We start from the raw sequence: 61118 nt of genomic DNA on the forward strand, positions 1-61118 counted from the left end.
ATAATCGAATAATTAAAGTTACGTTAAAGTTACACGTAGTTACACGTTCCACCTACCTTTATTGCGAGATCGCATATGATTACTTTGATCATTTGTCGACTCTACCATTTTCAACTTGGATAAGAATTTCTTGCTCAAAATGGACTTTTATACTAATTTTGAGGCGAACATACATAAACCACGCCCTAAGTTTTGTTTAAAAAAAAACAATCGGAAGATTCTCGTGGTAGCATCATTGGGGTCAACGTTGCGCAAGCTTACTGCACCTGTAAGCATACCTGTCCCTATCCCCCAAATCAGTATCACGCAACACGGTGGTGTTCTACTGGAATGAATGAAATCAAATGTCATATCTCTCTCTAACAGCAACTGCGCTCTTCTGCTTTTTTCCGGTAGAAGAGACAAATAAAGATAGGGAAAATGAGGATGAGAACGATGGCGCAATCGTCACCAAAGGTTTTCATCTGGCCACTAGGTCATCGATTATGATGCTAGAAAGAAAATTTGAATATTCATATTGTGCCATTCCCTTCTTCTTCTTCTTCTTTCTCTTTCATTTTTAAATGAAAATGCAAGTATGATAAAAACTTTCAAATACTAAATTTTTGCAACAATTAAACATAATTAAATATTTCTTTTTGGAAAACAGCAAATGTGCAATTTTAATCTCAAAATTTAGCAATATCAAATTTATTAAACCATTCCTTAAATTTAAATCAAAGCTTATTTACTCTATTTTAAGATATAAAGAGGTATGTGAATTTCATACATATCTGTGAACTTCATATATATATATCTGTGATTCAGATAATGGAACTAAAATATTTGAATAAATTAACTCAAAGTTAAATAAACCAAGGTCGAATATTTGATTGCTGTTGTTATAAAATTTTAAATCTGATAAGACAATGAAAACAAGCATTGCTTATCACTGTTAAGCAATGAAAATGAATGATTCGTAATTGTCGTAAAGCACTACAAGCAAGCATTTCTCATTTTTATAAAACATTGAATTATCGCAGAACGCCTAATATTCATAGTAGTTTTAATTTTAAATTATTGTAAAATAATAAAAACAAAATAAATCTGTGAAATTATTCCTTAACGATATCGCTTGGAAAATAAAACTCAAAATAGGACAGTTCGTAAATTTAGCATTTGCGTTTCCTAATTAAATCGTCTATCATCATGGAATATTTGTTGAAATTTACGATAAAAAAAAAGATAATTGAAATAAGCATAAATAAAATATTTACCTGAAATGTGCTAAGAGTAAAATACAATCTATAAGTTTTGCAAATGTTTGAAAATGTCCAATGATTCCGGAATTAGATTTTACCGTATATTAAGTTTGTTTGATTATAGTTGATTAAAACTAAAGGCAAAAGAAGGCAAATAAAAAATTGATGTTATCATTGCCGCTATCAGCATTTTAAATTAATTAATAACAAAATGAGAAAGTAAAATTATTATTGCTTCAAGTCAAGTTCATTTTAGTAACAGCGATAATAATAAACAATAATAATAATAACAATAATAATAATAAAATAATATAAAATAATAATAACAATAGTAATAATAATAAAAAAAGAGGAAGAAATACAAAAGTTTATATAATTTAAAGCTAAAAAGCAATTGTCATGAGGAATGCGTGCATTTATTTGGTCTTCGTTTTACCGATTGTTAAGATAATAAATCATTTAACAAATTAGTTATGCAGACAGGTGCGCGTGCAAAAGTGCGCACATATGACTGCAAGTATATTTTTAACTTTTCAAGTGCTATTAATATTGATACTCTTTTCAAATTAAAGGATCATTATTTATCTTTCTGAAAATTAGTTTTAAAAAAGGATAAAACATGTCACTGCCTAAAAAAACTAAGCACTTCAGTTTAATTTTCAAAAAAAAAAAAGAAATGAAATTTAAAAGTAAAATGCCATGAAATATGTCATTATGGCGTTTTTTTGTTATATGAGCAATTGACAATGTACTACAAACTATAAAATGAAATTTTTTTAGAAATATCAAATTGAGAAAAGAAGAAAGAAAGATCACTAATTTACTTCAAAATTACTATACTAATTATAAAATATATTTTATCTGCAAGCGTTGAAAATCGTGAAATTTGGGAAGGTTTTATTGTACCTTAATTAAATTAGTCTTTTAATTAAATTAATGCATTTGTTTCAAATTATTCCACAATTTTTATTATTTTATTTATATTGACTTTAGTTGAACAATAGCACAAAGAATGATATGCAACTTAATGGCGATAAGAGTAATGATCCAAACATGAATACAACCTTTTCAAGTAACTGAGAATGCATTGATCATAATGTTGAGAAAGTTCAATTAATAATAATACCAATTGATAAGCCAAATAAGTAAGATTAATTAATGAAAAACAATACTTAATTAATAAAAAAGAAATAACTTAGTGTCAATAGAATATCTAAAAATTTTCATTTGAAATTGGAGAAACTTAACACAGCGATATTCTTTGTAAACTAAAATATCACTATAAACATACATCTACTTGTTTCAAAAGTTAATAAATGTACAATTGCTCATTGTTAAGTTATTACTAACTATCATTTGCTTTTCCTAAAAAGTCAACATTATTAACTTTTAAGAGATTTTTGTAGTACTAAAATTTGATAGCTCAATTCAAAAAAAAAAAAATCGACAGATTTGCTCCCAAAATTCAGATCGCAAAAGATTTGAAAGAAAAAAAAAAACACACTATCGAATAGTTAAATCCTGTTAATTCCTATCATAAAATCTAGCAATGATAAATTGTTATCGTTGGTCAAAAAGCGCTTTTATTGTTATACGTTATATTCATTTTGTTCTTCCTTTTTCCATTCAACTCGAGAAAGTTAGAAAATAGAGCAGTCAAAGTATTTAAGATGCTATTTTTTTCATCTCCAACCATTATATAATTAATTCATTCTCTTCTTTACTTTCAATTTTTAAGAAAAAGCTTTTACATATTATATTTATCGGTGAGCCGATCTTTCTCGACCAAACTTCAAAAGATTACTCTCAAAAAATGTAGTAAGTAGGAATAAAACTTTAGGAAATATTAATTATAAACAATAATTATAATATCTTTTTAAGCTAAAATATGTGAAGAATTGTGTTTCTCGACAAAGCTTCAAAATTTATTGCTCTTAAATAATGTAGTAATTAAGAGTAAAACTTCAGGAAATATTAATTATAATACGATTGATTTAATATGGCAAAATTGTTGGTATATATTGCTTTTATCATTTATTGTAGTGGCCAAGCCAACCAAGCAGGGAGAGGAAATGCAGCAGGTATGAATCTCACTTTTTCACTTCTCTTCCAGATATGTTTATCATGAAATACAAGTCTAGGTATGTGCTCGATGCAAAATTTCTGCTGAAACAGCATTTGACGGTGGAAATACCTTCAATTTGAATGCCAGTACGTTTAGTTTTGCAGTGCAACATGAATTACTTTGTCACTCAATGCTTATGCAAAAAACTTGGAATGATTTGTATTATTGTAGGTGATAAGTTAGAAATGATTAAATAGTAGTTAGTAATCATTTTAAGTTATCTCAAAAGTTCTGCAATGTTAATGAATATTCCCCGGCATCAATTTTAGATGGGGAGATTATCACAGATTATAAAGTTGACAAGTTATGGGATGATGGCTCGTTAATACAAACGACGCAAGTGGAAGAATGTATGTACATTTCACAATGAATTAATTAATTAATTAATTGGATTTTTTAATTTTGAATATTTAATCATTTCAAGAATTTGATCACTCTTCTTAGTTTCATTTGTTGGTTTTATTCAATTCTGGAAGAAATGAATTTTTATTTTTTTTATGATTGTAGCAACGCTGCTGAATTGTGATAGAATGGAAGATGGAAGAGTATCTATTTTGGAAGAAAAACCATTGCTGTTTGTGCGAAACACTCTTAATTTGATAAAGTGAAATTATTAGAATTGTTAATATGCAAGTGATAAAGGTTGATAATCACATTTTAACATTGAAAAGATCAGTGTACTAATGAAAGGAATCCGAAAGACGGAAGTCAAATGAAAAAGAAAAAACAAGAATTCGTATATTTTCATTTTATAAGAGAAATAATGAATGATATAACCTCAAATCTTTGTTTCCTCGTAGAATATATCAATTTTTTACAAGTGAACTTACACTGATTTCACAGATTCTTTAAAATTTTCTTCTTAAAAAGTTTTTTTTCTTTCTAAACTTTCTCAAAATTCTGTCTTAAAAGTATTTCCTTTCTTAGAACTTCTTAAAAAAGGAGCTATTTAAAAAAAAAAAAAAAAAAAGAAGTCAAGAACTTGTATATTTCCATTTTTCGTACCTTAATTGAATTAATTCTTATTGTCATTTGTTTCAAAATTATTCTAAAATTCGTATTATTTTAGTCATGTTAAGCCATCAATAAAATTAACATTACTAACGCCAAGAATGGCACGTTGAAGCGAGGCCATGATCCAAACACGAATACAATCTTTTTAGCTAATTGAGATGGCACTGATCGCATAGTGAAAAAGGTACGAATAATTAAATACTATTCGATAAATCAAATGAGCAATAAGAATTAATGATGTCAAAGCAATACTTAATTTAAAAAAAATGCTTAGTGTCAAGAAAGTATTTAGAAGTTTTAATTTAAAATTAAAATGACTAGTCATCATTACCTCACTACTTTTAAACTAAAATGTCACTACAAACATATTTCATTTGCTCCAAAGTTAATAAATGTGCATTTGCTCATTTTTAAGTTATTACTAACTCTTATTTGCCATTTCTAAAAGGTCAACATTATCAACTTTTAAGATATGAAGGAAAAAAAAAAGTAATGCTAAAATCTGATAGCTCAATTTAGAACGAAATCAATGATTTACCTATTAAATTCGGACTGTAGTAGATATCAGAGAAAAAAAATATAGTATCCAATACTTAATCCTATCAAAAATTGTTCCTAATTCTTATCAAAACAAATCATGAGATTAAAATTTTAAGTTTTCATCTTTTTGTCAAGTTTTTACAATTAAAAAAAAGGTAATGACAAACTGTTATCAGTGGTCAAAAAGTATTTTTTGTTTTCCTACGTTTTACCAACTTTGTTCTTCCTTTTTCCATTCAACTCGAGAAATTTAGAAAATAGAGCAAAAGGATTCCATTGTCAAAGTATAGAAGACGGCATTTTTTTTCTACAACCGTTATAATTTTTTTCGATTATTTATTTTTAATTTTTAAGAAAATGTTTTAGATACTATATTTATCAGTAGGAAATGATCAATGAAGAACTTTTTTTTTCTCAACAAAGCTTCGAAAGTTATTATTCTCAAATAATGTAGCAATTACGAGTAAATCTTTAGAAAATATAAGTTATAAAAAAAGAAAATTATATCTTTTTAAACTAAAATGTAACTACAAACATACATCTATTTGCTTCAAAAGTTAATAAATGCGCAATTGCTCATTGTTAAGTTATTACTTTTGCTATTCCCAAAAAGTCAAATTTTCTTAAGCTCAATTCAGAAAAAAAAAAAAAAAAAAAAAACAATATATTTACTTCCATAATTCAGATCGTAAAAGATTTGAAAGAAAAAAATAACTATCGAATACAATTGCTCATTGTTATGTTATTACTAACTGTCATTTGCTATTCTTCAAAAACCAACGATTTTAACTTTTAAGAAGTAATAGAAATTTTCGTAATATTAAAATTCAAATGAAAATCAATAGATTTACGTCCAAAATTCAAACTGCATTTTAAGATTTCAGAGAAAAAAACAACTACCAAGTGGCGAAATCTTATTAATTTCTACCAGAAATTATTCTTAATTCCTAACAAAAAAAGAAATTTCACATTATTTCTGTCAAGTGTTTTTTATAATTTAAAAAGGCAATGATAAATTAATATCGCTATAAAAAAGAAGCACTTTTGTCGTTCTACGTTCTACTAACTTTGTTCTTCCTTTTTCCATTCAACTCGAGATATTAAGAAAATAGAACAAAAGGATTCCATTGTCAAAGTATAAAAGACGCCACTTTTTCATTTCCAATCATTATAATTAGTTCGGTCAATTTTTTTCCCATTTTTAAGAAAAGTTCATAGAAACTATATTTATCAGTGAACCCATATTTCTCGACCAAACTTCAAAAGTTATTACTCTCAAATAATGTAATACTTAGGAGTGAAACTTTAGGAAATATTAATTATAACACAATTGATTTGATATGGCAAAGTTGTTGGTATATATTGCTTTCATTATTTATTGCCAAGCTGCCAACCAAGCACAGCCAGGAGCACGTGGAGCAGGTATGCATCCTTCCTTTTTTGTCACTTCTCTTCCAGGTATGTTTATCATGAAATACAAGTCTAAGTATGTGCTCTGTGCATTCCGTAATATTTCAAAAATTTCTGCTGTAACAGCATTTGACGGTGGAAGTTACTTCAGTTCGAATGCCATTTACTTTTAATTTTGCAGACAGAGTGAATTACTTAACTACTCGATTGTTTTGCTAAAAAATTTGAAATGATTCGTGCTATTATCGGCTGATAAGTTAAAAAGAATAAAATAGCAGTAATCATTTCAAAGTAATGTTAGACAGACTTCCCTGGCACCAATTTCAGCCGCGGAGATTATCACAAATTATAAAGTTGACAAGTTATGGGATGATGGCTCATTAATACAAACGACGCAAGTGGAAGAATGTATGTTTGTTTCATAAAGAATTGACTTATTAGCGCTTTTTAATTCTGAATAATTAAATTCAGTCCTGAATTTACATAAATATTTCGATGATTGCAGCAATACTATTGAATTGTGATAGAATGGAAGATGGAAGAGTGTCTATTTTGGAAGAGAAACCATTGCTGTTTGTGCGAAATACTCTTAATTTGATAAAGTGAAATTATTAGAATTGTTAATATGCAAGTGATAAAGGTTGATAATCACATTTTAACATCGAAAAATTCAATGTACTAATGAAAGGAATCCGAAAGACGGAAGTCAAATGAAAAAGAAAAAACAAGAATTCGTATTTTTCATTTTATAAGAGAAATAATGAATGATAAAAGCTCATATTGTTGTTACCTCGTGGCAAAAGATAAGATTTTCAACTTATCAGTTTTTATATTGATTTTAAGAGACTGCCTGAAAACTTTTTTAAAAAAAAGGGAACTGTTTTCTAACAAATAAAAGAAAAAAGAAAACAAGAACTCATATATTTTCATTTCACATTTTTATTTTCTATGTTGATTTTAAGCGATTATTCGAAGTAGTTTTAAAAAAAAGGAACTATTTTTTCGCACAAGTATTTGATCATATTGAAACTGAAATTGTAAATCTTCGATAAGTTTGAATTTTCATTTTTGCCATGATATTTGATCTCCAAAAGCATACAAAAATATTTAAAGTGAAGTATGCACCAAAAATTTTAATTGTAGAGACTTTAGAAGAAAGAAAATTTCAATAGTAACCGTTTTGATTTTTTCTTTCATGCAAGAAATTTACAACTATCTTACAAGCCAACACTGCTTCTCATAAAAATTCGATATTTAAAACAATTGTTTGAGTACCTTTATTATTTATAGGATTGCTTCATATTGATTTCTAATATTAATGACTGAAATCTCAGTGAATCTGAAAGCAAATAGCAGCAAATGTTTCAATTCGGATAGTTACGAAAACATTTAGCATTGTATCAAGACATCATGCTGCTTTTTAATATCAGTGATTTAAATTTGAATGAATTCTAAATGCAAATATCAGAGCTTTCTATCACTTTTGCTATTACTAGCAAGTGGTTGCAAAGAGTAGCAGGTGGTAATAACTAGTACCAATTAGCACACGTAGTAAGTAAATTAACTAAAAGTCTTTGAAATCATCTAGCTAATTATTTAAGTTAAGATTATGATGATGGACTACGAATTTCAATGTGATCTTTATCTTCGGTTTTATTTTTATGAAATTTTTTTAAGTTGCAAGCATATTCTACTTATGCTTTGTTCTTAATTTCTTGTTTTTTTTTTTTCTTTTTTTTTATTTTGACTTTTTTGTTCATATTTAGCATATTTTAAAAAAAAAAGAAAAAAAAAGATAAAGAGAAATTTTATTGAACTTAAGAAATACCGCAAATGGAGTAAAAGCATAAGTGATTTGAACACTACTGCAAATATCAGACAGCTTATAATCAGCAATTATGCAGTGAAATGTTAAAAAAACTCTATTTTTTAATGAATAACAATAAATTAATTTTTTTTTTCTGATTTCTAAGACATTAAAATAATCACAGAAAACACATAACAATTGTGGTTAATAAAGTGATATGTAAAAAGAAAAAATAATTGTTTGTGTATAAAAGAGAAAAAAATGAAATTGGCAAAAATAACGAAATATCATTTATTGATTAGAAATATTTAAAAAAAAAATGTAGCTTGTGAGAAAAGATTCAGTATTAGGCTTAAAAGTAAGTAAAAAGCGATGAAACAGTAAAAAAAACTATTAGACAGAAACCTTTAAAAACTAAGATTTGATAAAACAGATAAATATAATAAACAAATGGAAAATGAAAATGAAATGAAATTAGCAACAAAAAAATGTGAAAATGAAAATCAATAATAAAAAGTAGAAATGTGAATTATTAAACAAGAAGGATACTATATATTTACCAGTAATAGTATACATTGTGCAAAAAGAAGGTAATTTAATAAAAAAGTGAAAAAAAAAAAATTCAATCTATCGCAAAGAAAAAAGAACTATGAATAAATACATAATAAAAGAAACTACCATAAAAAATATGTGAAAGATGGATATAATAAGTATATTAACTTACCATAGTTTGTTTCCGTCTTTCCGTGTTTAAAATACATAAAAGGAAAGAGTGTACCATCATAAAATTAAGTAAACTGTTGGAAAGGTATTTAATGCATTTTAGATTTTTAAGCACTTTTTAAAAAATTTGAACCATTTTAGGTCTTCAAGCAATTTCAAGAAATTTACATAATTTGCATAATTGAGAATGAAAATGAAGCAAAAAAATGATAAAATCGTCATAAAAACTGGCGTTCAAATTAAATAAACGTTAGCTGAGCATTAACGCTATAAATGATATGTAACTTCAAGTAAGTAAAATGAGGCTGTGATCCAAACATGAATGTAGTCTTTTCAGGAAACCGAAATGGCATTCATCGTACAGCACAGAAGGTTCAGCTGATGTTAATACAAATTTGGCAAATCAAATAAGTACGAATAATTAATGATATAAAAGCAATATTTAATCAATTTAAAAGAAATAACATAATGTCAAGAGAATGTATATAAATTTTCATTTGAAATTAGAAAAACTTGACATGTTGATATTATTTTTAAATTAAAATTTCACCATAAGTATACATTTATTTGCTTCAAAAATTAACAAATGTGCAATTGCTCACTGTTAAGTTATTACTAATTCTCATTTGCTATTCCTAAAAATCAACAATATTAGCTTTTAAGATGTAATAGAAATTTTCGTGATATTAAAATTCAAATGAAAATCAATAGATTTACTCCCAAAGTTCGGACTACATTTTAATATTTCAGAGAAAAAACACTATCGAGTGGCAGAATCCTGTTAATTCCCTAAAGAAAAGAAAATTTTCTTATTTCCTATCAAAAAATGATAGAAAATGTAAAATTTTTTGTCAACTGTTTCTATAATTAAAAAAGCAATGATAAATTGTTATCGGTAGTTTAAAAAAAAAGCATTTTTGTCATTCTACGTTCTACTAACTTTGTTCTTCCTTTTTCCATTAAACTCGAGAAATTTAGAACAAAAGGATTTCACTGTCAAAGTATAAAAGACGCCATTTTTTCATCTCCAATCATTATAATTAGTTCGGTCATTTTTTTTCCCATTTTTAAGAAAAGTTCATAGAAACTATATTTATCAGTGAACCCATATTTCTCGACCAAACTTCAAAAGTTATTACTCTCAAATAATGTAATACTTAGGAGTGAAACTTTAGGAAATATAAATTATAACACAATTGATTTGATATGGCAAAGTTGTTGGTATATATTGCTTTCATCATTTATTGTGGTGGTCAAGCTGGTAACCAAGCAGGTAGACAAGTTGTGGCAGGTATGCATCTTTCCTTTTTTGTCACTTCTCTTCCAGGTATGTTCAATATGAAATACAAATCTAAGTATGTGCTCTGTGCATTCTGTTATATTCCAAAAATTGACGATGGAGTAACTTCAGTTCGAATGTCACTTAAGATTAGTTTTGCAGCACAACGTGAATTATCATGGGCTAATAAGTTAGAAATGATAAAATAGTAATAATCATTTCAAGTTATCTCAAAAATGTTATGTTGATCAAATATTCCCTGGCATCAATTTCAGCCGTGGAGATTATCACAGATTATAAAATTGACAAGTTATGGGATGATGGCTCATTGACACAGACAACCCAAGTAGAAGAATGTATGTTAATTTTATAAAGGATTGATTATTAGCACTTTTCAGTTTTGAACAATTAATTTCAGTTCTGGAAGAAATGAATTTCCATAATAATTTCTATATTTGCAGCAATGCTATTGAATTGTGATAGAATGGAAGATGGAAGAGTGTCTATTTTGGAAGAGAAACCATTGCTGTTTGTGCGAAACACTCTTAATTTGATAAAGTGAAATTATTAGAATTGTTAATATGCAAGTGATAAAGGTTGATAATCACATTTTAACATCGAAAAATTCAATGTACTAATGAAAGGAATCCGAAAGACGGAAGTCAAATGAAAAGAAAAAACAAGAATTCGTATATTTTCATTCTATAAGAGAAATAGTAAATGATAAAACCTGAAATTTTTGTGTATATTTCTTCGTGGAAAAAGCGAACTTATCTGTTTTTATAGGATTTTAGTGATTTTTTTAGTTTCTTTTTTGTTTGAAGCGTCTCGAAGAAGAATCAAGAAACAAAAAAAAAAAAAAAATTTCAGTATGAAACGTCAAAAAATTTTGAAAATTAATTTAATTCCAGCTGTTCCATGCAAAAAAATTTATAATGTTCCTTATAATCGAGTGCTGCATTCGATAAAAATTAAATGCTTAAAAAGACTGTCTGATTCATTAGGCATAAATCAATTGGTAATGTTTAGAAAATGAAAATTACAATTGGGAAGAAGAAAGGACTATATTTAACAATGACTAAAGCGTAATAATTCTGAATTAGATCTGTTGAAAGCTATTTGCTAATTTACATAATAATAATATTAACTTATTCATTCGGATTTAAATTAAATATCAAAAAACAGTATGATATCTCCTAACTTTACTTGAAACATTTTTATATCTGTCGCATTGATTTCTTTTATTTGCCTTCGCTCTAATATATTTAAATGGAAAAAAGTGCAGTAAGTAAAGTAAAGTAAGTTGAAAAGCATGCAAAAGTGAAAGTAATCATAAAAACACACAACAACTATGACTACCAAAAAGACATTGATATTGCAGAATACAAAATTAAAATAAATTGATTTGCCGATCAATCAAAGAATTGAATCAATTTGCTCTTTGTAAATTTCTAAAAATTTAGAATGTACTAATTTAATTGCTAATTAATTTGATCTATGGCATTTTGCAGATTTCCAAATTTCCAAAAAAGGTGATATTTCTGACGTATTCCATACATTTTAATTGTATAAATGGCACAATAATATGATCACAATAGATAAAAGATTTGATAATTGTTTAGCTCAGACTTGTTATAATTAGGCCTGTGACATATCAGTTGCTACTTAATTGGTTAATAATTTGCAAACTTCACGAAATATCAGCTTAATTTTTCATTTTTTCCCAAGCAATGAAATTATCGGTGAGTCAATCTAAGGTAATATTTACTTTTATCGGTGAGTCAATCTAAGGTAATGAAAGAAAGCATTAAATTTGGGTATAAAAAAAAATTACTTTCTAGGACAGCGTATCATCCACAGTAAGTGACGAAACGATGTTTCGCCTGGATGAAGGCCTAGCAGCTGTATTTCGTAAAAGGATTTGTATTAAGGTAGAAGTTGAGAAGAGATCCTTCATGGTTATGTACAATTAATTGATTGTTAACGTGGGAGTGATGATGATGATGAATTCCTTATTAGGTTCCGAGGATAGTCACAGTCAGAATGTAGATAAAGAAAGAGAGAGGTAATTTAATGTTTAAACTAAGACACAATGTATGCAGAAAACGTAAGATTAGGAAACAAAGAGTTTGAGCTACAAGCATTATCGGAAACAAAACATGAAGAATCTATAGTAAAGACATGAGATTGGGGACAATGCATAAAGGATTTACAATATAAACATGCTGAAACAAAGAGTTTGATGTATAAGCATTACTTGGGATGGATTCATCGGACATTATTTCGCTTTCATTTACATTTTTATTTTTTATATTTTAGAGTTTTGCGCTATTAAAATTTTGCGACAACGATCATTTCTTTACTTTTGTGATTAGAGTGATAGTCGCTTGTTCTTTTTGATAATTTCATCTTTCCTATGATCCTTATAACATATTGCAAATGTAGACAATATGAATGTAAGGAATCATTTGTAAAAAATATAACTGTTTTTGATGTTAACAAAAAAAATTTTTAATTAAGTTATTGTTTTTTTGGGTCAAAGATCACCAGGCAGTGTTGCATATTGTGTAAAATGCATTTTTAAATTTCTGAGTGCTTTTTCCAATAGTTTTTTCATTTGTTCGCTGAATTTGCTGTGAATTTAATCATTTATTTCAATTTTCCAAAAAGTTTTTTAATAACTTTCTTCAAAGCGTAAATTTGCAGTCTTTCACTTTCACACAAATAACTTTTGCGCAAGTCATTCGCACTTTCTGACGCTTCCTTATCATTTAATTAAAGAAACTACTGATAGTCTTCAGATTTTTGTTTTTATTTTTTTCCTTCACCCTTACAGCTCCGTCTACTTTATCTATGTTATTGCTTAAGGTTTCTGTGATTTTAATAATTTCCTTCCTTCTTATGTAAACTGTTTTCCTTTCATTGATAATTTAATATAAGCTAACTTAATTTTTTTTCTTTAATTTGCTATATTCAATTGCTATCAATTAGGTATGTTTGTTTTTCAAGGTATTTTCCGGGTTTCACTTGTTGCTAGTTGCTACCATTGTTATCATTTTCTGCTACCTGCTACCTGTTATTATTAATCGTTCCACTTGCTACCTCTTATCACCTGTTACTAATTGCTACCACTTGCTACTACTTATTAGATACTATTTACAACGAATCTTCATTAATTACTTGTTACTTCTAACATGGAAGAAATGAATTTACAGAATTTCTATGATTGCAGCAATACTGTCCAAATATGAACTTTCTAAAAAGATGGAACTGTTTAAAAGAAAAAAAGATCAAAGAAACAACTTGTATATTTTAATTTCACAAGAGATTTTATCTTAATTAAATTAGTTCTTTTAATTAAATTAGCGGATTTCCTTTAAAATAATTCCACAATTATTATTTCAGTTATATTAAGTCATCTATAAAGCCAATGTTAGCTGGATATTAGCGCCATGAATGATAACTTAATAATAAATGAAGCAATAAATGTGCATTTGCTCATTTTTAAGTTATTACTAACTCTTATTTGCCATTTCTAAAAGGTCAACATTATCAACTTTTAAGATATGAAGGAAAAAAAAAGTAATGCTAAAATTTGATAGCTCAATTTAGAAGGAAATCAATGATTTACTTATTAAATTCGGACTATAGTAGATTTCAGAGAAAAAAAATATAGTATCCAATACTTAATCCTATTAGTTTCTATCAAAAATTGTTCCTAATTCTTATCAAAACAAATCATGAGGAAAAATTTTTAAGTTTTCACTTTTTTGTCAAGTTTTTACAATTAAAAAAAAAGGTAATGACAAACTGTTATCAGTGGTCAAAAAGTATTTTTTGTTTTCCTACGTTTTACCAACTTTGTTCTTCCTTTTCCATTCGACTCGAGAAATTTAGAAAATAGAGCAAAAGGATTCCATTGTCAAATTATAAAAGATGCCATTTTTTTCATCTCCAACCATTATAATTCGGTCGTTTTTTTTTTTTTTTTTAATTTTTAAGAAAATGTTTTTAGCTACTATATTTGTCAGTAAACCGATCCTTCTCGACCAAACTTCAAAAGTTATTACTTCCAAAAAATGTAGTATTTAGGAATAAAACTTTAGGAAATATTAATTATAAAAAAAAAAAATTATAATATCTTTTTAAGCTCAAATATGACTACAAACATACATCTATTTGCTTCAAAAGTTAATAAATGTAGAATTGTTCATTGTTAGATTATTACTTTTGCTATTCCTAAAAAGTCAACGCTATTAACTTTCAAGTTGTACAGAAATTTCCCTAATACTAAAATTTAGTAGCTCAATTCAGAAAAAAAAGTAATAGATTTACTTCCATAATTCAGATCGCAAGATTTCAAAGAAAATAATACACTATCGAATAGTTAAATCCTTTTCCTGTCAAAACACAAACAATGATGAATTGTTGTCGCTGGTCAAAAAGCGCTTTTTGTCATTGTACGTTCTATTCACTTTGTTCTTCCTTTTTCCATTTAACTCGAGAAATTTAGAAAATAGAGCAAAAGGATTCCATTGTTGAAGTATAAAAAGAGCTATTTTTTCATGTTCAACCACTATAATTAATTCATTTTCTTTATTATTTTCAACTTTTAAGGAAATGTTTTTAGCTGCTATAATTATCGGTGAAGATTTCGAAACTTACTACTCTTAAATAATGAATTACGAGTAAAACTTCAGGAATTATAAATTATAATAGGACTTATCTGATATGACAAAGTTGTTGGTATATCTTGCTTTCATCATTTATTGTGGTGGCCAAGCCAACCGAGGAGGAGCGGCACCAAATAATGGAGCAGGTATGTGTGTCACGTTTCTGTCATTCAACTTCTCTTTCAAGTGAAATGCTGGTTTGGGTATATATTCCATGCGTTCTTTAAAATTCCAATCTATGTTAAAATTTTTACTGAAACAGCATTTTAAGGTGGAAGTAATTTCAGCTCGAATGCCCCTTATGTTTACTTTTGTAGCACAATTTGAAATGATTCTTGTTAATATGGATTGATAAGCTGAAAATGATAAAATAGAAATAACCATTTCAAATTATCTCAAAAGTTTTTGTGATGTTAGATAGATATTACCTGGCATCAATTTAGGTGGGGAGATTATCACAGATTATAAAGTTGACAAGTTATGGGATGATGGCTCGTTAATACAAACAACGCAAGTGGAAGAATGTATGTTTGTTTCATAAAGAATTGATTTATTAGTACTTTTTAATTTTGAATAATTAATTTCAGTTCTGGAAGAAATGAATTCCCATAATAATTTCTATATTTGCAGCAATGCTATTGAATTGTGATAGAATGGAAGATGGAAGAGTGTCTATTTTGGAAGAGAAACCATTGCTGTTTGTGCGAAACACTCTTAATTTGATAAAGTGAAACTATTAGAATTGTTAATATGCAAGTGATAAAGGTTGATAGTCACATTTTTACATTGAAAAGATCAGTGTACTAATGAAAGGAATCCGAAAGACGGAAGTCAAATGAAAAAGAAGAAAACAAGAATTCGTATATTTTCATTTTAAAAGAGAAATAATGAATAACAGGAGCTGAAATTGTTATGCATATCGCCTCGAAATGCTCATTCATAAAAAAAGATATGATTTTCAAGTTATCAGTTTTCCATTTATGTGTTTAAAATACATAAAAGGAAGAAAGTGTACCTATATAAAACAAGTATGCTGTTGGAAAGGTATTCAATCCATTTTAGATTTTTAACCAATTTCAAAAAATTTACATAAGTTGTATAATTGAGCGTGAAATGAAGCAAAAATGTGACATCTCTATTGAAATTCGTCGTAAGTCATAAAGACTGGCGTTCAAATTAAATAAATAGCCAGAAGATTTGACCTGCTATTAGTTACTACTAATAGTAAATCAGTTAATTAGCACAGGTGTGCATGCAAGCATGCACGCCTATGACTGCAAGCATATTTCTCACTCGTCAACTGCTAACAATTTTGATATTCATTTATGAGACTAAGTTAAGGGATTTCTCTTTCAAATTAAATTAAGGGATCACTATTATTTATCTTCCTTTCACAATTCTTATTATTTTGTTATATTAAATCATCTGCAGCCAATGTTAGCTAAATATTAGCGTTAAGAATGATATGCGACTTAATGGCTGATCCAAACTGGCATTAATCATAATGTACAGAAAGTCCAATTGATGTTAATGCCAATTCATAAATTAAATAAGCAAGGTTAATTAAATGATATAAAAGCAATATTTAGTCAATTTAAAAGTAAATAACTTAATAAAGAAAGAATGTATTAAGAGAATGTATAGAAATTTTCATTTGAAATTGGAAAAACTTGACATGGAGATATTCTTTTAAGCAAAAATGTCAATACATACATACATTTACTTATTTAAAAGTTAATGTGCAATTGCTCATTGTTAAGTTATTACTAATTCTCATTTGCTATTCCTAAAAATCAACGATATTAAATTTAAAAATGTAACAGAAACTTTCGTGATACCTAAAGTGAACATTTTCAATTCAGATGAAAACTAATAGATTTACTTTCGAAATTCGTACTTCATTTTAAAATTTCAGAGAAAAAAATACACTATCCAACAGTTAAATCCTGTTAATTTCTATCAAAAAAAAAAAAAAAAAAAATGAGAAACTTCACTTTTTTGTCAGCTGTTTTCACAAATTAAAAAAGGCCATGATAAATTGTTGTCGTCGATCACAAAGCACTTTTTATCGCTTTTCATTCTACTAGCTTTGTTCTTCCTTTTCTATCAAACTCGAGATATTTAGAGAATAGAGCACAAGGAATCCATTGTCGAAGTATAAAAGGCGCTATCTTCAATAATTATAATTAATTCATCCCTTTTTTTATTTTCAATTTTTAAGGAAATGTTTTGAGTTATAATATTTATCAGTGAAGACTTCTGCGCCGATATTTTTCAGAGTTCTAAAGTTATTACTCTTAAGTAATGAATTACAAGTAAAACTTTAGGAATTATAAATTATAATAGGACTTATCTGATATGACAAAATTGTTGGTATATCTTGCTTTCATCATTTATTGTGGTGGCCAAGCCAACCAAGCAGGAGGAGAAAGAAATGCAGCAGGTATGAATCTCACTTTTTCATTTCTCTTCCAGGTATGTTTATCATGAAATACAAGTCTAAGTATGTGCTCCGTGTATTCTGTAATATTTCAAAAATTTCTGTTGAAACAGCATTTGACGGTGGAAGTAACTTCAGTTCGAATGCCAGTACATTTACTTTTGTAGCACACCATGAATTACTTTGTCACTCAATTGCTTTGGCAAAAAACTTGAAATGATTCTTATTATTGCAGGTTAAAAATAGTGAGAACTAACAAGTTAAAAATAGTGCGATAATTGAGTGACAAAGCAATCATTTCAAATTATCTCAACGTGACATCAATTTCAGCCGCGGAGATTATCACAGATTATAAAGTTGACAAGTTATGGAATGATGGCTTATTAATACAAACAACGCAAGTAGAAGAATGTCTGTACATTTCACAATGAATTAAATAATTAACTGGAATTTTTTAGTTTTGAATAATTAATCATTTCTGGAATTTGATTACTCTTCTAAGTTACATTTGTCGGTTTTATTCAATTCTGGAAGATATGAATTTATTTTAATGATTGTAGCAATGCTGCCAAATTGTGATAGAACGGAAGATGGAAGAGTATCTATTTTGGAAGAGAAACCATTGCTGTTTGTGCGAAACACTCTTAATTTGATAAAGTGGAATTATTAGAATTGTTAATATGCAAGTGATAAAGGTTGATAACGATAATGATAGCCACATATTTATAAATTGAAAAAATTGGAGCACCAATAAGTGAAATTAGAAAAAGTGAAGATGAAATATAAAAGAAGAAAAGAATAGGAACTGATAAATTCAAAAGATTTTTGCTCAAAACGATTGTAAATTTCATTTAATTACAAAAATAGTAATAAAATGCAGAAATGTTGTGCATATTTTGAATAAATTTTCCATCTTGTTACTACTAGATATCTTGACTTACTTTAAATTTGTACAATTTAAACTGAACCTTTTGTTTCTTGTCTACGAGCAAGATCAACCCAGATATCAAGGAGGACGAGAAGACTGCCATCGATTGTTTCTTTGTTATTAACTGATTAGAGAAGATTTTTAAGGGTGTAGGAAGTGGGCTTAACTTGCAGATTAACATTTGCAGTGAAGAACAATGAACACGGATACACATTTACTATTTGAGGTTTAGATAAAGGATTTACTGTTTCAAAAATGGAATATAACAAAGGAATAACGAATTGGTATATAGCAATAAATCATTGGAATTATTCTAAACATTTAGTATGAAATAAAATTTTTTCGGTTCACCGGCACTTACCATCATTTACTACTACTACTACTACTACATGCACTTTTCGCTACTTGTCACCATTTATCTGCTATTACTTACTACCACTTGTCACCAATTACTATTAGTTGCTATTATTTAATACCGATCGGTATTACTTGCTACTACTTCCTACTAACTGCCATTATTTCTTACCATCTTCTATAACCTGCTGCTACTTACAACCACTTACAACCGGTTAATAATGCTTGCTACCGCTTATTACCACTTCCAATCACTTGCCACCACTTGCAATCATCTATCACCACTTAATACTACTTGTTATAAATTACTACGACTTGCTAGAAACTGCTACTGCTTGTACTCTTTGCTATCATTTAGTCCTACTACTAACTAACTGCAACTACTTACTACCATTTGCTACTGCTAATTACCACTTGTTACTATTTGCTACCAATTGCCATCTCTTGCAATCGTTACCACTTGCTACTGCTACTTGCCATAAATACAATCACTTGAAACGCAGATTACAATTTGCATTCGCAAAATTTTTTTTTTTTTGCAGCTACTTGCTACCACTTTTTACCACTTACTACCACCATTCACTGCTTGCTACCATTTGTCACCATTTGCTACCGCTTAATATTTCCGCTTAATTACTACTACTTATTACTATTTACCACTTGTTATTGCTTGTTACCATTTGCCAGCACTTGTTATTACTTACTGACTCTTATTATCGTCTAATATTAAATCAAAGTAATACACAGGATGAATTTTTGGGACTGAGTTGAGTTTCAAGAATAATCCCATAAATGAAATAAGTCAAAGTATCATTTCATGCGCATACGATTTTCTTCATTACATTGTATTTTGGTTTGTATCCTTTCGCTTTCTTAATGACTCTTTCTTCTCGAACCATTTTATCTTTTAACAAACAAAATGTCTTATAAGAGAATTCTTAAGATGAAGTAAAAGTAAAAGCGAAGATTGATTTCTCGCCACAATTTCACCGGCCGCAAGCGCTTTTGGTCCACGCACGGCATTTTTAGTCCGCTATATGGCGCTTTGTGTCAAGTTGCTAGGTTGTCATTTTCTAAGGGGAATGGTGTGATAAGTTTGAGTAGTTTATATAAGTTGCATTATAGTAGATATATGAGTTAAATTGAATGCAACGAAAATTACTTATTTTATCTTAGTTGTTAGAAAACATTTTATTACTATAATAGTTCGTAAGTTCTGCTCCTGCAATAAATTTTTATGATAATCAGAATTGGTAAGCCTGAAAAGATAATGTGAATGTGATGGTACTATGAGTAGGAAGAAGTTTATACATTGTTTTGTTTTCTTGTGAAATTCAGTCATTTGTCTATTTGAATTTGGATGATTTTTCGTTTCTTTTAGGTATTTGGACGGAACCAATCAATAAAAATGAAAGTTATATTTGAAACCAATCAATGAATAATTGGCACCATATGAGGGAGATGGTTATATGAATATTCAATACGCTGTTAAGTCTTTTTTTTTTAATAAACATGTCAACAAACTATTTAACAGATAAGATAAATAGCGGACAAAAAAGAGAAAAAAATAAGATAAAACAACTTAAAGTAACTTCATAAGAATGCTTTACTTAGGTCTTTCTTGTTATGATAGTTGAAATCTTCCGATATTTTGATATCGCAGTTCAAATAGAAATGAATCTTTGTTGTGAAACATTGATTATTTCAAAGACGTTAGGTTTTTTTTGCTTCTATCGTCACTTGTTATTTCGACGCAGAGATTATATTACTCATTACGTTAGAAAAAGTGCTTTTACTTTATTAGTAATAGTTCCACAGAAATGAGGTATTAATTTGATTTGTTTAGGTATGGCATCGATTGGTAATTTTTTGATAAGATGGTTACTTTTGGTTGCTTTAATTGCAAGTGTATTAACAACATTTTATATAAATTTTATTCAAAATGATCAGGTTAGTATTTTAAGAATGAATTTCAACTTAATTTCATGAAATTTTCATGAAGGATGTAGTTTTTCTGTTGCTTTTACTATTATTTTAGCATTTATTTACCGTAAATTCAGAATACTGTTCGAAGATTTCACATAGTAAGGCATCCAAAACTTAAAGCAGCAAATATGATGAAAAATGAATCAACGGTTGAAGAAATTGTTGCCGAAACGCACCATATGAAAAGTGAATCAGCTTCCGTTGCATCACATTTGTCCGAAGTATGTTTCTTTTTATATATATATAAAAGTATGGAAGTCTCCAACAAGTTTAAAAATATAAAGCAAACATGCAATTTTTAACTTCGAAGTATGTAAATAAATCCGTATCATTTTCAGAATAATGATGAATATTCGGTGCAAATATTCTATTATCCGTGGTATGGAAATCCAGAATTTGATCATGGAAAGTATTATCATTGGAATCATCGTTTTATCCCACATTGGGATTCGAATATTTCGGAGAAATATCCTACAGGTAGTTATGGTTTTCTTAAGCATTCTAGGACTGCTATTTTGCTTTTATAGATGCTTTAATTTTAATACTGCTTTTAATAAACTCTTCTTCCATATATACATTCATTTAACTAAATGCTTCTTGAATTTGTTATAAAAAATATATTGTCTTGCCTTTATCATTTTTCGAAACCTAATAATAGTACAGTGCTTCGTTGCTTCGTTGCTTAAAAGCAGTGTGCTAAATTTGATGTTGACAAATGGATAATTAAAGGATAAAATTTCATTTTAGGTTTTCATGACCCACCGTTGGATATTGGTTCCAGTTTTTATCCATTTTTGGGACCGTATAGTAGTCGAGATCCAGCAGTAATTGAGCAGCACATGAAATGGATGTCGTCAGCTGGTATAGACGTTGTTATTGTTTCATGGTTTCCTCCAAAAATTTCCGATGAACAAGGTATTATTATTTATTGTTCTTTCGTTTGCTTGTTTCTTTAAAAAAATCTACTACTTTAAAATTTTTGACTTAATCCTTCATCTAAATTGCAAGCATTTAAAGATTTTTGATAATTAAGAAAACCTGTTCCCGTAAAGAATCGAAAAAATCATGGTGAAACTATAATTATAGAATCTGGAATTTGAAATTTTTTATTTTAAAGTAAATATTTTTAAGAGCTTTTAATCTTTTGATTTTCAAGAATTTCAAGCGAACAGTATTAAATTTTAATAGTTTCATTTTTCAGGCATTTTAGCTTTCTAGTTTTAGTTAATTTTCCTTTTTTCTAGGGCATCCATGGGATGATTTAATACCCATTTTGTTAGATGTTGTGGCTAAGTATCGCATGAAATTATCTTTTCATATGGAACCATACAGACATAGAAGTGGTGAATCACTTCGTGCTGATATTGAATATATTATTGACAATTATGGTAATCATTCAGCTCTGTATAAGATGAAAAGGCCAAAATCACGAAAAAGTTAGTGAAATTATTTATTGTTACCGACTGGTATTCCAGTATTTTGTTTTTATTTCATTATTTTGATATACTGTTTTAATTTATGAAAAAGAATTTTGACAGTGTAATAATCTCTAGAACTCTCGATTTGAATTTTGTTAGCATACACATTTAGAAAGTCCGAATTAATGTAAATCTTTATTTACTTCATCCTATCTTCTGGATATTTTTGCTTATCAAAAGAACACTTGGAAATGTTCAAATTATTTGTCAAATTTTTAGTGACTAAAAATGAAAAAAACAATCATAATGGTGACGAATATTTGCCGTTATTATACTTTTATGATTCGTATCTTGTACCTTTTGATGAATGGAAAAAGTTAACTGAACCATCTGGGAAGTTCAGTGTACGAAACAGCAAATACGATGTCCTTTTTATTGGCAAGTTCAAATATGTTTTGATTGTTAAACTCAAGTTTTATTTTTCTTCAACTTACAATCTTTCCGTCCGGAATATAAGGGAATTTCTAGTTCTGGATTTTGTATGTTAGTCGTATAAAAAGAAATTTAACTTAATTACGAATGTTTATGTCAAATTTCAGGTCTCTTAGTTAAATCAGAAGATAGGCATTCATTGTTGGCTGCTGGATTTGATGGAATTTATACCTACTTCACAGCTGAAGGATTTTCTTATGGTTCGACGCCTTCATCTTGGCCTTCATTGGGCGCTTTTTGTAGGTTTGTGTAAGAATTTCTTGAGATCAAATTACTTTCATAACTAATATCGATTAAAATTCTGATTAAATTTCTTCAGTGTTATTTTAAAATAATTTAATGAATGATTTGTGCATAGATTCTATTTAAAATGTAAGAAATACTGAAAGTAAATCTAACTTAGAGACAGTAAACAAGAAGAGTGGATATGAAACGAATGAGAGAAGTTTAATTCTAATTTCAGTAATACCAAGGTTGTGATTAAAATAATCAGCGATGTTTCAGGAAAAATGGCTTAGTTTTTATACCTTCGGTGGGTCCTGGTTATGATGATTCTCGTGTGCGACCTTGGAATGCAGCAAATTTTAGGGATCGAATGAATGGCAAATATTATGCGGATATGTTTGAAATGGCGCACATTGCAAAGGTATAGTGGAAATATTTCAAAAATAATCGATAACAAATTACATTTTATAATTGTAGATTGAAGGTTCAGTTGAAGATCATTATATATTACACAATCTAATCCCATTAAGTAATACTTTACTCACTTGATTGAGATAGAGATAGCTTCTGAACATTGATATTATAATAAAATAACATATGTATAAAAGTAGATATTCATTAGAATTGATAAATTTCGTCTTTGACTAAACGATCCATTCACATATACTGCCAAAAATCATTAGATATTAATTAATTGCAGAACTACTAACTTTTATCGAAGTTTTTTCTTTCGACTTTAATTAAGTGATAATTTGTAAAAAACAGTAGTACATCATTTCTGTCCACTTGTCTAAACATATTTCACCAAAGATTATAATTTTTTTTCAAAGATTGTAATAATTTTATTTATCATTATCTGGAAAATAAATTAGAGCCACAAAATTAGTTTAAATTGATAGAGATAAAGAAAAATTGATATTTTAAGGCAAATATCATAGCAATAACATCATTCAATGAATGGCATGAAGGTACACAAATTGAACCAGCGATACCATTCACTGATAACAACACGGGTTTTGTGTACAATACCTATGTTCAGGGACCGGAACAGTATCTCCACCAAACGCTTGATCTTATTAAGAAATATTTTACTCCAATGCACAAAATTGCCCCTGAAAAAATTGTTAATATAGTTAAATAATTATGGTTATGTTATTACTAGATTTAGAGTATATATAGTATCAGTTTTGCTTTTGAAATAGATATTTATGAAATACATATGTAATTTTCTAATATGATTATTTTTGCGTTATGAATTTTTGTATAGCTTAATATTAGAATTTGAAAATATTACAGTATGTTATTTCGTTACTTGACTTAGAAAAGCGCAGTTGAATGTATTAAGAATTTAAAATTTTTTTACACTTTTTTGTGAGAAGTAGTATGAAATAGCAGCCAGCAAATCAGAAATGGGACTGATGTAAATAATTTTGTCGAAACTTTTGCATTAAAATTAATTATCCATTAATAAATCAAATCTTGTATTTTAAACATTTCATCAATTCAGCGAATTTTATGATTTTTTTTTTTCTAAAATTATATAATTTTATTTCCAGAATACTTGGTTTTTAGCTTACTAAAATTATTTGACAGTTAAAATAATAATAATTTGTTACATGATGCATTTTAATGCTTTTGTCTTATATAACTTACTACTTAATTATGTATTTACTGTAAGCATTCAGGGCTATATGGAAATGATATTTAATAAACTGTAAATTAAAGCAATTTCTCCAAGTTAAAAAAAAGTGGTATGGAAGATAGCTTACATTTTAACAATATTTGGCTCATGAATTGTTTAGCATGTATGCAATGCAGTATTGGTTCAATATTTTCTAAAAGATTTAAAAAAGATGTAAAACTAATGTGAAATTAATAATGTTTAATTAAAAGCATTCATTACTTAATTTTATGTAACTGTAAGAAGAATTGATGATATTATCAATATTGGTTATTGTTTTTTTTTTTTTTGACTAACAATAACTTCAGTTTTTTTATTTATTTATATAATTTTACATACATGTAGGACGTACAAGATTAATGCTTAGCGTGGGGAAAAAAAAAAAAACATTTAATAATAACAAATTTGAACTAAATTTATTATTTTTTATTTGTTTTATATATATTTTTATTTAATTCAATAATTTGTTCTTTTTTGATTGATTACTGTTTTTTATTTTTCCAAATCGCATAATAAAATTGGAATAGTACATTTTTCTTGTTTCATTCTTGAAAATTTTATTTCATGATTGCTTAAACATCATAATTGTTAATGTAATGATGTGAAAAAAAAAATGAATCATTTATTAATTATCCACTTTGCTCTTCTCATATGTATATAAATTAAACGAAATTTGATATATAAGAAAAAGTAGAACGTACCATTTAGTACGAACGGTTTTACTGTTTCAGGTTGTAATGTGATTTTGAAAAAGTTCAAGGTTCAAACTTATTATCATTGCTATATTATTTTTGAAGCAAAAAATCATAGCTAACTCTACCGACGTGATTTGTTATCTACCTTTGAATTATTTGAGATTTTTTTCTCATATTTAAAACATATGTGATCATATTAAAATATTAACACAGGAATATAATCTTTTCTTTTTTCAAAATCGGCAGCAAAAGTTTAAAAAGCAAGTATCTTTTGTTAGTGTTAAGATCAGAGTTTAGGTCATCGCTGTCGCTTTTTGATTTTGGAAGTTAGAAGGAAACTGATCTTCGGCCTTAATGCAAAAAAAAAAAAAGGAGGAAGAGAAATAATCTTTAACTAATTGATAAGTTGTAGAGAAGATAAGTGATGATTAATTAATTATAAAATAACTAAATGATACATAATAATAATAATATTAATCATTGTATTTGCTTATAATTAGGAAATAATTATTTTATTTTTTTTTTTTTTTGCTAAAACATTGTTTTATTTACAATAAAGTTTGATTAAATTGCAGTTTTATTTAATAATATAGATCATTTTTCAAACGTATATATGTATCATTTACTTGTAACATTATTTTATCATAAGTAAGTGAATCGATCACTTAGAGATGAGCAATATCAATCGATCTGATAGATTATTATATTTATGCATAACTATGTCTTCGCATTTTACTAGTGTTTTATCATTTTGCTATCAGTAACGAAGCTAGTTTCACTCTTTATGGTTCATTTTACTTCTTATATCATTTTTTCTGTTTTTTTTTTTTTTTTTTTTTTGTAGTTTCTAAATTTAAATTCATACTACAATTTTTGTTTTGCATTGTAGCATTGTATTTTGTAAAATAAAATGAATAAAAAGAAAATGAAGTAAAAATTTTGTTAACAAATTTTGTTGCATATAAATAAGAAAGTGAAATAATGATTGTTTTTTTTTTTTTTGAATAAAAGTTTTAATTGCATAACAACAATTTTATTTAATGATATATTTTAGAATAATTATTGTCTAGTTAAGTTAAATTAGTCATTGACTAATTAAATTATTTAAAATCTTTCTTTGCTATCACTAAATTTTATAGAAAAAAAAAAAAATTATTATGAATAACAGTGCATATTTCAATGTTTTATTATTTGGTTGATATTGTTGACATTTTCAATTACTAAAACGAGTTTTTTTTTTTTTTTTCAATTTCACATATCGATTATTTAATTGCATGAGAAATAATTTGCACGAAAATTGAAATAATCATTCGTTGAAAGTTTTCATATTTTACCATTTCATTAACAAATTTTATAATTTTCAAAATTGCAAAATTTCAATGTTTTATTAAATTTTTGCAAAATAATTTTTTTTTTTTTTTTTTTAAAATTCAAAACAAAAAATTTTTCATTTAAGGTTTAAAAAAAATTTTTATGGAAGCTTTTTATTAAATTTATCAATCTTTAAATGCTGAATCTCTAAATTTTTTTTTTTTATTAGAGAAAATGCGATCAATTATTGTAAGTGATGGTAGCTATTTTTTAAAAATATAAATTATTCAATTGAATATGTGGTAATTTTATGGTTTCATAAATAATATTTCATTTTTTATAATTTATAATAATTAGCAATTTTCATCATAAATAATAGTATTCTATTAGTAAAGTGATTTTTGTTTTAAACAATAAAAGACATTGAAAATTTTGATGAGATTACTTTAAAAACAAATTTATCAAAATTATAGATTAATTCATTTCTTTTTTAAGCATCGAATAAATTCACAATTGTATATATTTCAATTAAATATGCTTAAGATTTTTTTATTTAAAGTATTTCTTTATATTTATATTTATTTGTACTATTATATTTAATTATACATGTTTATTTTTTCTTTATAATTTCATTTCTTTTTCAAAAAAGAAAAAAATTTTTTTTTTTTTTCAAAAATGTAAATGTGAAATAATATGAAAGGGATTGAAAATTTTTATAAGAATTCTTCGATTCGAAAAGAAATTATAAATTTATCTAAATTGTGGGTTACTTTTTTTTTTTTTTTTTTTGTAGGTATCACAAATAGGAATGACAGAAGAATTGGTCGTTTGTAATTTAGATTTATTGTTGTTTAAATTTTTTTTAATACAATATTTGTATTTTCTAATCGAATCATTCCTATTTTCTTTTTTTTTTTTATTGCTTTTTTTATTTATCTGATATTTGTTATTTCTTTCATTTTACTCATATGTAAAAATATATTTAAAAAAAAAAAAAAAAAAAGAATTAAATTGATAATATTTTTTTAGTCGCATTGCTTTAGAGTTTAATTTTTTTGTTTGAAATTAAAGAAAAAAAAAATTGAAATTAACAAAATGCTCCAGTAGTAATTTTGATTTGTCACCATTTATAAAATTTATGACAAATGAAATTTGTTCAATTTCAAAAACAATTTATTTCATATTCATTACTAAGCAATTGCTAATCAATAATTTATTTATTTCAATTATAAATTTTAATAAATCACTGATACTATTAACAAATTCTATTATCGCTATTCTATTTTAAATGTTAAAACTAATTCAAAAATAATTTCACTCATTCAAATATAGCAAATATTTGTTTGCAAAAAAAATTTTAACTTAACCTGCTTACTTATAACAATGTTACATGATGAATTTCTGAAATAATTTATGCATATATATATAAGAAATTTTAAATGGATTATGTATATTTGCAAAAATAAGAGAAGAAAAACAACACATCAAATATATATTTTAAACATTTTGATAAATGAAATTAAAAAAAAAAAAACACATTAAATATTTTAAACATTTTGATAAATGAAATTAAAAAATGAATTTTTTTCACATTAAATTTGTAATTATTCAAAAATTTTACATAATAAATTTGAAAAAAAAAGTGCTAGAATTATTATAATATGATAATTCTATCATATTATATAATTTTTAATATTTTTTTTTTAAAAAAAAGAAGGGACTAAAACTATGGAAATTTGTCATTCAATTGGAAAAGTATATATGCGAGAATGTATGGTAAAGTATAAAAAAGTATTATCAAACACAAATCAAAGATTACAAAGTATTATTATTACCTCTAACTATTGCAATTGGCAATGTTTGCTATCAAACTCAATTGCATTTCTCATTTATTACTTTTTTTTTTTTCATATAATTTCAACAATCTTTTATATAATTTTATTTTTTATAATTTTATTTATTATTAATTTTAATTTTACTTTAAATATTTTACTTTGTTATATAATTGCGACTGATATTGTATTGGAATGAGAAATGAATAAATCATTAAATTTTGAAAATTTTTAATGTCTATTTTTTAAAAATATATTATATATGATATTAAATATGTATGATTATAAGAAACAAATTAAATTATTTTTAATTTTGATTTGATTTTGTTTTTTATTAAACTGATTAATTTATGTTAAAATGTGTGTGTGTGTTTTTTTTTTTTTTTTTGTTCAAAAGTTTCTTTAACTAAATTAGTTACATTTTCAATTATTTGCTTAAAATACAAAAATGTAGGATTTTAATTTATCTTTTAAAGTGCTAAATTTTTCCAATTTTAAAACAGCATTGGAATATTATTGATATTCGTTTTTTTTTTTTTTTTCGACAATTTTTTGTTTTATTTTGATAAAAAATAACTCAACAATCTTTGGTTTTTTTTGTTTGCATAAAAATGAAAAAAAACAAAGGAAATTCGTCATGTTTCATTTTAAATCATTTAAAAAATTTTTGTGTCAAAAAGATAGTAAGACTCGATTATTCAATTTAAAGCATTTGAAATGACATAAATGGGACCAACATGTTTCATTTGTGAGCTTCGTAAAATAAAAGAACGCTTACAAGTGTACGCTTATGTCTCATCATATCGTCGGGTTTGCTGTGATTTTTGATGGTTGAGCTTTGACAAAGGCCGATGAATGGTATAAATGCGTGCACACGCAAGCGCACGCACACACATACACACATGCATGCACGCACATACATGCACAGACATATGCACACATATCTGTATCTTAAATTTATTCCTTTTTTGTACATTATTATTTGCAAACTTAATGTTAAATTTTATTATATGAATGGGGCAAGACAATTTTTTTGATATTATTATTACTAAATTAGCTTTTTTATTAATGATGGGAACATAATTAATTCAATTTATTCAATAATTGTTGATTTTAATTGCATGTTATTTTCTTGACAAGTGTTTATTGCTTGTTTTAATTGCAAATTTTTACTAAAATGAATGAACGAAAATGTGGCTAGTATATGAATTATTCTATTTAAAAAATTTTGATAATGTTTAAATAGATGAATTAATTATATTGATTGGATAGATTAATGATGAGTGTAAAGTTCATTCATTTCGTTTTCTCATCTTTTTTCTAGCCCTTCATATTATACTTGACATTGTCAATATATAATCACTCTATTAAAAGCAAATAGTATCTCTCACATTGCTTTTTCTAATTTCATTTATGAACATTGAAAATATATGCAAGAATTAAGGACAAAATTTACTTCTTCATAAAATTAAGTTGAATAGTAAGTTGCGACAGTTTGACTGACGATTTGTACGCAGCATAAATTTGGGAATTATTAATGTTTAAAGAGATGTCCTTGCCGTTTGGTGAAGAAAATGGGAATGTTGATGGATCAGGACAGCGAAATGGTATATTGGTACCTGCTAGGAAGTGTAGTGGTAATGGTAAGTTCATGATAGAAAGTTATCACTGATTTATAAGTAATACAAAAAAAATATATATATATATATATATATGCAAAAATATGTTATCCTTTCAGTGGTGTATTTTAGAAGTTGTTTATTTTAGTGATTGAAAAAGGTCTAGAGAAAATCATTTTTTCTTTTTAGCTGTTGGTTTTTTTTTTTTTTTTTTTTTAAATTATGCACTATTTAAGATGCACATATTTAAATCAAATTTTCATAGAACACTAGCACATCGTATATCAAACATTATTATAGCATTCGATAAAAATTCATCTGCTTACTATTTTATTATTTATTTCAATCTATCCAGTAATTAAACTGTCAATTATTATGGTGTTTGAATGATATTTGTCATTGAATTAAATGAAAACACTATGTTTGGGATGAGTTCATCGATCTTTTTTTTTTTTTTGTTTTTGTGTTTTTTGGAAGGTTATTTTAATATTTTTCAGGAACAATGACACAAAAATTGATGCGAGAAGAAAGTACCGGTAGTGTGGATAGGGAACGAACAAGCGGTACTTCATCCAGTGATCATCATAGTCGGCGACGATTATCCCGTAGTACTCGACTAGTTATTATGCTAACAATGACATTCGCATTTTTTGCTGTTGAACTAGCATTTGGATATTTGTCACATTCAATGGCACTTATCGCAGATTCATTCCACATGCTTAGTGATGTTATGGCACTGGCTATCGCTTTTGCTTGCTTAAGAGTAATCTTTTAATATTATCCACATTTGGAGTGAAATATAACGTTTTTGTAAGATTTCGAATCCATTATTTTTAGCTCCATTTTAGCATATTTGATTATTTTAAAGTAATCTGTTATGTTTAATTTGCTCTATTTTATAGATTGCAACCCGTTCAACCAAGAAAAATACGTTTGGTTGGGTGCGTGCTGAAGTACTTGGTGCTCTGATCAATGGTGTATTTTTACTTGCCTTATGTTTTTCAATATTGATCGAATCACTTACTCGACTTATCGAGCCACAAGCAATCAAGCAACCGATCAGTGTACTTGTTGTTGGTGTTATTGGGTTATTTATCAATCTGATTGGAATGTTTATGTTCCATAGTAAGTTAATTTTGACAGTTATTTTCCTACCAATCATTTGGGGCGAGACTAATTTCATTTATGCTTTGCAAATTCCTTATGTAAAGATTTTTTTCTTGTAAATTACTATATCATATTCTTTAATAAAAAGATATCTTTTGTAGGTCATGCTCACGACCATGGTGAAAGTGGTAAAGATGCTCAGGCGCAACCGCAAGTAGGTCGGCGACAAACTCATGTAACTATTGATGGTAACGAAAGTCAACATTTAATGTCTTCCCATCAGGTCTCACTTTTTTCAAGTAGCATTTTGTATATGCAATTGTTATTATTTTGTTCCATTCCATTATCCTGAAAAAAAATTTTGAATAACAATGTGAGCTTCAAAACTTCATATTTCTAATAATAAATTATTCATAAGAGAGCATAATTTGTATAGCAATTTTTGTATTAGATGAAAAAAAAAAAAAGTTAAATTAGACACAAACTGCGAAATGATTTTCTAAATTGAACCACTTACGGCAGTAATGATTCAAGTACTTGCGTCATTCAAACAGTCAAACCGAAAGAAACTCGCCATGCCTTGTTTCGGTATTTAGTATAATAAAATACTTTCACCCACAACCCATGGTGATTGGTAATGCTGAGACGATAGAAGTGTGAAATGTATTTCGAACTCTCAGTAGTCCCAGTGATCTTCAAACAAAAAAAAAAAAATAATAATAAGCTATTTGTATGACATGTGAGAATGTGATATTTTATGAAAGCAACACAAAGAAATAACTATATATATATATATATATTTTAAGATAATCAATTTAGCATAGCAGAATATTTTAGGAATACTGTGATTTAATATAAAATGAGAAGCAGAAGTGGCTATTTTAGGAGGCAGCAATGGCTATTGCAAATTTTCAAGAAGTTCGTCCAGATGATTCTGATCTTATGGCACAAAACCATATGAAAATCGATAAAAGTAAAGAAAAGAAGAGAAAAAGTAAGTGATATTTCGTGTAATGTTTTGTTTATTATGATAAACAATGCAACATTCTCAAGCATTATTAGTAATATTCCTTAGATTTATGATAGTTATTTTTTATTATTTTTAAACTTATTCATATTTATAGGATTATCGAAGCAATTAAATATGCACGGCGTCTTTCTTCATGTATTGAGCGATGCAATTGGTTCAGTTATTGTTATCGTTACGGCACTTGTTTGTTGGCTTGTTCCTGATCAAGAAGCTCTCAAATTATATTTGGATCCTACTTTGAGGTTTTACGTTTGTTTATTGCTTTTTCTATTTTGACCTGTAATTCATCACATCTAGCATTGTAAATTGCTCTCAAATGCCATTTCACAATGTGGATTTGTTCATAAAATGTTTTGCATATTAGCATCCTGAATTGTTAAAATTTAGGGCGAGGAATTTTTAGACTGTTTGGTAGCTGCTCATGTATTTCAAAAAGTTTTAGCGGAATCTTTATTTATTTATTTATAGTTTGGCTATGGTTGCTTTGATGATTGCATCAACATTTCCACTTGTGCGTGAGACGGCTCTAATTCTGATGCAAACTACTCCTGGTTTCATTGAAGTTGAAGAAATCAAAAAAGAATTGCTCAAAGTTGGTTTTACAAGTAACTAACTGCTATAAGTGTAATTTAATTTGAGACAATCAATGATTCTTTTTGTATACTTGCAATTATTAAATTAAAAAAAAAAAACAAAAAACCATCCACAATTGTTTGACCATTGATGAGTGTACAGTTCTATACCTTGAAATTTAGATTAAAGGAATAGAAGCGGTGCATGAATTCCATGTTTGGCGATTAGTGGGTGAACGAATTATTGCTACAGTCCATATCAAATTCGCCGATCTTAAAGCATATTTGGCAGCTGCTGATGAAATTCGTACATTGTTTCATAATAATTGCATTCACAGTACCACTATACAACCTGAATTCTCAGAGGTATACATCTATCTTTTCTTAAATAAGTAAACATTTTAGAAAAAAACAATCATTCAATATATTTTTTCTCTATTTTACAAAGAATATTGAAAATTTGAATCCTCATATACTATGATGTTTTTGTATCATGTATTCTTATGTGGTTCTCTTCAAATATTTACTTTCTTACATACTTTTCTTATGCTTTGAAGACTAGTTTTTTGACTGAAATGAAGAAAAGATGAAATCTTTGTGGATCTAACTGTACTGTTTATGGATCTGTATATATATATATAGTATACATTACTGTTTAGATGGCAAGCGCTTTGGGAAGAAATGGCACTAATTGCGCATTAGCTTGTCCGCCGGAGAACTGCAGACGAAATAATGTAACGTGCTGCAAAAGAACTCTAGAAGGCAATTATCTTTCTTCGAATCATGAATCAACCGTATGTTTTTAAAATTTTGCAAAATTTAAGCTGTTTACTAAGGCTTAGTTAGTTTAACTGTGCACATTGACATTCCACAGTATTCGTATGGCGTTTCTTATTTTTGATTTTTGTTTTACTTGTGATATTTTTTGATTATTTCGTTTTATTGGATTCAGTTTTTTTTTCACAGATTGTCTTTTTTTTAGAAACGCCATGTGAAAAAGGCTACATTATTTGATTTTAATAATATATGAAGGAGATAGACATCACTCTTTTTACATTGAAATTTTTTGTTAGTACATTTTGATCTCCTTGAGCTCTAATTAGCTTTTCTGTATATATGGGACTTAGTAAAATACAATTCTTTCTGTTCTAACAATTTTTGATAGTTCGGTGGGATGAGAAATAATTTTTGCTTTTGTATGCTTATGTTGTTGAAGCATATAAAACTTTTATAGTTAAAGTATCGAATTGAAAAAAAAAAATGCATCTTTTAAAGAATTATTTCACCGCAATTCTACATTTTAAGTGAATAGTACTGATTTGTGGATTTATTATCAATAAAAGTAAGCGGTAAATGTTAGTGTTATTCTCATACCTTTAGAAATATTTGTTGTTGTTTATTCCTGTGATTATTGAAATTATATATTACGTTTTTATTAAACTTGATACTTATAATGATGAGAATTAAAAATATATGATTGCTTTAGTATTAAATCAAAAAAACTGTTACATTGACCGTATTTCCATTGATTTAATTACTTATTGTTAGTGTTTTTTGGTTTTTCTGTTGTTTATACTGAAATATAACTCACTGTTTTAAACTTTTATTAGAGAAAATCTGAAAGAAAATATATTTTTACAGAGATTTTTTTTTTTGTCACTTTCTGTCAATTAATTTACTGGTTAAAAAGCATGTCATGCAAACTTAGGAACTATGATCGAAAAAATAGGATAAACAAATATTTAATATGGAATATTAAAAGAAAAAAAATAATGATAATTCTTGTACATTACATTTTTTTTTTTTTGAAAAAATTTAAAATTTTTCATGCAATATTGTTTTGGAGACTTTGTTTGACAAATAGTGTTTATTTACTGCACTTAGTCTTGCAGTAGAGATAGTTTTGATAAAGTATCCTTCATTTTTCAAATCTGTATAAGTTTGATATATTTCGCGATTGTTACTTTTGTGAAAATTTGCCAGAGTATTTTTGTTAACATATTTCATGTCTATCGTTTAATCAATGGATCAGTTCCGTTTGCTATTTGCCATTTGAAAATTACACTGAAATTAATGATTCAATTATTTTCACTACTCAGTTTTTTCTCATGCAGACCTTATCAACTAAAATCGAAATTGAATGAAACGAAATCCATAAAAAATTTTTTCGTGAATAATTGTTAACTACTAAACAAATTGTATTTGCATATGGTATAAGTTTTTTTAAAATTTTCAAATTTAAAATTTTGAAATTTTGAAAATTTTATTTTTGATATGATACATCAGCAATTGTTTTTTCTACTATTATCGCTGATAGTTTTTTTTTTTTTTTTTAAATAAGGGAAAAGAAACATTTACGCTATATTCATATACTTTTTGATTCTTTTTTGTTAGTTTTCTTGTCATTTTGTATATAAAATTTGTTTTTTTTCTTTTTTTTTTTCTTTTTTTTTTGCAATCCATCAAATTATTTATCCTTATTAGTTTCAAAAGAGAACAATGAAATAAAAACATTCATAATAAAAAGAAAAAAAAAAGAGTTCCATCATTCTAATTACTGCAAACTGACTTATTAGTTTCTTATTTTTTACTTTTTACGTTCACTTTCTTTTCTTTTGCTTTTTGCAATTTGTGGAAAAATATCTGACTTGAAGTAGTTCAAAATGCAAGCCTGAAAAGGTTAAAGTTAAATTATACTTTACAGTTATACTTTTTTTTTTTTTTTTGAAAAAAAAAAGTTCATTATTACTGGACTAAAAATAGTTATATATTGATTTTTAAATTTAAAATCTAAAATATCACTTTCAACATTATCTATTGTTCATATAATCCTAAATGATTACAATATTAATAAGCATATTAATGTTTCAATATGTTTCAAAATATTTTTAATAATTTCTCTGTGTTAGTATTTTTTCTTTAAGCATAAAGAAATTACTTCACAATTTATTTAACATAAATTTAATGAAAAAAAAGAAGGAAAAAAGTTTATTTTGATGGCTGAAATCGTTCATCAAAAAAGGAGTTAGAAAAAGAAAAGCCAAAAAGCAAATTTATTCACAATCATGAACAATTTAGGAGTACATTTTATAAATAATTTTAATAACTAAGTAGTTGTCAAGTCTTTCATAAAAAAGAAAAAATAAGTGAAAAGTCGTACATTTTCCACTTATTTTCCATTTAAACATTTAGAAAGCATTGAAAATTATTATTGTAAACAAATATATGTAAAAAAAAAAAAAAAAAAAATTGATGGAATTCGATGTAAATTTTGTTCATTTCTATTAGTATAGAAAATAAATTATTTTTGAAATGAAATTATAACTGCTAAGAAAAACTAAATCCTATAGGAAGTTGAAAATGAAAGGAAAGTACATTTCTCATATTTCTTCAAAAATTATTGTTAATTTGAATGAAAATGAAAGCATGAGGTATTTGCTTTTCTAAAAAAAAAAGTTCTACATCGAAGTATCTTTCAAAAAGATAAAAGAAAAAAGCCTGTAACTTTTTTCCGCCAAAATTGTTATTATTTGATGGATAATATATTTTATTTATATTATGCTATATTAGTTTAATAATAAACAAAACAATAAACAAATACTGCAATGCCAAAAATTGATTAAAATTAATGAGCATATAATAACCATTAAATAAAGTTAATGCTTTAATTATAATAAAATAACATATAAATTATTTAACACAGATTTTCTTCTATCATTATATGCTTGCTGGTAATGTTGAATTCTGTTTTAATTTTATAATCTTTTTTTTTTTTTTTTTTTTGAAATTTAATTTGACTGAATTAATTCTGATTGAAAAATGAAAAATAAAAATGAACGAAAGAGTAACAATATTAATATAAGAAACGATATGATACGGTGATCAAATTAATTACCATATTTAATAATTAAAATTATTTTATTAAAATTGTCTTATTCAATGATCGAACAATTTTAATAATAGTTACATGTAAATTGTGAATTATTTATTAATAACTAATAAAAATTCTAAAATTTAAGAACAAAAAAAAAAAAAAAAAAAAAAAAACAAACAAACAAACAAAAAAACTGAATAATGAACTTTCTAAACTGCATTTTTATCTACAGATATCATCCATCTAAAATAAGTACATTTATTCCTTTTTTTTCTAAAATAAATTTTATATGTTTCATAAAAATTAGAGAAGTAAAATAAACTTTTAATTATAATTTAAGCAATTTAACCAAATTTTGTAAATAATTAAAATAAAAAATTTTGAATTCATAAATATCAAAATTCAAAAATTAGAATAACATACAACATTTATTTAAAAAAGTTTAATTAAAATTACACCCGAATAAAACTTTCATAAAATAAATTAGAATTTAAACTATAAAAGAAAAAAACTTTTTAATAATATTAAAAAAAAAAAAAAAAAAGAAGATTAATTACATTCATTCTATTCTAATTAGATTACAAGCAATATGATAAGCTTTTTGAGCGTTTACGTGTTGTAGTAAATTGCTGAAAATAACGTTCACCAAGCATACCTGCTTCTGTCCATTGTCTAAATCTAAAATTAAAATTAAAATTTTTTAAATTAAAATTTCCTTTTTTTTCCTAACACTTTTTAATTATTATTATTTTTTTTTTTTTTTTTGAAATTATATTATTTGTCTTTTTTTAAATATAAAAAAGCTACTTATTTATTCATTTATTTACCTTGTTAAATGTTTAAATAATCGAAATTTGGTTGGCCGAGCCCAAATATTACTAATTAAAATTTTTAAACATAATACATCCATTTGTTCTACATGATAGAGTAAATCTACCGATACCGCATAACCAAGTAATCTTGAAAGATGTTGCAATTGATTTGCCTAAAAATTTTAATTTATTCTTTAATTTAAGCAAATAATTTTTAAAATAATTATTCAAATTCGATTAGCAATAATTCTGTGTTTTGAATTACATATTAATTTCAAATGATTAATAGATAATTATTAATTTTTTCAAAAAAAAAAATTTCTTTTTTTTAAATCAATATAAATTTTTAAAATTAATCTTTTTAATTACTATTAACAATGACTACATCTTGATAATGTCATAACAAATTTTATAAAATTTAAATAATTATTAGAACTAAAAAAGAAAAAAAAAAGGCTATATTATTACCTTTGATATAATGGATAATTTTTTCAGGTTCGGAAAAAAAGGTGTATCCGGGAAATATATCCGATGAAGCGGTGTTAATTTTAATTGTTGATTATGTGTTACACCACGACAACAGTTCACTTTTCGTGAAAGACTAACCATTTCAATTAAAATATTAATTTGTTCTTTATTGATCTAAAATAATTAATAATAATAATTTCATTTTTTTCTAATAACTTTTTTTTTTATAACTTGAAAATTTTTTAATAAAATTCAAAAAATGTAATAAATTAGATTCGAAAATGTTAATGTGAATTAAGTGCAACAAAAATAATAGTTTTATTTTAATAAAATTCAAAAAATTGTAATAAATTTAAAAAGATTAAATTGTAATAGATTCAAAAAAAAAAAAAAAATTAATTTTTATAAAAATATTTGCATAAAATTATATCATATATTAAATATTTTTAAAAAAAAAAAATATTTGAATTTACCTGCGCAACAAGTAATTCAATAATTGGACTATCAATAAATAATTGTTCCACTTTACGTCTTAATGTAAATAGCAAATGTAATAAAGCAGTAACATTATTTGTCTTTAATTCTGAATCAATCACTATACCAAGATGATTTGACTCTAATTCCATAATCATTAATGCTAATGATGGATGCCAATCATATTCGGCTGGAAATATTTACAAAAAAAAATATGTTTATTTATTTGTCTTATTTATTTATATTTACATTTATATTTATATTCATATTTTTCTATCAATAATTTTATTATATTTATACTAATTATATATTTTTATATATTATGCTATTTTAAAATAAAAAAAATAAATTTTTAATAAAATAAATGTAAAAGTATAATAATAAAAATAAATTTTTAATAAAATAAATATAAAAGTATAATAATAAATAATAATAACAAATAAATGTAAAAGTATAATAATAAATAATAATAAAAACAAATTTTTGGTGAAATAAATGTAATTGACAGTATTTAGAAGGAGAAAAAAAAAAAAAAAAAAACAGAATTAAAAAATTATGAAAAAAAAAAAAAACAATTTCCTTCAATAATATTATAATAAATTTGTTAAAATATATTTACATTTATATTCATTTCTTAATACTTACAATAATATTTATATTCATACTTATATTTATATTTACATTTATATTTGTATTTATATTCATATTTATATTTGTATTTATATCCATATTCATATTTATATTTATGTTTATTTTGTATTTATATCCATATTCATATTTATATTTATGTTTATATTTTTTGTATATTCATTTACATTTATATTCATATTCTCATATTCATGTTTATATTTATATTTATACTATTCATTTGTATATACATTTGTACATAATATAATTTTATGCTAATTTAAATAATAATAAATTTTTGAATAAGACAAATGTAAATGTATTTGATAGTATTTAGAAGGAGAAAAAAAAAACAAAACAGAATTGAAAATTTATCAAAGAAATTAATTTTCTTTAATATTAAAAATTGTTAAAAATTGAAAAAAAAAATTTATAATAAATATAAATTTAAAAAAAGAGAAAAAAAAGGAATACATTTTGCTTTTGTATTATGTCGCAATTGTTGTAAACCATTATATACTTTAATATCAATCATTGTATACATATCAAGTCGTTTCTGAGCTGCTCTTTGAAATTTTTTTGAAATTTGTTGCCATTTGATGATATCAAATATGGATGACTTAAAATTTAATATTTAAAAATTTTATTTGTTCGTTTTTTTTTTTTTTTTTTTTTTTTTTTTTTGCTTTCTTTTTTCATTTACATTAAAACAATTAATTTATATTCATAAAATTTTTTCGAAAAAAATTATTTTTTTTCTTTTTTGTTAAATTTATATTAAATAAAATGATAATGAAATGACGATGATTAAATGAGAATTTTAATTTTATATATATAAAAAAATGTATAACTATAGTAATTTTAAGAATTTGATTTTTTTGTTTTATATATTTTATGCTAAATATATTGTAATTACTATTCTTGAAATGATAATATTCCATTAAATTTTTGTCAAATTACAAACAAATCCTATAAAGATTACTTACTGAAATTTATATTTAGTACATTCAGTTAGTATTTAACATTCATGCTATCAGTATAAAAAATTATATTGATTAAATAATTAAAAATAAAATAAACAAACAAATAAATAATAATAGTAATAAATAAATTAAACTTACTCGATTAATGATAAGTTCAATGATTTGATCTGGAAGATTTGACGTACCAGCATGATTTGAGCAACAACGCTGTACACTAGCTATTACATGAAGCGGTAATGTAAGCGCCATTAAATTAACAAATTTCAAATTTAAATAATAAATTTGGTAAAAATTTTTTCCTTCTTCTGTCGTTTTCTATCCTTCGTCTTCTCCAATCGTTTTTTTTTCTTTTTTCTGAAAACTTCTTAAAACTATTATAAATTATATATTGCTATGAAAATTTTTAAAAAAAAAAAGCGAAAGAAGAAGCAACAAATGATCAACAAATTGTCAAAAATGTAAAATAACCTTTTTTTTTGAAAAAAAAAAAAAAAAAAAAGGAAATAATTGATATTTGTTGTTGAAGAAAGTAATTTCATTACACTAAGATACTTTTTAACTTTATTTCATTAATTATATTTTATTGAAAAATGATCACAAAAACAGAAAGTTTGGTCCCTTTTTTTTTTTATTCTTTTGACAACAATAACAATTGTATCTGAATTTTCCAACACATTAATTTTTTTTCGGAAGAAAAAGAAAAAAATAAAATGATCTTTTGACTTGTTTAAATTTTCAATTTTTATTAATTATTGGTAAGAAGTGATTTCTTTTCTTCTATTTACTTATTTCCTTGCTTCTTGTAATTTTTTGTAAAAGAAAGAAAAATGAATGAATAAAATTTTAACATTCGAAATTTGCTCTTTTTTGATTGAAACGAAAAAATCAAATCGTTGATTCATTAATTTTTTTTTTAAATACAATCTCATTGTTTACTTTCTTGTATCTAATTTTTGTTATCTTAGAATGATTAAATGTCGTATAATGCAAATGATAAGATAATTAAAATAAGTATATCTGAAATAATTTATTAATTTGCTAAGTGCTTCTTACAATTTTATTATTCAATTTATTGTTTTCATTCTTGTAATTGACAGTATGTTAATAATTTAATTAAAACAGTTCAAGTCCTAAAGGAAATGTTAAAATTTGATAAATGATCATATCAATCCTTGTTTCTTTTTTTTTTTTGATACATTGAATATAAAAATTTAGGCTTTTTTCTTTTTTTTTTTCTAAACTCTCAGCGAAAAAAAAAAGAGACAACTGATAATCATTCATCAATGATAAGAAAATTTGAAAGCAGTGACAGAAGAGCGAAGAATGATGTTAAGCATTTCTAAAAAAAATGCTTACGTAATATTAATTTATCAGTTACACAATAAACTATTATTCCCATATTTACATTATTATCTTGTTTATAATGTTTTTGAACTTTTAATTTTAATCAAATAACAAGTTTCATCTAAAAATTTTAATGTCCAATTAAAATAATTGCAGAAAAAAATCATAAAACTAGACTTCAATTAAAACTAACACGGTGTATGATAAACAAAAAAAGGGGAAAGAGAGAGAATGGTGTAAAAAGTTATTAGGTGACAAGAGGTACAGGTAGGTTAATCTTCGGTATTTCTCTTTCAAAAACAATAAAAGAAAAATAATCTTCTGTGAATAATAATATTATTATTATTACTAATTGATTAATGATGAAAATATTAATTTTTCTTTAATATTATTAATATTATTATTAATAATAATAATAATAATAATAATAATAATAATAATAATAATAACAGTAATAATAATAATAATAATAATAATAATAATAATAATAATAATAATAATAATAACAATAATAATAATAATAATAATAATAATAATAATAATAATAATAATAATAATAATAATAATAATAATAATAATAATAATAATAATAATAATAATAATAATAATAATAATAATAATAATAATAATAATAATAATAATAATAAAGATGCACTATTTTAGTTAGTATAGTTTAAATTTAGTTTGAAAGAAGATCACTACAACAATATTAATTAAAATAAAGAAACAATAAAGGTAAGAAAACAGAGAAAGGAGAAAAGTTTAACTTTTAAGAGTTTAATTTAGCGAAAACTAAAAAATAAAAAGGAAAAAAAGGAAATTATTTATAGGTCAATTTATTAAATGACAGCTAAAGCGCATTATGCTTCATCCAACCATTTTGTGTGTGTGTGTGTGTATGTGTGTATGTGTACGGCATGATATGCTTCACAAATGCATAATCATTAGGAGAGATTAAAGGACGGAGAGAGAGAGAGAGAGATGAAGAGTACATTCAATTAGGAATAAAATTTTTTAATTAAAATTTTTGATTTAAATGAGCAAAAAGAAAAAAGAAAAACAAAAAAATCTACAAAATAATATTAAATTCTAAATTTACAAAATATTTTAAAATTGAAATATGCATTACAATATCCAAAATATAATTCAATAAACACTGAATTAGTTTGCGGTAATGGTCGGTCAAACAATCTCGACAACAACCTGCGCCATTAGATAAATACTAATACACTGCTTATAAAATTTTTCAGTTTGCAGATTGAAAAATATACACACATACACATACACATGCATACATGCATAGAGAGACAACATACATACACACGCATACAGACACTTTAAACGAGTATTAAATTACTTAAATTTTGAAAAAAAAAAAAAGAAGAAATCCCTAACCGATATTCTATCGGAAAAGCATATAAAATAGACAAAATAATAGAAGAATATGTATGTCTGTGTGTATGAATGTATGTGTGTGTGTGTGTGTGTGTCTATTTGTCTGTTTTCCCTATCTGTATGTGTATGTGTGTATGTGTATGTATGTATGTATGTGCTATGAAGATAGATGAATTTGAATAGAAATTAGAAAGATTAGCAGAAAGAGAAAATGAAAGTGATGAATGACCGGAATGTTGTTGACCTTTACGGAAATGACGAGTGAGTGAGTGACCACCGATTGTAGTTGGTCATTTCGGTTAAAATAAATTTTAAATTCTATCATTAATTTACTAAATAAACTTTTTTTTTGCAAATATTAAATAAAAAAGCACTTTGATTAATTAATTAATTGTAAGATTAGTAGAATAGAAGAAAGAATAATGTTATAAAAAGTAAAATTGTTAAATGGAATGGAATTAAGAAGCATTTTCAAATATTATATTTTGATAAAATTAATTTAGGATGAATTTATTTATTTTTCATTTCTTTTAATTATTTTTCATTTCTTTTTCTTCCCATTAAAAATTTAGCTAATTTATATGATTATTATATGATGTAAATATTTTGAATACATTATAAAATTATTTACATTATCTATAAATAAATACTTTAATGTACTACTTACACTAATATATTAAATTTATTAAATATATATTCTTATGTTAATTTTGTCCTATGCCATTACATTTTAAGATACCATCAGCTTATAGTTATGTTATTATTATTATTATTATTATTAAGCACCATCATTATCGCTGTGATTATTAATATAAATATTAATTATTATCAATATTAAGAACTGGCATACTTTCAAAAAATGTAATTAATAGCTGATAGCATTTTTGCAAATAGATTAAAAAATTATCAATACATTATGAATAATTAATTGGCCATATATTCTCGCAGTAAACACATTTTTAATCATTTTATCATATTCGATTATCATTTAATTATATCTCTTATTAGACTTTTGCAAATGATTTAATGATTTAATAAAAATAATTTTTTCATTTTTCCATTTTTATTTGAACAAAACAAAATAATCTAACAGCATTTCAAATGATAAAACAATGATAAATGCATGCATATTATCAGAAAATAAATAATAATATTGAAATATTCCTCAAATAATCATTATTATTATTCATTATTCTTACGTTTTTTTTTTTTCCAATTTACTTATATCAAATATAAATTCAAAACGAAATGAATGAATTTTAGCAATAAACAAAACAATCTTAACAATAAACAAAAGAATCCTAACAACAAATAATTTGTGGACTAATTTTTTTTTTTCGTTTTGCCTTAAAATTAATCATATTTTACTTCAAAATACTAATATTTCAAAATAACAAAACAACGACAAACTCTATATTATTATCAAAAAATTAATAAACAATGTTAACAGGAAGTATTACTCAACTGATTGATTAAAAGTTGTTTATCAATTAATTTACTAGAAGTTGATGGTCTATTAGAATATTCCTTACTATGAAATTTTAATGTTTATTTGTTTTTTTGACATGATGAATCATAAGTATGTTATTATCACAAATAACAAATGAAATTACATTTGCCCTTTTACCTTTTCTCTCTCTCTCTCTCTCTCTCTCTCCCTTTCTTTTTATTTTGCTTAACTTTCGTTGAGCTATTACAACATTTTATTACAAATGAGAAAGAGAGAGAGAGAGAGAGAGAAAAAAAAAAGAGGTGAAAATATGAACAAAGTTTAAATTTGCAAAATATTTCAAACATTTTTTTTTTTTTTTTTATCAACTAATTCTTTACTTAATTAAATTATACAAGCAAAATACAAAAGAAAAACTTGTAACACTTTTTTTTTTTTAATTTTAACTTCAAATAATTGTTATTTATAAGATATTTTTACCTTTAAATAAATGTGTGCAATATTTTTTTTATAATTGAAATTTATAAACATGCAAAAAAAAAAAAAAAAAATAAATATTTTATAATTTGTATTAATGAATTTGACTATTTTCATTTTAATTATTCGCTAACATTATTTTATATTTTAATTTAATTAATGCTAACATTATTAATTCTATATTATCTTTTTTTTTTCTTTTTTTTCAAACCTTTCTACTTAAAATATGTTAAAGTTATATAATATTGAAGCGGAAATATAAAAATTGCCACCTGTTTTCTTCAAATTTCTTCTTTTTGAAACGTGTAAACAGATCAGCTGTTGTTTTTCTTCAAAATGATTTAACTGATAAATTTATCACTGACAATTTGCCTAGAAAATGCACTATCGCTTTTTAAATCATATGCTTCAAGAGAATTTTTAATTTTAATTGATTAATGATGATCAATTTTAAAAATTTCTTGGAAAGAAACTAATTAGATCAAATTTATAAACAAATTTAGTCAATAGACAACAAACTAATGTTTTTTGTTTTGCTATGAAATTAATATATAAATTAATGTGCTAACAATATTTATTGAATAAAACTTAAACATTTTGAATTTTACATCAATTGTTATTTTACTTTTTCTTAATTTTAATAATCAAATTGGTCGCTTTCTTAATTTTTCATATTATTATTTACTTTCTTAAGAAATTTAAAACTGATTTTAATAATCATAATTGATTTTAGAGATGCTTTGTCTTCTTTTTTCTCGATAATAATTAAAAATTTTAAATTTTATATAAATTATTCTTTTACTTTTTCTTAATTTTAATAATCAAATTGAATTTAATCAAATTTTGCTTTCCCTTTATTTTTTCTAAAAATAATAATGCAGTAAAAGTTTTTTTTTTTTTTTTAAAAAAAAAAAAGGAAAATTGAAATAAGAGAAGAAATAAATGACAGGAATGTTATAATGAAGAAGAAAAGTATAAAGAGCAAAAATTACAGTCAATGTTAAAATTTACAAAAAATTTTGATCATTATTTAATTAATTAATTAATTAATTCGTTAATAATTATCTATCCAAATTAAATATGAAGATGTTTATTTAATTAGTTTCTTATTTACTTTAGCAATTTTAATATTCAATTTAGATAGAGATATCTCTTGTCTTTTATTATTAAAAGTAATAATACAATAAAACTTTTTTTTTTTTAAATTGATATAAGAGAAGAAGGAATAAAGACCAAACATATTAAATTATTTAATAATTGGGAATATGTTTTTTTTTTCAGTATTTCAGTATTTCTGCAAATATATATACTTCACTATTCCTACAAATAACTTATGATTTATTTGTGATTTATTAGCATTACATAATTTTCACTTACGTATTTTTAAATATATTATATTCACATACGTGTTAAGCTGCAAAAATTTTCAGTCACGTAAGTGGTCATACTTACGTGTATGATATTAGTATCTATTAGAAAAAGGAGAAAAAATGATTTATATTGAAATTTTCTTTTTCTATCTAATAAATAATAAACAATAAAAGATTAAAATTTCTTCTCAAAGAAATAAATACAAAATTTTGTCACAAAAAAAAAAAAAAAAAAAACAAACAAAATATAAGAAATGAGTTTGTCACAAGAAAGAAATGTCCTAATTAAATTTGAAAGTTTTTTTTTTCTCCACTTTCGCTATTTCTTATTGACTTTTGATCAATTAAAAAGATAAAATAAAGATTTTGCAATATTTTTGATCCTTTTTTTTTCATTTTCTTTTGAGTAAATAAAAAAAAAATATTACACGAAAGTATAATAATTGTAAAAATTGAAAGAGAAAGAGAGAGAGAGAGAGAGAGAGAGAGAGATTTTGTTTTATTTTTATTTTATTTTATGCAATGCTTAAACTTTAAATAAGTAGGCTAAGATTAAAAATTCAAAAATAACTTTAAATAAGTAAGCTAAGATTGAAAATTGAAAAATAAGTTAGATTAGAATGATTTAGATGATGATTAAAAATTAAATAATATAAAAATGAATCGATAAAATTATTAATTATTGATCTATTTGATGATAATATTGTGATGATAACAATTCATGCAGTGATATATATATATATATATATATATATATATATATATATATATATTGATAATATGATAATATCAACAACAATAATAATGATAATAATAATAATAATAATTCTGCTCAATCATAAAAAAAAAGAAATCAGTATTTTTTTTTTTTCTTTTAAAAACCAGAATCACTTATAATAATTTGTTTTTTCTTATAAATTTGAAAAAAAAAAAAAAGGTAAGAAAATTTGCAAAAAATCAAATTTTTTGACTCAGAAAAATAAAAGCAAAAACCGAAAAGAAAACAAAAAAAGAAACGAAAGAAATTTTGAATCGAAATTTTGAAAAGTTATGTATATTACAGTTCTGATTATTATAATTAATTATTTAATTAATTGAAGATTATTTGTCATTAAATTATAGCATCAAATTTTTTTGTTATAAATTATATATAATTGAATAAATTATTATTTATATTAATATTGTTGGATACATAAACAGTTTACTCGTTTCTTTCACCAAAAATTTTTCCATTAAAAAAAAAAAAAAAGAAAGAAAAATTTGTAAATAACACAAAATAATATTTGCTAAAATTTCTTCTCATTCACATTTGATCTTTGATCTGAAGAAAAAAAATTGATCGTTTTTCTTTTCCATTCAAAAAAATTGTACGATTTCAATGCTTATTGATGGTAAAAATGAAGAAAAAAGAAATTTTTTTTCTCCTTTTTTTTGCTTTTGCTTTTTTCAATAAAAAAAAAGAAATTAAATTTTAAATTAATTATTTTATTGGTATTATCAAATCTGCTTAGCAGTTATAAAAGCAAAATTTAATTTCATTTATCTTATCAAATCAATTTTGTCTTATCAGTTTTTTTTTTTCTTGCCATAACAAATTATTTATCAAAAATGCATTTCATTCACCTAATTTATATGCAATAGTTCATTAAAATGTACAACTATCATTCAATAATAGTATTAAAAGGATTTTAATTTATTCAAATTCATTTGAAATTATATTCAAATAGATAATACTAACTCTTGTATATAAGTTAATCAATTTGTACTTTGGAAAATATCATATCATTTTAATATTACAATGTTTGGATTAATAAAATGTCCCATTTATTCAAATAAAATTCTAGATAAAACACAAGAAAAAAAAAGTAATTAAAATAAAATTTCAATTAATAAATTGATATTTTATTTTCATTAAGGAGAAAAAAGGTTTTAAAAAGTTTTTTTTTTTTTTTTTTCAAAATGATAAATTAAATTATTAGCATTATTCTGATTTATGTGCATAATATTTGAAGTTAAATTATTTTTCCATTTTAATAGATTTATTTACATATAATAAAAACTATTCAATTTCGATTCTTTTATTTTTCTTTTCTTTCATCTATTTTCATTCAATTTTTTTTTCCTCGTCAGAATTGTTTAATATTTTACTTTTTTTTTTCATAATTAATTGAATGCATTGACAAAAAAAAAAAACATTTACATAATTATAGAAATTTGTTACATCTATCACAGTTTTGTGGTTTTATCAACATAATTTTTCAATTTTTTTTTTTCAAAAAAAAAAAATTGAAAAAGTTAAATGCGATTGATAACTAATCATTCAAACAATAATAAAGTGCAATACAAGTAGAATTACTTTTTTATCACTTTACGGTGTAATAGGAAATAAAATAATGGTATTATCCATTTAAAAAAAAAAAAAAAAAAACGAAGAGTTGAGAATTTTCGAAAGCACAACATTTGTCTTCTACCGTTTTCTTTTTTTTTTTTTCAAAAGTTATATTAAAAAAAAGAATTTTTAGAGATGAATGATTTGAAAGGAATATTTTAATGAATGAAATCATAAATTTCATAAAGATTAATTTATTGATATAATCCATTTGATTTTCTGCCGATGAACACTATGATAGCTTCGATCAAAATAATCATTTAAATCCAAGTTTATTGATAAGGATGAAATTGTACCACAAAATAAGATTTTTTTGAATGGCTTTCAACAAATTTATTTCTTCATCAAATACAATTAATTTGTATTTTTTCGCATTTGAATGCTATGAAAAACTAACAAATATTTTAATATTAAATAAATAAAAAAAAAAAAAAAATTAATTAAAAATTTAAGGCTAACAGCACACTCTTATACATAATTATGTAGAATGAAAATTTTCAAAATTTCAAAACAGATCATCATTTAGATTTTAATTCATACATAGAACAAACAACAACAAAATTAATACAACAAAAAATAGCAAAAAGTAAACTCATTGAGCAAAAATTAACAATTAAATTTGTCAATAAGAATTTAAAAAAAAGAAGGAATAATAAAAGCAAACACTAAAATTTCGATGTAAACAGAAGGATTTCTTGAATACTCTTTTCTTTTTTTTTTTTCATTTTGACTGCAATTATTTGAAATTAATAATAGTTCATAAAAACTTTTTAACAACAAATCTCTCTATTTTAAACACTTAATCCCTTACTTATTTAGATTTATCAATAAAAGTTAGAAAAGGAGTCAAAAAAGTGGTGCAAAAATAAACATAAACAAATATAAACATTAAAAATAAGTGAGTAAAAGTTCTTTTTTAAAAATTATCTCACACATAGCATTTTTTTTTTGTGATAATTTTTTGACTATAAATAAATAGATAAATCAAGTCATTTCAAATTGAGTTAAATCTTTTTACATATTTTTCTATTTTCTTATATTTACCATCTTTCAACATTACAAAGCAAAAAAAAAAAAAACAAGTGGCAATTGCGGTTCTTTTTTTTAATGCATTATTCATGACAAGTAACAACATACATATGTGTAACATAAAACAGGAATTTTGACCACCTATTGGCAAATTTAAAACGAAAACAAAATTTCATTTTTATATTAAAAGTAAAATTTGCATCAGATGAAAATGCAAAAGATTACAAAAGTAACAAAAAAATTAAAAAAGAAAGAATTATATTACAATGTTAGACTACCCTTCTGCATATGTACCTCAAGCACTTTCCATGCTACTCTTGGATTATACTCTTCCATATCACGACACATTACCCATACATGATGAACACGTACCGGACTGTTCTGAAATTTCCATTTCAAAATTGTTTAAAATTTCAAATACATATCGAACCAAATAGCTAAAATGAAATAAATGACCACCTAGCTAACATTATTATGAAAGATATAAAGATGAAAGAATTCCAAATAATATAATGAAATTAATAAATTGAAAATTTCACTGAAATTTATACATATATTGAAATTGAAAATTTATTAAAATAAAGTGAAACTTTATAACATATTGGAATTAATTTCGTATTAAAACTCGTAAATTTAGAAATTTATAAACCAAGGATTGTTTTGTTTTAATATCCCCTTAAACCTTAAATAAATATGAAATCGTTTCAATTTTATGTCATAAATTATTTATTTTTCATCCATTTACCAATTATAGATAAACTGATCTACATAAACTGCTACGAATGTTACAATTTGTTAACAAATATGTTTCCATTTCTTCCAGTTTACTTCCAGTTTTACCAGTTTGATTTTCCATTCTGTCAGCTGAACTAGATTTGATTATAAAAGGTTGTACGATTCCTGTTCAATTAACTTCTTTTGTTATAAACTAAATCAATTTGAAATACTGCAGAGGTCTTCTAACTTGACAGTTACTCATATGAACAGATGATATAATATTAAAAACCAACTTCTACTGGTTAAAGGGTAAAGGTTAAATGTCATCTGAATGTTATAGCTTTTAATTCACTGTAATCATATGCTTTGTTGTTAGCCAATGCACATTATAGAAGGAGTTAAAATCATTTCCTGAGGTAAGTTTTTAGTAAAAGCAAGCTTCAATTAGAAACATTTAATTATTTCCTCTACACTTCATCAATCTTTACTCAACGACAACCTACAACTAATTTAATTTAATATTATCTAATAATCCTTATGACATTAATCAATAAAATTTATTCCGACTAATCATTTACATCAACTGATTAACAACAAGAATTTCATTCACTAATCAAACAAAAAATTTTTTTCCAACAGTTTGCTAAATAACAGATTTTGCTAAATAACAGAAATAATCTGATGCATTACAATTTCTATTCATATAATTAACAACTTTACAGTGATATAAATCACTCAATTAATTTATGTTATATAATAGAATTATTTATAAAATAATTTAGACACACAAAGCTTAAGCTTCTTGTAATATTCTATTAAATAAAGCTTGATTTTTCAAGAATTAAATATCTATTAATTACCTATTAGTTCCATTTAATGCTCAAAATTATAATAAGAAACCTACCGGATCACCTTCGACAACTTTTCCCTCCATATTTCTCACAATATTTACCATATAAGCTTGAAATGTAATTATTATTACTGGCCCGTGTTCCATCATTTTACCAGTAACCATCTAAAATATTTTTTATAATTTATTCAAGCATTAAAAATTACAAATTTTGACTAGAAGTATCTTTACAAAGATTCCATGCAAATACAGAATCAATTTCACATTATGCTTATCAACATTATTGTAAATCATTTAAATAAATTACAAGTAAATTCTAGAAATCTTTTCAAATTTGCGGATTTTATGGCAAAAATGTTTTCAGAAACTTGCTATTCAGACCTGTGATTTAAGAATGCACAACTATATTCAATATTCAATCATATAACAGTCTAGAATACATTTATTAAATGAATAAAAGGATGAAGAGTAATTCATAAAAAAAGTAATGATGAACCTCAACCCTATTGATATCGATGATACGACTGTCCGTTGTATTAAAATTGATCTTTTTATATTCATTAACAGTTGCTGATAAAATATTATAAGCCTGGAAATTAAACTTTATAAAAGTCTCAATCATTTTACAAGACTGAAAAAGTTGTGAAATCCCAAAAAAAAAAAAAAAAAAAATAAATAAATAATAATCAAGAAGAAAGGTGATAATATAGAGAACAACGAACTCTTTCGTAGCACCAATCTTTGAGAATTTTCAAATCACCACGAATAAATGCTTCCAGAACGTTCGGAATTATTTCCTTTTCGCAAAAACGTAACCATTCATTCTTTTCAAAATTTGGATCAACTTTCTGGATTTCAGAAAGCACTTCTGATATTTCACTATGACCACCTGAAGTTAAAACTTCTTTGAAATATTTTGGAATATTATAAAAATGCAATTGTTTTTCTCTATTTTTCAGAGTTAAGGAATCAATTTTAAAAATATTGGAATATCGCATATACAAGACCATTTCATATAATAAAATGTGACCTAAAAATTATAAATCATAGAAAAATTATAGAACATCAATATGACTAATAAAAATATGCACTCCACTAATATTAGATGGTAATTAAATTCAATGAAATAAATTTTTAAGAGAACGTGCCAAGTAGTGAGGAAACTTTATCAGTGAAACCCCGTACCAATCTCAATGCCAAATTATCGCTTTCATCTAGACGCATTTTCCAATCCAAAATTTCTGAAATAAAATATGTTTATAAAACAGTCAAATTCTTGGCACTGATTTTATTGGGTAAAATAAATAACAACAATACTGCTCAATTCTGAAAAAAGTTGTAAAAATATTACTAAACTTTCTCACATAAAGAATTAAAAAGATATCGCAGGAATCTAAAATTTATTAAAAGCTAAAATCAAACACAGAAATCTAAAACTTATTAAAAGCTAAAATCAAACACACTGTTATAATAAGCGTTATTTTCGGAGAAAGTTTTCCATCCAGCATACCACTTAGATTCTTTGTGAAGCTCCATACCAGTTGCATTTCTATAGAAATTTAGTTATACGTTGGTGAAAAAAAAAAAAGAAAACATAAAACTTTTACTCCATTCAACATGAAATCTCAAAATATACAAAATCCTAAGAAACTGTAAATATATAAATATATTTTCTTCATGTAAATTTTATATCTCGTTATTGCAAAAAAAAAAAAGAAAAAAAAAACCTTATTTATATGAAATGTTAAAGAAAAGTGCTCCTAAGATTATTCTAAAGATAAATCACAACGTGCTTATTATTTATGGCATAACAAAAAAACAATCATTGATATCGATCAACTTACGGATTAGCTTCTATAACGCGATCTGTGTACGTGGAGGAGGATGCTGAACGCATTTTTAACTGATCTGAAACATTTTTTAAAAGTTGGAATCGCGCCATTTTATGAATCCTCATAAATACAAGATAAAATTTCGTAAAGTTTGCAAAACACAAAGCATAAACAATATTAAAAAAAAAAAGAGATGTAACCTGGTCGAGTATACATGTGTACATCGACAATATTATCAACCTCATCCTTGATCACTTTCACTGACTGCAAAGTTTCAAAATTGAATTAATTTGATGAATAAATATAATAATGACTGCCAATATCTGAGGCAGAAAAATGAACCTTTCCTTCAGGGTGAAATATCATACCCTTAATTCTAGCATTCAAACCAAAGTGCTAAAAAAATCTTTTAGAAATTCAGACTGATTAATCTTCATCGATGAAGAACTCAGGATATTTTCCACATTTTTAGTAAATATATATGCTTCATCATAAGATACAAGTAATGTGTGATAAATTTTTCATGCACTAACCGAGCTAACACTCTGATACAATTGATTGTCCCCAACTTGCTCTGCCGCTTTCTCGATCATTTCTGCAGCAACCTTTGCTTGTTTCAACACTTCTTCTGCAGCTAAGGAAAGCTTCTTTCCCGCTTCAGTTTTCTGTACTTCTACTATCATCTGTATAAAATAGTAATCAAATTTTTTAAGGTACGTTTTTCTCGACAAACAATTTTATTTTGTCCAAATTTGATAATAATACCAAACATCTTTGTTTTATGTTATGTTTATTTATTTCATATGAATCGAAAAATATTACTAAAGCTGTACTTAATAAACGATAGAAAAACTAAGGAAGAAAAAAAAAATGAACTAAGCAGCTTACCTGTGATATATGGTTGCGAACATCATTGATCTTGTTTTGAATAACTTGTGAGCTTTTCAGAGTTTCTTTTTCGATTAATTCCTAAAATATTCAACGAGTTTTGCCGATAATCTACTGGTCTGAAATGGAAAACAAAAAAAGACCATAAATAGGCCGTTATAAAACAATAACTGCTAAAAAGTATTACAGGAAAAAAGGAACTCACAAATTTCCTTCTGGCTTCCTTTAGAGCTTCGCTGTCATTTAAACTTCTCAATCTTTCATCCAATTGTCGCCTATTTTCCTGGAAAAAACATTCAGGTTAAGTAGCACAAATCAAGAAATTGCAGACCGAATCTAATGCTCAACAAGCAATTCCACACAAAAAAACAGGTTAACATATTTTACTTTTTTTTTTTTATGATGTGAAAAAAGACCGTTAATTTTATTACATAAATCAAAGAGTGGACATTAGCAATTAAATATTATTGGAAACTTATTAGAATTGATATCAATTTATCAATTTTTGATAACTGACCTGCTTTTTCACCTTAAATTTATGTACAAAAATAGATGAAAGGTGGAAAAAGAAAAACAAAACTCACCTGCAATTCCTTATTTTTTTCAAATTCTTCTCGTATATTATCCAATAAATTTTTCAAGAAATTTCTTGGTTTTGACTGATGCTGCCCTTGTTGTGAGAAATATCTTACTGACTTAAATGATCGTTTAAAAAAAAAGAAGAAACAATAAAGTATGAAAAACATATTCATTCATTTAAAATCAAAATCAAACCGCCTCCCACTCCATATCCAAATTACCTATTTTTTTATAATAAAATAAAACGAAAAGAATAGAAATGTAATAGAATATCAGCAAAACTGTTAATTTCAACAAATTTTTGATTAGATTTTCGTATAATAAAAACTGCATACTTAATAAATATATAAACTGTCTTTAAAACTAATTTAAAAACCTTATATTTAAAGTATCCCGTCTAGAAACTATTTCAAAAAATCAGTGAAAAAAAAAAATTACTCCCTTATAACCACTTAAACCTATTACAATAAAAAAAAAATGCTTGGAAATCATTTTAAAATGAATCAAATCCCTATCAAAGTTAAAGTGTGAATTATCATGCATTAAAAAACAAACCTCTAATGATGCATAACTAGTTGATAATGCTATTGTCCGAATAACCGAAATATCAGATGTAAGCATAAGCATATTCCTCTGCTGTTGTAAATTCCACAATATTCGACATGGCCGTATTATTTGCTTCATAACTTTCCTAAAAAAAAACAAGGACGAAAAAGAGAAAGAAGAAAAAACTACCTTAAAATTATCGATCAACGTTACTTATCAACTCTTTCATTTTATCTTTGAGATTATTAAGTAGCATGACAAATAATGATAAATTATTTCGTTAAAACTTAATATTGAACAAAAAGTATTCTTTCTTTCCAAAATTTATTAAATTGAAGTGTACTTATAAAAATTTAATCTATTAAATTCACCAAACACTTTCAATTTTAAAATGAACAATATTTATCATTTTTAAAAAATTTGTAATTTCTTCCAAAAAATTTAAGAAATATAAAAATGAAAGAAAAATTCCTAATTGAAAATTTTTGATAAAAAATTGTCTCTTTCATTGTCTTTCATTCAGAACTTCATTACCACACAAACATAACTAAAACAATTGCAAAAAGTAGGAAAAAAAAGAGAAGCAATCATTTAATACTAAATTTAAGCTATTCACCAATCTTTTACTCTTTCATTCTCTAGCTGTCTCTTACCATATAACACTTTTTCGTCAAGAAACTTGATCATTTCTCTAGCACTCTCCTACCAAACCACTGACTTTTTCTTCAAAAAATTTATCTCACTGGTTGAATACAAGCACTCTATCACTCCACTTTGCATCTATGTCGGTGGTCAGAGAATGAGTTCAATGCGAAAAATGCGACATCGGCTGAGGTACAGCAACAAATATTTTCGCTAATTGTATCTCAACCCTGTAGTGGGATTGCATTTCCTTCTCTTCGTGTCCGTTGCTTTTTCGTTTCCACGTTTGGGTCACGTGTTTTGCGTGAGGTTAATATCTGTAATATTCATAAAGAAATTCATTTTCGTTGCACACGATTTCCTTGTTGTATGTACTCCAAATACAAAATGAATAATTTCCATGTACGGTTTAGAAAGTTAATAATTTCCCGAGGAAGCCGAGAAAATATTTTAAAAAAAAGATGGAATTTTAAGTGATTTGTTCTTGTCAACGAAGTAAATTATGGATACCTAATTACTGGCAATTTTTTTCTGTTTCTTTTTTTTTTTTTTTTACGCAGCAAATAATTTTAGCTGCGCTAATATACGAGTTGGAATTTTTTTTTTCTTTTTTGAACATAAATATTTTGTTGCGTATAATTCTTAACACATTTTGAACGTTTTTTGAACGCCATTTAATGATTATTACGCATACATCGCAATGAAATAATTAATATTAATCTTGTGCAAAGGGATACATAAATAAAAGTTTTTATATAACAAAAAGAAAAGACGAACTAGCTTAACATTAAAATGGCACTGTAAATCATGTTCACAAATACTTGTAAAAACAAACTGTAAAAAAAAAAAAATCAAAGCAGATCATACAGCAATTTACACTAACAAATCGAAAGAAACCAGTAGTGAAGTGAAAGTAATACAAACAAAAGACAGGAAATACCAGTTGGAAATATGTGGAAATTTTCTTCCTTTTTTAACAGATACAAAAATTACATTTGAACTGTAAACTTTAGACTCTTAGACGTTTCAAAGCTGGCCATGAGTTCAGCTTCATAATAAATCAACAAAAAGATTAAAAAAAGAAATTGTAACATTCATAAATGTAGGATAGACGCTAACTGTGCACCGAATCTTTTCTGAAACAATTATCTCTTATTTCATGAAACTAGCACAAAAGTGAGTTCTCTCCTTCTTCACTTCTTAAATTGTAAGAAAGGCAAAGACAGAGGTTTAGCATGCGTGAACAGTTAGAACAAACAACTGTGCATGATAATTAATTGGAAAATAGTGCAGTGAAGAAGTTTCTTCGAGTAAGTTTCAAAATCAGAATTAATAAATTGCATTCCGATGGAAAGCACGGTATTAAGTAAGGTTTTTTCTCTTTGGTGAACCGTTTCGTATTTTCCTATTTAATGGAAGATTTGCTTCATTAATTTGGATTCTCAAGCCAAAAAAGCAAATATATCAACATTTTACAAATTAACTGAAATAACTCCTTTAATCGAACGACACTAAGTGTCAAAAAGAAAACAAGCAATTCTTTATCGTTTTTTTTTTTTTTTTTTTTTTTGGCAGGAAACATCTCTTTACTGAGATCCTTAATAAATAAACAATCACCCTAAAACAAGTTCATATGATTGCCGCTCTAAACCATCAGTTGCACCATAATTCCTCACTATCACAGTCGGTTCAGACTCAACAATACCTCTTCGGTCAATTAAACTGAAAAAACCACTCTCTGTTGGAGTATTTTTATAAATCAGGTATAATCTATACAAGATCACTGTAATAAAAAAGAAAAGTACAGATGGACGGTTCAAGTAATTTATGTGATTCATGTCAGTCAGATTCCTTCAACTCTTGACAAAATCAACTTTTTTTTTTTTTGTTTTTCTTTTAATTAAAAATTTCTCAAGGTACAACAATCGGCTTTCAACATCTTATATATCTTTAGTTTAGTTGGAATGTATGCAAATAGCATATAATATGAAGATATTGAATTTTTCAATTAGCCTAACTTCCAAAAAAGAAAAAAAAAAAAGTTCAATTGTTACAATATAAAATTAAATCGAAACAATTGCATACCTTGGAGGTTCCGGAGCACACAATGTTCGAAGACAATTGGAAAATACAGAACCAGTATTATATGGATTTTGTATATGTGGGAATCGTTTCGAATTAAATGTTCCCTTGATATCTTCATTTGTTGTCTGATTTGTTAACAGTAAATATGTGTGAAAACCGGAAAGACCAAATATTGACCAGATAGAGAAAAAACATACTAAAGCAATTATAAGCGATATAGGGCTTTGTCTTACTGCACCGAGAAACGCATTTTCTCTTTGTGACACTGCAACAAATAAAACATGCATCTTTGCAAACAGTTAGCTGTGAAAAAGAAAAAAAAAAAAAGTAACAGAACTTCTATTTACTTTTTTCCAGGCAGAATTTGAGGAAATTTCTAATAAATCAGCTTTGATTTTTTTTTTTTAGATTTTTTCTGCTACTCTATATAAAAATCTGTCCCACAACAAAAACCAATCTGAATATCAATGAATGTTAAAATAGTATAATATTCCGAAATATTTTAATCTAAAAAAAAAAGTCATATATTATAGAGAGAGGCTGCGCGATCCGATCAAAGATCAAATGCATGCATTTAAGACAAAAAAAAATCTCAGTCCCCTTGATAACTCTTTCCTGACTCTAACATAAAGAGATTACGACTGAATATAACTTTGGTTATTAGCCACAAAAACTTTCTTCCATTATGAAGCGCGGTTGCTCCAATACTAAAAACAATCAACATAACACAAATGAGGAATGCAAGACATATTTGGAGAAAAAGTTAGCCATATTTCTTGGAGGAAAAAAACTGGAATTGGGGAAGGATTCGAATTAACAGTTAAACAAAGGCATTTCGTTGAAATATCACAATTTCCTATCTTGATAACTATAAGATTAGTGAATTACCGTGCAAACAATTGTTTATCTTTTCGGAATTGCTAAAAATTTACAGAGAGACAAGATAAAAACATACAGATCAAAGACTTACGAATGACAAGATGAAGACATACACAAGCAAATACAAATAGTGTCAGAACGGTGAGTGATACAATGAAAAAATAAAAATGACGATAATTTCGCTTTCCAACACAGTTGCCAACCCATGGACCTGTAAAGTTAATTGTTTACTCAACAACAGAAATTCTCAATAAATAAAAAAAAAATATTTGGTAGATTTTTCAAATGCCAACGTAATGATTTTGAAACTTCTACGTGAATTCCAGTAAGGCATTTTCTATTTAGCAATTCAACTAATCTTTATCCTCAAGTCTATTACTAATGTAACATTTGTTGTATACTTTGAAGAAATAGTTCTAAAAAACTTCGACTTTTTTCAGACAAAAAAAGCAGTGATAAGAAACTAGCAGTGATGGTCGAAGTTTAAAATGCAGTTGTCGCATACGGAACAGTGAGAGGAACGTGGTGGACGAAATAAGCGACAAGTGAAGCAATATTTCAATTTGATAAGTTGGCCGTTAATGCGCACTGCTTTGGTGCGTGGAGGTGGTCGCACTGCTTCTGGCATATTGCTTTCTAAAGAAATTCTTCAAAACAGATTGCACAACACTGAGAATTGAACTAAAACTTTTTTATTAACAAAAAAAACGAAAGCAATACTTCAATTAGAAGAAAGCTAGCAAAATCTGCATGCTTCGCACAATGCAAATTTAAAAAGGAAATAGGAAAAACGCAGCACTATCACCAACAATTAAAACATTACTGTCCAAAATTATCTGATTGTACTAGGAAGTCCAAAAATAGCATGGCATTCAAGAATTAGGAATTCTCAGATGATAAATTAGTAGTATAAACATTTAACATTTATTGTCCACTTATGGGTGTATGACTCGGATCATTTCAACATGGCAACAGGATAGAGTGAATAAAGTTCAAAGCTCAAAACATACACCAAAAGCTCACATGCAATTAAAAGAAGACTGCTGTATCTATAAATTCTGGAGAGAATCACCTGCAATACATTGTCGGTCAGCTTCGATAGCTTCCAAATTTGTAGCTTTCGGTAATATCCCTGGATCAGAAAATGATGTCTTGAATAAATTAACTAGCACAAGGCACAGTAATATTCCCGCAACTATTGGAAGAGCCGGTGAAACGTTCCAAAATAGATATGGTGCACTGTAATATTATCATACTAACAGCTAATAAATAAATTATAGCCTACTGCTAAAATCATTCCAGTAGCTTTATTATAAACTTTATTAAATCAAACTGCCTTATTATAACTTTTAATACTTCATTTGCCCCACTAATAAATAACTTTTATTAATAGATATGAATTATTAATAGATACGAATACGGATGCAAAATAAAGATCCTTAGTTCATGATACAAAATATCTTACTAATACTGATTTAAAGAGCAGTATTCTTTACCATTTACAAGTTTACTTGAAAATGCTACACTGTTTTACGGTTGGGAATTTAAAAATGGGAAAGTAAATCAACATTTCCACTTTCATGTACTTTACATGATTTTATATTCCTTCAACTGTCAATCTCTTTCTGCCTGTCTAATAAATGCTTTTGCATTTAGGCTAAAAAAAAACTAACTCAAAGACGAAAAATAAACCCATCGTTCCAGTGATAACCATCAAAGTGAAAAGAAAGATGGAACTTTGTCGTGCCATAATGATTCGACCATCACACCAAAATTGATTCCGCCCCTGATGATATCGCCATTTCCGAGTTCCAACTTTAGCCATTGGTGGCTCATTTATTTCACATTCCAAGCCTAATCCATTCAAAGGCCCTCTTCGGGCATTTTCCTGCTTTATCATTTATAATAAATTTACAATAAATCTAATCTTAAAAAAGTTATAAAAAATTTAATATCACAAGAATTTTTTCCATTCTCACTTTAGTCATCTCAAATTCCTAAACTATCAGTTCTTATAGCATTGATAAGTATAAAGCTTTAGAATGACTTTAATAGAACAAACTAATCAAACAGATGACAATTTGATACTCTACTAAGCTACATTGTTAAAATACTGCAGTAATCTATATAATAAGTATTATCAACAGGATTGGAAAACAAAGAAGGAAAGAATTAGCATAAAAACAAGAATTATTGTAAGGAATTTTTTCTCTACAAAATTCGTCGTTTAACTACCATGCAGAATAAATTTTAAATTTTAGAAAACTTCAAGAATTGAAAAAAAAAAAAGAAAAAAACGATGGCAAAAACAACAAACCTGGTACTGTTTCATAAGCAAACAATAATAAAATCTTCTGTAATCAATTTCAAAACAATACAATCTCATGAAATGAGTAGTGCAAAGTAGCACAAAACCCATTCCACTTATAACCACGCATTATTCTTTACCTGTAAAAATAAATTCTCTTTTAAATTGCAAATCAAAAAAAAAAAAAAAAAATCGGAGAAATTAATCTAATAAATTTCGCAAAAAAATTTTCAACGACATTGAATTTTTTATTATTTAGAATGATGCACATTGCTAAATTCGTATTTGAAATATTTCAATTCGTAGCATCACTCTAATCAATCAAGCCAAAATGTTAATGATTATTTTTTTTTTGCCTTTTTTTTTGATGATTAATTAAAGATATGATTTGCCAAAACAAATGTTTCTAAGTTAACTTATACAAACAGAAAAAAAGATATACTGAATAATATTAGTCATTTCAAGTGCAGTATGTAATCAAAAAGTGTTAGTTTCATCAATATTACATAATCATTATTACAACATCAATATGTGAATTGATTGTGAGAGAGAGAGAGAGGGAAAGAGGGAGAGAGAGAGGGAGAGAAGAAACAATCAT

At 25.4% G+C, this 61118-nt stretch overlaps 11 protein-coding genes across 12 annotated transcripts in view; 7 read left to right on the forward strand and 4 right to left on the reverse strand.

The window, feature by feature from the left end:
- Positions 1-108, reverse strand: part of Bm9841 (Nuclear hormone receptor-like 1, putative) — a gene marked incomplete at both ends in the record, with an annotated part of 5412 nt that extends 5304 nt beyond the window's left edge. Inside the window, one exon of the mRNA XM_043080840.1 lies at positions 57-108. Within this exon, the coding sequence (XP_042936774.1) occupies positions 57-108 (52 nt within the window). The remainder of the gene's footprint in view (positions 1-56) is intronic.
- A 3132-nt stretch (positions 109-3240) lies between these two features.
- On the forward strand, positions 3241-3974 carry Bm16 (Uncharacterized protein; the record flags this gene model as incomplete). Its single annotated transcript, XM_043080841.1, has 3 exons — positions 3241-3322; positions 3636-3716; positions 3874-3974. 3 exons carry the CDS (start codon positions 3241-3243, stop codon positions 3972-3974), a joined length of 264 nt encoding a protein of 87 aa, XP_042936775.1.
- A 2286-nt stretch (positions 3975-6260) lies between these two features.
- Bm461 (Uncharacterized protein) lies at positions 6261-6936 on the forward strand (the record flags this gene model as incomplete). Its single annotated transcript, XM_001895423.2, has 3 exons — positions 6261-6342; positions 6658-6738; positions 6836-6936. 3 exons carry the CDS (start codon positions 6261-6263, stop codon positions 6934-6936), a joined length of 264 nt encoding a protein of 87 aa, XP_001895458.1.
- Positions 6937-10066: 3130 nt separating this feature from the next.
- On the forward strand, positions 10067-10701 carry Bm460 (Uncharacterized protein; the record flags this gene model as incomplete). Its single annotated transcript, XM_043080842.1, has 3 exons — positions 10067-10151; positions 10415-10495; positions 10601-10701. 3 exons carry the CDS (start codon positions 10067-10069, stop codon positions 10699-10701), a joined length of 267 nt encoding a protein of 88 aa, XP_042936776.1.
- A 4169-nt stretch (positions 10702-14870) lies between these two features.
- Bm9893 (Uncharacterized protein) lies at positions 14871-15543 on the forward strand (the record flags this gene model as incomplete). Its single annotated transcript, XM_001895425.2, has 3 exons — positions 14871-14958; positions 15256-15336; positions 15443-15543. 3 exons carry the CDS (start codon positions 14871-14873, stop codon positions 15541-15543), a joined length of 270 nt encoding a protein of 89 aa, XP_001895460.2.
- Positions 15544-17170: 1627 nt separating this feature from the next.
- Positions 17171-17922, forward strand: Bm459 (Uncharacterized protein; the record flags this gene model as incomplete). Its single annotated transcript, XM_043080843.1, has 3 exons — positions 17171-17255; positions 17583-17663; positions 17813-17922. 3 exons carry the CDS (start codon positions 17171-17173, stop codon positions 17920-17922), a joined length of 276 nt encoding a protein of 91 aa, XP_042936777.1.
- A 2460-nt stretch (positions 17923-20382) lies between these two features.
- On the forward strand, positions 20383-23796 carry Bm9892 (uncharacterized protein; the record flags this gene model as incomplete). The annotated part of the gene is made up of 9 exons (XM_043080844.1): positions 20383-20484; positions 20595-20741; positions 20859-20997; positions 21268-21435; positions 21765-21956; positions 22218-22340; positions 22538-22673; positions 22935-23076; positions 23581-23796. 9 exons carry the CDS (start codon positions 20383-20385, stop codon positions 23794-23796), a joined length of 1365 nt encoding a protein of 454 aa, XP_042936778.1.
- A 5927-nt stretch (positions 23797-29723) lies between these two features.
- On the forward strand, positions 29724-33308 carry Bma-cdf-1 (cation efflux family protein; the record flags this gene model as incomplete). 2 transcript variants are annotated; one of them, XM_001896480.2, is made up of 9 exons in its annotated part: positions 29724-29817; positions 30291-30556; positions 30696-30918; positions 31062-31183; positions 31786-31894; positions 32025-32172; positions 32399-32522; positions 32686-32868; positions 33162-33308. In XM_001896480.2, the coding sequence occupies 9 exons, from the start codon at positions 29724-29726 to the stop codon at positions 33306-33308; spliced, it is 1416 nt and encodes a 471-aa protein (XP_001896515.2). The 2 variants fall into 2 exon arrangements, with proteins under 2 accessions (XP_001896515.2, XP_042936779.1); XM_043080845.1 differs by lacking the exon at positions 29724-29817 and having other exon boundaries at positions 30296-30556.
- A 3646-nt stretch (positions 33309-36954) lies between these two features.
- Positions 36955-39989, reverse strand: Bm11656 (Uncharacterized protein; the record flags this gene model as incomplete). The annotated part of the gene is made up of 6 exons (XM_043080846.1): positions 36955-37054; positions 37204-37361; positions 37657-37830; positions 38130-38320; positions 39232-39376; positions 39879-39989. The coding sequence occupies 6 exons, from the start codon at positions 39987-39989 to the stop codon at positions 36955-36957; spliced, it is 879 nt and encodes a 292-aa protein (XP_042936780.1).
- Positions 39990-49455: 9466 nt separating this feature from the next.
- Positions 49456-54744, reverse strand: Bma-tin-44 (Tim44-like domain containing protein; the record flags this gene model as incomplete). Its single annotated transcript, XM_043080847.1, has 13 exons — positions 49456-49575; positions 50816-50926; positions 51258-51350; positions 51484-51650; positions 51940-52002; positions 52225-52310; positions 52606-52669; positions 52794-52857; positions 53127-53276; positions 53482-53562; positions 53687-53764; positions 54066-54176; positions 54616-54744. The coding sequence occupies 13 exons, from the start codon at positions 54742-54744 to the stop codon at positions 49456-49458; spliced, it is 1317 nt and encodes a 438-aa protein (XP_042936781.1).
- A 2117-nt stretch (positions 54745-56861) lies between these two features.
- On the reverse strand, positions 56862-60631 carry Bma-dhhc-2 (Tim44-like domain containing protein; the record flags this gene model as incomplete). Its single annotated transcript, XM_043080848.1, has 7 exons — positions 56862-56970; positions 57334-57598; positions 58304-58423; positions 58723-58848; positions 59285-59451; positions 59886-60100; positions 60530-60631. The coding sequence occupies 7 exons, from the start codon at positions 60629-60631 to the stop codon at positions 56862-56864; spliced, it is 1104 nt and encodes a 367-aa protein (XP_042936782.1).
- Between the last annotated feature and the right edge of the window lie 487 nt (positions 60632-61118).

Source organism: Brugia malayi, assembly GCF_000002995.4.
Source record: "Brugia malayi strain FR3 genome assembly, contig: Bm_v4_Chr3_scaffold_001, whole genome shotgun sequence".
NCBI classification, from domain to species: domain Eukaryota; kingdom Metazoa; phylum Nematoda; class Chromadorea; order Rhabditida; family Onchocercidae; genus Brugia; species Brugia malayi.